Source organism: Lolium perenne, chromosome 2 (genome assembly GCF_019359855.2).
Source record: "Lolium perenne isolate Kyuss_39 chromosome 2, Kyuss_2.0, whole genome shotgun sequence".
NCBI lineage: Eukaryota > Viridiplantae > Streptophyta > Magnoliopsida > Poales > Poaceae > Lolium > Lolium perenne.
The window spans coordinates 110,896,956-110,969,044 of NC_067245.2; the positions used below are offsets into that span (position 1 = coordinate 110,896,956).

The following is a 72,089-nucleotide window of genomic DNA, read 5'->3' on the forward strand; positions in this document are numbered from 1 at the left end:
AGAAATTCCCCAAATCCACGCGCGTCCATCGTCCAGATCAGATCCTCCCTCCCATCCCTGATTTCAGCCAGGAATTCTACTTCGTCTTCAATCCCCTCCCCACCGGCGCTCCGGGCGCCCAACTGCCCCGCCACCATTCCCGCCACAAACCACGCCCCGCTGACGCCCATCGCCCCTGACCGTTTTACCGACCAGGTTCTTCCCAACCCAGCAAGTTCCAGTCTTCCGGCACCAATGCACATCCGAGTGATTGGCGCGACGAGTTATGGAGGGATTAAGACCGAGATCGCCTCCGAGAGGCATGGCGGAGTTGATTTCTCGACGTGCCTGCCCCATCCCCCTGACCCTGGAGGTGAGCCTATATATCGCCGGCAACCCACGCCTCATAGCTCACAACAGCTGCGGAATCTCGGAGAGAACAGAGAGACTGAAGCCATGGAACCAGCCAAGCGCACCACCACCGCGGCCTCAGGAGGAGGCTCTGCTGCAGCCAGCATCACCACCCTCTCGCTCAGCTCGGGCGGTACGACGCTCGGAGCCGGCCCGTCCTGGCGCCGTGCTGGGTAGCAACCCGTGGAGGATGATCGCACCGCTGAGGAGCGGGCCCCTATTATCATCAACATCGCCAAGGCCAGGGGTGATAACCCACAAGTATAGGGGATCGCAACAGTCTTCGCGGGAAGTAAAACCCAATTTATTGATTCGACACAAGGGGAGGTAAAGAATACTTATAAGCCTTAACAACTGAGTTGTCAATTCAGCTGCACCTGGAAAAGCACTAGTAACAGGGGTGATGTGAAAGCAGCAATAATATAAGAGCAATAGTAACAGTAACACGGCAGCAGTAGCAATAACACAGAGGCGATGGCACCAGAAAATAGTTGATACTACTTCCAATGACATATAGAACGAGTATATGATGATGAGAGATGGACCGGGGTTCCCAGCGATCTACACTAGTGGTAACTCTCCAATAACAAGTGACAAGTGTTGGGTGAACAAATTACAGTTGGGCAATTGATAGGATTAAAAAAGCATTAAGACAGAACATCAAGATTATTAAACATGTAGGCATGTTTTCCATATATAGTCATACGTGCTTGCAATGAGAAACTTGTACAACATCTTTTGTCCTACCAGCCGGTGGCGGCCGGGCCTCAAGGGAATCTACTGGCTATTAAGGTACTCCTTTTAATAGAGCACCGGAGCAAAGCATTAACACTTGGTGAAAACATGTGATCCTCATACCTACGCCTTCCCCTCCAGTTATCCCAGTTGTTGTCACTCTGGGGCCTTTGGTTCCGGACATAGACATGTGCATACAACTTGTAGATACAATCTAAGCAATAATTATAGAGCTTAAATCTAAGATCATGCCACTCGGGCCCTAGTGACAAGCATTAAGCATAACAAGATTGCAGCAACAATAACTTCACAAACTTTATAGATAGACTAATCATAATGTATCATCCATTGGATCCCAACAAACACAACACCGATTACATCAGATGGATCTCAATCATGTAAGGTAGCTCATGAGATCATTGTATTGAAGTACATGGGATAGAGAGTACCAACTAGCTACTGCTAGAACCCGTAGTCCATGGGGGAACTACTCACGGAGCATGATGGAAGCGGTGGCATTGATGGAGATGGCTTCCGGGGGCACTTCCCCATCCCGGCAGGGTGCCGGAACAGAGATTCTGTCCCCCGAATTGGAGTTTCGCGATGGCGGCGGCGCCCCTGGAGTCTTTCTGGAGTTTCGTCAATTCGTATCGTGTTTTTAGGTCAAAAGGGCTTATATAGGCGAAGAGGCGGCGCAGGAGGGGCACCAGGGCGCCCTCCCCATAGGCCGGAGCGGCCAGGCCTGAGCCCGCGCGGCCCTATGGTGTGGGGGCCCAGGCCTCCCCTCCGACTCTCCTTCGGTGTCCTGGTCCATCTCGGTGAATTATGATGTTTGGTCTTCATTTCGTTGAATTCCGAGAATATTGCCCGAACAGCCTTTCTGGAACCAAAAACAGCAGAAAACAGGAACTGGCACTTCGGCATCTTGTTAATAGGTTAGTTCCAGAAAACGCATAAAAACATTATAAAGTGTGAGCAGAACATGTAGGTATTGTCATAAAACAAGCATGGAACATCAGAAATTATAGATACGTTGGAGACGTATCAGCATCCCCAAGCTTAGTTCCTACTCGCCCTCGAGTAGGTAAACGATAAAAAGAATAATTTCTGTAGTGACATGCTACTTACATAACCTTGATCATACTATTGTAAAGCATATGAGATGAATGAAAAGACTCAAGGCAATGATGTATAGTTGCTAACAAATAGATAACATATAGCGAAACTTTTCATGAATAATACTTTCAAGACAAGCATCAAAAGTCTTTGCATAAGACTTAACTCATAAAGCAATAAATTCAAAGTAAAGGCATTGAAGCAACACAAAGGAAGATTTAAGTTTCAGCAGTTGCTTTCAACTTTCAACATACATATCTCATCGATAATTGTCAACGCAAAGTAATATGATGAATGCAAATAAGCAAGTATGCAAGAATCAATGTACAGTTAACACAAGTGTTTGCTTCTAAGATGGAAGGAAGTAGGTAAACTGACTCAACATAAAGTAGAAGAAAGGCCCTTCGCAGAGGGAAGCAGGGATTAAATCATGTGCTAGAGCTTTTCAAGTTTTGAAATCATATAGAGAGCATAAAGGTAACATTTTGAGAGGTGTTTGTTGTTGTCAACGAATGGTAGTGGGCACTCTAACCCCCTTGCCAGACAGACCTTCAAAGAGCGGCTCCCATGATGTAGTTTATTTTTATTTTTGGGTGACACTCCTTCCAACCTTTGCTTTCACAAGCCATGGCTAACCGAATCCTCGGGTGCCTTCCAACAATCACATACCATGAAGGAGTGTCTATTTATTTTAGTTTTATTTAGATGACACTCCTCCCCACCTTTGCTTTCTCAAGCCATGGCTAACCGAATCCTCGGGTGCCTTCCAACAGTTCACATACCATGGAGGAGTGTCTATTTGTGATTAATTGGGGCTGGGAACCCCGTTGCCAGCTCTTTTTGCAAAATTATTGGATAAGCGGATGAAGCCACTAGTCCATTGGTGAAAGCTGCCCAACAAGATTGAAAGATAAAACACCACATACTTCCTCATGAGCTATAAAACATTGACACAAATAAGAGATAATAACTTTTGAATTGTTTAAAGGTAGCACATGAAGTATTTACTTAGAATGGCAGGAAATACCACATAGTAGGTAGGTATGGTGGACACACATGGCATAGGTTTTGGCTCAAGGTTTTGGATGCACGAGAAGCATTCCCTCTCAGTACAAGGCTTTGGCTAGCAAGGTTATTTGAAGCAAACATAAGTATGAACCGGTACAGCAGAACTTACATAAGAACATATTGCAAGCATTATAAGACTCTACACTGTCTTCCTTGTTGCTCAAACACTTTTACCAGAAAATATCTAGACCTTAGAGAGACCAATCATGCAAACCAATTTCAACAAGCTCTACGGTAATTCTCCACTAATAGGTTTAAACTACATGATGCATGAGCTTAATCATGATCTACTTGAGAGCTCAAAACAATTGCCAGGTGTCAAATTATTCAAGACAATATGAGGCATTTTCTGTTTCCAACCAAATAGCAATAAATGCAACAGCTTCCAACTTTTTTCATTGAACATTAAAAGTAAAAGCGAAGAACACAAGTGTTCATATGAAAAAGCGGAGCGTGTCTCTCTCCCACACAAGAATTGCTAGGTTCCGATCTTATTCAAACAAAAACAAAAATAAAAAAACACACAGACGCTCCAAGTGAAGCACATAAGATGTGACCGAATAAAAATTTAGTTTCAATAGAAGAAACCTGATAAATTGTTGATGAAGAAGGGGATGCCTTGGGCATCCCCAAGCTTAGACGCTTGAGTCTTCTTGAAATATGCAGGGATGAACCACAGGGGCATCCCCAAGCTTAGACTTTTCACTCTTCTTGATTATATATCATCCTCCTCTCTTGACCCTTGAAAACTTCCTTCACACCAAACTTCTTATAAACTTCATTAGAGGGGTTAGTACTCAAAAAACTTTAATCCACCTTGGTCCTGTAGTGACACATTGCAAGTACTCAATAAAACATTAGCTACAGCTCTCCACGTCTAGAAAGCCTTGCTTAAAGTCCACAAGAGACAATGCAAAAAAACAGAGACAGAATCTGCCAAAACAGAACAGCCAGTAAAGACGAATTTTTAAGAGGTACTTCCGTTGCTCAAATCAGAAAACTCAAAACTAATGAAAGTTGCGTACATATCTGAGGAACACGCACGTAAATTGGCAGATTTTTCTGAGTTACCTACAGAGAACCCTGACCAAATTCGTGACAGATAGAAATCTGTTTCTGCGCAGAAATTCAAATCTAGCATCAACCTTCTATTAGAGACTTCACTTGGCACAACATTGCAATAAAATAAAGATAAGAATATGTTGCTACAGTAGTAACAACTTCCAAGACACAACAAAATAGTAGCAAAATAAAGACATGGGTTATCTCCCAAGAAGTGCTTTCTTTATAGCCATTAAGATAGGCTCAGGAATTTTAATGATGCACTCGCAAGAAATAAGAGTTGAAGCAAAAGAGAGCATCAAAAAGCAAATTCAAAACACATTTAAGTCTAACCCACTTCCTATGCATAGGAATCTTGTACACAAATAATTTCATGAAGAACAAAGTGGCAAGCATAGGAAGATAAAACAAGAGTAACTTCCAAATTTTCAGCATATAGAGAGGTGTTTTAGTACCATGCAAATTTCTACAACCATATTTTCCTCTCTCATAATAATTTTCAGTAGCTTCATGAACAAACTCAACAATATAACTATCACATAAAGCATGTTTCTCATGATCCATAAACACATAATTTTTATCAAGCTCAAAAATAGTGGGATTAAAACTTTCAAACCCAGTTTTATCAATAATATAACAAGATGATTGATCAATCTCAAGAGATATGGGACTCCTAGATAAAGTCAAGAACTCTCCAGTCCCATTTTCATTAGTAGTACAATTAATATTATCAAGTAACATAGGACCATCATCTAGAGCTTTATCATAAACATTTGCTAAGCAAAATTCTTTAGTACCATGCATTTCGACATCAGGCACAAACAAAGCATTATCATAAGATTTATCAAAATAGCATGGATTATCATAGATAACAGTAGCATAATTATTCTCACAAGTTTTACTCATAGGCAATATTTCAAGAGAATCCACAGGAACATAACATTCAACCTCCTTTGGTAAGCATGGAGGACAATCAAATAGTGTAAGAGATAAAGAGTTACTCTCATTAGAAGGTTGGCATGGGTAGCTAATCCATTCTTCCTCCTTTTGTTCATCACTCTCCTCTTCTTTTTCATCCAATGAGCTTTCAGGTTCATCGATTTCCTCCTCTTTTTCATCCAATGAGCTTTCAGGTTCATCAATTTCTTCTTCCACAGGTTCCTGCAAATTGTGAGTGCATTCTTGTGCGTTAATGAGTCTCTCTTTATAATCAATGATATAAGGATTATCACTATAACTTTCTATGCAAAAATTAAGGATAGAAGAGACATAATCTTTAAGGTCCTTACAAACAACACAAGTTTCATAATTTTTAGCCATGAAGAATTCTATCTCAGAGGCTCCCATAAATAAGACAAATTGTTCTACCTCTTCGAACCCAAGATAAATATAGTTATTCCAATTATAGTTCTTAATTAAAACTTCTTCACTAAAGCCACATTGAAATTTAAGATGTTTAGTATCATGTTGAGAGCAACAGTTTATATCATGGCATTTAAGCAAGATTTTAGCAATTGTATTCAATTTTTCTATCACAGCACTCATGAGTTTACCCGTTCTTGATTCTCTATAATTATTTTATAATTCTATAAGCTCCAACATGGTTATGCGTTCTTCCATAACAACAGTTTTTTAATTTTTCGATTTTTCAAATTTTTATGGATTTTTGGGTATATGAGAAAAATAAAACAAGACAAAAAGAAACTAAGCAAAAGTAAACTAAGAAAAATAATACTAGACAGAAATAAACTAAGCACAAATAAACTAAACAAAAGTAAACTAAGTAAAACAAAATAAAATAAAATAAAAACAGCGAGAGAGGTAGAGTGTACTCCCCAGGTGAACTTATGAGTAGAGCTATGCCTCCCCGGCAACGGCGCCAGAAAATAGTCTTGATAACCCACAAGTATAGGGGATCGCAATAGTCTTCGCGGGAAGTAAAACCCAATTTATTGATTCGACACAAGGGGAGGTAAAGAATACTTATAAGCCTTAACAACTGAGTTGTCAATTCAACTGCACCTGGAAAAGTACTAGTAATAGGGGTGATGTGAAACCAGCAATAATATAAGAGCAATAGTAACAGTAACACGGCAGCAGTAGCAATAACACGAGGCGATGGCACCAGAAAATAGTTGATACTACTTCCAATGACATATAGAACGAGTATATGATGATGAGAGATGGACCGGGGTTCCCAGCGATCTACACTAGTGGTAACTCTCCAATAACAAGTGACAAGTGTTGGGTGAACAAATTACAGTTGGGCAATTGATAGGATTAAAATAGCATTAAGATAGAACATCAAGATTATTAATCATGTAGGCATGTTTTCCATATATAGTCATACGTGCTCGCAATGAGAAACTTGTACAACATCTTTTGTCCTACCAGCCGGTGGCAGCCGGGCCTCAAGGGAATCTACTGGCTATTAAGGTACTCCTTTTAATAGAGCACCGGAGCAAAGCATTAACACTTGGTGAAAACATGTGATCCTCATACCTACGCCTTCCCCTCCAGTTATCCCAGTTGCTGTCACTCTAGGGCCTTTGGTTCCAGACATAGACATGTGCATACAACTTGTAGATACAATCTAAGCAATAATTATAGAGCTTAAATCTAAGATCATGCCACTCGGGCCCTAGTGACAAGCATTAAGCATAACAAGATTGCAGCAACAATAACTTCACAAACTTTATAGATAGACTAATCATAATGTATCATCCATCGGATCCCAACAAACACAACACCGATTACATCAGATGGATCTCAATCATGTAAGGCAGCTCATGAGATCATTGTATTGAAGTACATGGGATAGAGAGTACCAACTAGCTACTGCTAGAACCCGTAGTCCATGGGGGAACTACTCACGGAGCATGATGGAGGTGGTGGCGTTGATGGAGATGGCTTCCGGGGGCACTTCCCCGTCCCGGCAGGGTGCCGGAACAGAGATTCTGTCCCCCGAATTGGAGTTTCGCGATGGCGGCGGCGCCCCTGGAGTCTTTCTGGAGTTTCGTCAATTCGTATCGCGTTTTTAGGTCGAAAGGGCTTATATAGGCGAAGAGGCGGCGCGGGAGGGGCACCAGGGCGCCCTCCCCATAGGCCGGCGCGGCCAGGCCTGAGCCTGTGCGGCCCTATGGTGTGGGGGCCCCAGGCCTCTGATACGTCTCCGACGTATCGATAATTTCTTATGTTCCATGCCACATTATTGATGATATCTACATGTTTTATGCACACTTTATGTCATATTTATGCATTTTCTGGAACTAACCTATTGACGAGATGCCGAAGGGCCAGTTGCTGTTTTCTACTGTTTTTGGTTTCAGAAATCCTAGTAAGGAAATATTCTCGGAATCGGACGAAATCAACGCCCAGCATCCTATTTTTCCACGAAGCTTCCAGAACACCCGAGAGTCGCCAGAGGGGAGCCCTGGTGGGCCCAGGAGGTAGGCCGGCGCGGCCCAGGCCCTGGCCGCGCCGCCCTATCATCTCGTCGCCTCTTCGACCCTCTGACGCCGCCTCTTCGCCTATTTAAGCCCCCTCGACCTAAAACCTCGACACGGAAAAGCCACGGTACGAGAAACCTTCCAGAGCCGCCGCCATCGCGAAGCCAAGATCTGGGGGACAGGAGTCTCTGTTCCGGCACGCCGCCGGGACGGGGAAGTGCCCCCGGAAGGCTCCTCCATCGACACCACCGCCATCATCATCAACGCTGCCGTCTCCCATGAGGAGGGAGTAGTTCTCCATCGAGGCTCGGGGCTGTACCGGTAGCTATGTGGTTCATCTCTCTCCCTATGTACTTCAATACAATAATCTCATGAGCTGCCTTACATGATTGAGATTCATATGATGATGCTTATAATCTAGATGTCATTATGCTAGTCAAGTGGATTTTACTTATGTGATCTCCGGAGACTCCTTGTCCCACGTGTGTAAAGGTGACAGTGTGTGCACCGTGTGGGTCTCTTAGGCTATATTTCACAGAATACTTATTCACTGTTATGAATGGCATAGTGAAGTGCTTATTTATATCTCTTTATGATTGCAATGTGTTTTGTATCACAATTTATCTGTGTGCTACTCTAGTGATGTTATTAAAGTAGTTTATTCCTCCTGCACGGTGTAATGGTGAAAGTGTGTGCATCGTGTTAGTACTTGGCGTAGGCTATGATTGTGATCTCTTGTAGATTATGAAGTTAACTATTGCTATGATGGTATTGATGTGATCTATGCCTCCTTTCGTAGCGTGAAGGTGACAGTGTGCATGCTATGTTAGTACTTGGCTTGGTTATGTTGATCTGTCATGCACTCTAAGGTTATTTAAATATGAACATCGAATATTGTGGAGCGTGTTAACTCCGGCATTGAGGGTTCGTGTAATCCTACACAGTTAGTGGTGTTCATCATCCAACAAGAGAGTGTAGAGTCTAGCATCTATCTATTTATTCTGTTATGTGATCAATGTTGAGAGTGTCCACTAGTGAAAGTATAATCCCTAGGCCTTGTTCCTAAATACTGCCATCGCTGCTTGTTTACTGTTTTACTGCGTTTCTACTGCCTGCAATATTACCACCATCAACTACACACCAGCAAGCACTTTTCTGGTGCCGTTGCTACTGCTCATACTTATTCATACCACCTGTATTTCACTATCTCTTCGCCGAACTAGTGCACCTATTAGGTGTGTTGGGGACACAAGAGACTTCTTGCTTTGTGGTTGCAGGGTTGCATGAGAGGGATATCTTTGACCTCTTCCTCCCTGAGATCGATAAACCTTGGGTGATCCACTTAAGGGAAACTTGCTGCTGTTCTACAAACCTCTGCTCTTGGAGGCCCAACACTGTCTACAAGAATAGAAGCACCCGTAGACATCAAGCACTTTTCTGGCGCCGTTGCCGGGGACGAAAGGTAAAAGGCACTCATACTCCGGTTCCAGGTAACAGTACTTTTCTGGCGCCATTGTGTTTGTGCTCGAAGCTATTTCCTTTAGATCCTGCAATTGCATCTTTTTGTTTCTTGTTACACTAGTTAGGCATAATGGAAAACAACAAAAATATGAGAGATCTTTATGAACTTTATCTTGAATTAGGACATGATGTGTTTGAAGAGAGAATTAAAAAACCCATGGAACTTTATGTGCATGCTAATGGGAATGTTATTAATATGAATGCTTTGAACACTATTGTTGCTAATGCTATGGAAAATTCTAAGCTTGGGGAAGCTGGTTTTGATGAGCATGATCTTTTTAGTCCCCCAAGCATTGAGGAGAAAATTTTCTTTGATGATACTTTGCCTCCTATTTATGATGATTATAATGATATTGGTCTTTTGGTGCCACCTACTATGGAGGATAAATTTGATTATGATTACAATATGCCTCCTATATTTTATGATGAGAATAATAATGATAGCTACTTTGTTGAATTCGATCCCACTACAACTAATAAAGTTGACTATGCTTATGTTGGGAGTAGTAATAATTTTATGCATGAGACTCATGATAAGAATGCTTTATGTGATAGTTATATTGTTGAGTTTGCTCATGATGCTACTGAAAGTTATTATGAGAGAGGAAAATATGGGTGTAGAAACTTTCATGTTACTAAAACACCTCTCTATATGCTTAAAATCTTGAAGCTGCACTTGTTTTATCTTTCTATGCTTGTTGCATTATGCCTCATGAACTTGTTTATTTACAAGATTCCTTTTCATAGGAAGCATGTTAGGCTTAAATTTATTTTGAATTTGCCTCTTAATGCTCTCTTTTGCTTCAAATACTATTTCTTGCGAGTGCATCATTTAAACTGCTGAGCCCATCTTAATGGCTATAAAGAAAGAACTTCTTGGGAGATAACCCATGGGTTATTTTGCTACAGGAATTTGTTTTATATTTGAGTCTTGGAAGTTGTTTACTACTGTAGCAACCTCTCCTTATCTTAGTTTTGTGTTTTGTTGTGCCAAGTAAAGTCGTTGATAGTAAGGTTCATACTAGATTTGGATTACTGCGCAGAAACAGATTTCTTTGCTGTCACGAATCTGGGCAAAATTCTCTGTAGGTAACTCAGAAAATTATGCCAATTTACGTGAGTGATCCTCAGATATGTACGCAACTTTCATTCAATTTGATCATTTTCATTTGAGCAAGTCTGGTGCCTCAATAAAATTCGTCTTTACGGACTGTTCTGTTTTGACAGATTCTGCCTTTTATTTCGCATTGCTTCTTTTGCTATGTGGGATGGATTTCTTTGTTCCATTGACTTCCAGTAGCTTTGGGCAATGTCCAGAAGTGTTAAGAATGATTGTGTCACCTCTGAACATGTGAGTTTTTGATTATGCACTAACCCTCTAATGAGTTTGTTTCGAGTTTGGTGTGAAGGAAGTTTTCAAGGGTCAAGAGAGGAGGATGATATACTACGATCAGGAAGAGTGAAAAGTCTAAGCTTGGGGATGCCCCGGTGGTTCATCCCTGCATATTTCAAGAAGACTCAAGCATCCAAGCTTGGGGATGCCCAAGGCATCCCCTTCTTCATCGACAAATTATCAGGTTCCTCCCCTGGAACTATATTTTTATTCCATCACATCTTATGTGCTTTGCTTGGAGCGTCGGTTTGTTTTTGTTTTTTTTTTGTTTGAATAAAATGGATCCTAGCATTCATTGTGTGGGAGAGAGACACGCTACGCTGTTGCATATGGACAAATATGTCCTTAGGCTTTACTCATAATATTCATGGCGAAGTTTCTTCTTCGTTAAATTGTTATATGGTTGGAGTTGGAAAATGATACATGTAGTAAATTGCCAAAATGTCTTGGATAATGTGATACTTGGCAATTGTTGTGCTCATGTTTAAGCTCTTGCATCATATACTTTGCACCCATTAATGAAGAAATACATAGAGCATGCTAAAATTTGGTTTGCATAATTGGTCTCTCTAAGGTCTAGATAATTTCTAGTATTGAGTTTGAACAACAAGGAAGACGGTGTAGAGTCTTATAATGTTTACAATATGTCTTTTATGTGAGTTTTGCTGCACCGGTTCATCCTTGTGTTTGTTTCAAACAACCTTGCTAGCCTAAGCCTTGTATCGAGAGGGAATACTTCTCATGCATCCAAATCCTTGAGCCAACCACCATGCCATTTGTGTCCACCATACCTACCTACTACATGGTATTTCTCTGCCATTCCAAAGTAAATTGCTTGAGTGCTACCTTTAAAACTTCTATCCTTTATCTTTGCAATATATAGCTCATGGGACAAATAGCCTAAAAACTATTGTGGTATTGAATATGTACTTATGCACTTTATCTCTTATTAAGTTGCTTGTTGTGCGATAACCATGTTCCTGGGGACGCCATCAACTACTCTTTGTTGGATATCATGTGAGTTGCTATGCATGTCCGTCTTGTCTGAAGTAGGGGAGATTTACCGCTAGAATGGTTAGAGCATGCATAATGTTAGAGAAGAACATTGGGCCGCTAACTAAAGCCATGATTCATGGTGGAAGTTTAAGTTTTGGACATATATCCTCAATCTCATATGAGAAAATTAATTGTTGCTACATGCTTATGCATTAAAGAGGAGTCCATTATCTGTTGTCTATGTTGTCCCGGTATGGATGTCTAAGTTGAGAATAATCAATAGCGAGAAATCAAATGCGAGCTTTCTCCTTAGACCTTTGTACAGGCGGCATAGAGGTACCCCTTTGTGACACTTGGTTAAAACATGTGCATTGCGATAATCCCGGTAATCCAAGCTAATTAGGACAAGGTACGGGCACTATTAGTATACTATGCATGAGGCTTGCAACTTGTAAGATATAATTTACATAACACATATGCTTTATTACTACCGTTGACAAAATTGTTTCTTGTTTTCAAAACCAAAGCTCTAGCACAAATATAGCAATCAATGCTTCCCTCTGCGAAGGGCCATTCTTCTACTTTCATGTTGAGTCAGTTTACCCATTTCTCTCTATCTTAGAAGCAAACACTTGTGTGAACCGTGCATTGATTCTTACATACTTGCATATTGCACTTGTTATATTACTTTGCATTGACAATATCCATGAGATATACATGTTACAAGTTGAAAGCAACCGCTGAAACTTCATCTTCCTTTGTGTTGCTTCAATACCTTTACTTTGATTTATTGCTTTATGAGTTAACTCTTATGCAAGACTTATTGATGCTTGTCTTGAAGTACTATTCATGAAAAGTCTTTGCTTTATGATTCATTTGTTTACTCATGTCATTTACATTGTTTTGATCGCTGCATTCATTACATATGCTTACAATAGTATGATCAAGGTTATGATGGCATGTCACTCCAGAAATTATCTTTGTTATCGTTTACCTGCTCGGGACGAGCAGAAACTAAGCTTGGGGATGCTGATACGTCTCCGACGTATCGATAATTTCTTATGTTCCATGCCACATTATTGATGATATCTACATGTTTTATGCACACTTTATGTCATATTTATGCATTTTCTAGAACTAACCTATTGACGAGATGCCGAAGGGCCAGTTGCTGTTTTCTGCTGTTTTTGGCTTCGGAAATCCTAGTAAGGAAATATTCTCGGAATCGGACGAAATCAACGCCCAGCATCCTATTTTTCCACGAAGCTTCCAGAACATCCGAGAGTCGCCAGAGGGGAGCCCTGGTGGGCCCAGGAGGTAGGCCGGCGCGGCCCAGGCCCTGGCCGCGCCGCCCTATCATCTCTTCGCCTCTTCGACCCTCTGACGCCGCCTCTTCGCCTATTTAAGCCCCCTCGACCTAAAACCTCGACACGGAAAAGACATGGTACGAGAAACCTTCCAGAGCCGCCGCCATCGCGAAGCCAAGATCTGGGGGACAGGAGTCTCTGTTCCGGCACGCCGCCGGGACGGGGAAGTGCCCCCGGAAGGCTCCTCCATCGACACCACCGCCATCATCATCAACGCTGCCGTCTCCCATGAGGAGGGAGTAGTTCTCCATCGAGGCTCGGGGCTTTACCGGTAGTTATGTAGTTCATCTCTCTCCCTATGTACTTCAATACAATAATCTCATGAGCTGCCTTACATGATTGAGATTCATATGATGATGCTTGTAATCTAGATGTCATTATGCTAGTCAAGTGGATTTTACTTATGTGATCTCCGGAGACTCCTTGTCCCACGTGTGTAAAGGTGACAGTGTGTGCACCGTGTGGGTCTCTTAGGCTATATTTCACAGAATACTTATTCACTGTTATGAATGGCATAGTGAAGTGCTTATTTATATCTCTTTATGATTGCAATGTGTTTTGTATCACAATTTATCTGTGTGCTACTCTAGTGATGTTATTAAAGTAGTTTATTCCTCCTGCACGGTGTAATGGTGACAGTGTGTGCATCGTGTTAGTACTTGGCGTAGGCTATGATTGTGATCTCTTGTAGATTATGAAGTTAACTATTGCTATGATGGTATTGATGTGATCTATGCCTCCTTTCATAGCGTGAAGGTGATAGTGTGCATGCTATGTTAGTACTTGGTTTGGTTATGTTGATCTGTCATGCACTCTAAGGTTATTTAAATATGAACATCGAATATTGTGGAGCTTGTTAACTCCGGCATTGAGGGTTCGTGTAATCCTACACAGTTAGTGGTGTTCATCATCCAACAAGAGAGTGTAGAGTCTAGCATCTATCTATTTATTCTGTTATGTGATCAATGTTGAGAGTGTCCACTAGTGAAAGTATAATCCCTAGGCCTTGTTCCTAAATACTGCCATCGCTGCTTGTTTACTGTTTTACTGCGTTTCTACTGCATGCAATATTACCACCATCAACTACACGCCAGCAAGCACTTTTCTGGTGCCGTTGCTACTGCTCATACTTATTCATACCACCTGTATTTCACTATCTCTTCACCGAACTAGTGCACCTATTAGGTGTGTTGGGGACACAAGAGACTTCTTGCTTTGTGGTTGCAGGGTTGCATGAGAGGGATATCTTTGACCTCTTCCTCCCTAAGATCGATAAACCTTGGGTGATCCACTTAAGGGAAACTTGCTGCTGTTCTACAAACCTCTGCTCTTGGAGGCCCAACACTGTCTACAAGAATAGAAGCACCCGTAGACATCAGCCTCCCCTCCGACTCTCCTTCGGTGTCCTGGTACGTCTCGGTGAATTATGATGTTTGGTCTTCGTTTCATCGAATTCCGAGAATATTGCCCGAACAGCCTTTCTGGAACCAAAAACAGCAGAAAACAGGAACTGGCACTTCGGCATCTTGTTAATAGGTTAGTTCCAGAAAACGCATAAAAACATTATAAAGTGTGAGAAAAACATGTAGGTATTGTCATAAAATAAGCATGGAACATCAGAAATTATAGATACATTGGAGACGTATCAGGGGTACCGCTGCTGTCCGCCTCCTCGCCGTTGGTGTCCTCCTATCAGCCCTGAACATCACCACGAACAGATTGGTAAGTTACATGAAGAATGTTTGGGGTGTGCGTGGCCACCTCGAATGCCTGCAGCTTGCAGACAGCCGCTTCGTCCTCGAGTTCTCCTCCACCGGGGACTACGAGCACGTCACCACGGGAGGACCCTGGAGGTACCAGGGCGATGCTGTCCTGGTTCGCAAACTGGAGGATCACGAGGACCTGGACAAGGTGCCGTTCGAGACTGTACCCATCTGGGTGCAGTTCTGGGACCTCCCTTTCTACCTCCTATCCAAGCAGCTGGCCAGGAACCTTGGGGAGAAGCTGGGCGAGCTCATCTGCATCGACAACCACGCGAGAGGCGACATCGCCAACAAGATCCTGCGCGCGCGCGTCCACCTACCCGTCGCTCGTGCCCTCCAGCGATGGATTACACTCGAGGACGTGATCACGTGCGAGGAGGTGGTCGTCAGGGTCTTCTACGAAAGGCTGCCCAACTACTGCACCTGCTGCGGGGTGATCGGCCACCTTGCGGCGGACTGCGAGCTGCCGGTGGATATGAGGAGAACCAGGTATTGCAACAACCTCGGTGTACCGCCAACGCACCGCGATGACCCACGCAAATGGTACCTGGCGGAGAGCGCGCTCGAGAACAGGAGAGCTCTACAGCTTGACACCCCTTGGCGCAATGTTGCCGCCTTCGGAGCCAGGCGGGACCACGACCTGCGGGGAACGGTCACGCTTGTCGCCAGGGAAGTCGAGAAGCTCTCCGTCAAGGATGGGGACGCAAGCAAGGAGAAGGACCGGAACGCCAACAAGAACGAGCAGGTCATCACCAACACTGGCGACACAGTGCAGGGAACCGGCATCGTCGGCAACACTGAGCACGCCAGCGACAACACCGGCATCATCGACAACACCGGCAACACCGACCACGCCAGCGACAACCCTGGCATCACGGAGGGCATCAGCGTCATGGCCGGCGACATCAACATCCTGCACCAACCTCCTTCGGTGAAGGCTACGGACAAGGGCATGGAGAACAAGGAAAAGAAGGCTGGCATCACCGACCCTGCTCCACCTTCGCTGCACCCTCCTCAAGCCACAGACCACACCAACTCTGAGCAAGGCGCAGAAGCAAGGGACCCTGCCAAAAGGTCCTGGAAAAGGGTGGTGATGTCTACGCCCCCTCCTTTTCCTGTAGACAGTGTTGGGCCTCCAAGAGCAGAGGTTTGTAGAACAGCAGCAAGTTTTCCCTTAAGTGGATCACCCAAGGTTTATCGAACTCAGGGAGGAAGAGGTCAAAGATATCCCTCTCATGCAACCCTGCAACCACAAAGCAAGAAGTCTCTTGTGTCCCCAACACACCTAATAGGTGCACTAGTTCGGCGAAGAGATAGTGAAATACAGGTGGTATGAATATATATGAGCAGTAGCAACGGTGCCAGAAAATAGCTTGCTGGCGTGTAGTTGATGGTGGTAGTATTGCAGCAGTAGTAACACAGTAAAACAGTAAACAAGCAGCGATAGCAGTATTTAGGAACAAGGCCTAGGGATTAGACTTTCACTAGTGGACACTCTCAACATTGATCACATAACAGAATAGATAAATGCATACTCTACACTCTTGTTGGATGATGAATACATTGCGTAGGATTACACGAACCCTCAATGCCGGAGTTAACAAGCTCCACAATTCAATGTTCATATTTAAATAACCTTAGAGTGTAAGATAGATCAATTCGACTAAACCAAGTACTAACGTAGCATGCACACTGTCACCTTCATGCTAAGAAAGGAGGAATAGATCACATCAATACTGTCATAGCAATAGTTAACTTCGCAATCTACCAGAGATCATGATCATAGCATAAACCAAGTACTAACACGGATGCACACACTGTCACCATTACACCGTGTAGGAGGAATAAAACTACTTTAATAACACTGCTAGAGTAGCACATAGATAAATTGTGATACAAACACATTGCAATCATAAAGAGATATAAATAAGCACCTCACTATGCCAATCATCAGTGAATAAGTATTCTGTGAAATATAGCCTAAGAGACCCACACGGTGCACACACTGTCACCTTTACACACGTGGGACAAGGAGTCTCCGGAGATCACATAAGTAAAATTCACTTGACTAGCATAACGACATCTAGATTACAAGCATCATCATATGAATCTCAATCATGTAAGGCAGCTCATGAGATTATTGTATTGAAGCACATAGGAGAGAGATGAACCACATAGCTACCGGTACAGCCCCGAGCCTCGATGGAGAACTACTCCCTCCTCATGGGAGCAGCAGCGGTGATGAAGATAACAGTGGAGATGGCAGCGGTGTCGATGGAGGAGCCTTCCGGGGGCACTTCCCCGTTCCGGCGGCGTGCCGGAACAGAGATTCCTGTCCCCCAGATCTTGGCCTCGCGATGGCGGCGGCTCTGGAAGGTTTCTGTGGGTTTTGTCGAACGTATCAGGGTTTTCGCAAAAAGGCTTTAAATAGGCGAAGAGGCGGCGCAGGAGGGTCGAAGGGGTGCCCACACCATAGGGTGGCGTGGGCCCCCCCCTGGCCGCGCCGGCCTAGGGTTTGGTGGGCCTGTGCCCCCTCCCTGGTGGCTCTCGGGTGTTCTGGATGCTTCCGGGCAAAATAGGAACCTGGGCGTTGATTTCGTCCAATTCCGAGAATATTTCTTTACTAGGATTTCTGAAACCAAAAACAGCAGAAAACAGGAACTGGCACTTCGGCATCTTGTTAATAGGTTAGTTCCAGAAAATGCACGAATATGACATAAAGTGTGCATAAAACATGTAGATAACATCAATAATGTGGCATGGAACATAAGAAATTATCGATACGTCGGAGACGTATCAGCATCCCCAAGCTTAGTTCTGCTCGTCCCGAGCAGGTAAAACGATAACAAAGATAATTTCTGGAGTGACATGCCATCATAACTTTGATCATACTATTTGTAAAGCATATGTAGTGAATGCAGCGATCAAAACAATGTATATGACATGAGTAAACAAGTGAATCATATAGCAAAGACTTTTCATGAATAGTACTTCAAGACAAGCATCAATAAGTCTTGCATAAGAGTTAACTCATAAAGCAATAAATCAAAGTAAAGGTATTGAAGCAACACAAAGGAAGATTAAGTTTCAGCGGTTGCTTTCAACTTATAACATGTATATCTCATGGATAATTGTCAACATAGAGTAATATAATAAGTGCAATATGCAAGTATGTAGGAATCAATGCACAGTTCACACAAGTGTTTGCTTCTTGAGGTGGAGAGAAATAGGTGAACTGACTCAACAATGAAAGTAAAAGAATGGTCCTCCATAGAGGAAAAGCATCGATTGCTATATTTGTGCTAGAGCTTTGATTTTGAAAACATGAAACAATTTTGTCAACGGTAGTAATAAAGCATATGTATCATGTAAATTATATCTTACAAGTTGCAAGCCTCATGCATAGTATACTAATAGTGCCCGCACCTTGTCCTAATTAGCTTGGACTACCGGATCATCACAATGCACATGTTTTAACCAAGTGTCACAAAGGGGTACCTCTATGCCGCCTGTACAAAGGTCTAAGGAGAAAGCTCGCATTGGATTTCTCGCTATTGATTATTCTCAACTTAGACATCCATATCGGGACAACATGGACAACAGATAATGGACTCCTCTTTTATGCATAAGCATGTAACAACAATTAATAATTTTCTCATATGAGATTGAGGATATATGTCCAAAACTGAAACTTCCACCATGGATCATGGCTTTAGTTAGCGGCCCAATGTTCTTCTCTAACAATATGCATGCTTAACCATAAGGTGGTAGATCTCTCTTACTTCAGACAAGATGAACATGCATAGCAACTCACATGAAATTCAACAAAGAGTAGTTGATAGCGTCCCCAGTGAACATGGTTATCGCACAACAAGCAACTTAATAAGAGATAAAGTGCATAAGTACATATTCAATACCACAATAGTTTTTAAGCTATTTGTCCCATGAGCTATATATTGCAAAGGTGAATGATGGAATTTTAAAGGTAGCACTCAAGCAATTTACTTTGGAATGGCGGAAAATACCATGTAGTAGGTAGGTATGGTGGACACAAATGGCATAGTGGTTGGCTCAAGTATTTTAGATGCATGAGAAGTATTCCCTCTCGATACAAGGTTTAGGCTAGCAAGGCTTATTTGAAACAAACACAAGGATGAACCGGTGCAGCAAAACTCACATAAAAGACATATTGTAAACATTATAAGACTCTACACCGTCTTCCTTGTTGTTCAAACTCAATACTAGAAATTATCTTGACTCTATAGAGACCAAATATGCAAACCAAATTTTAGCATGCTCTATGTATTTCTTCATTAATAGGTGCAAAGTATATGATGCAAGAGCTTAAACAAGAGCACAACAATTGCCAAGTATCACATTACCCAAGACATTATAGCAATTTACTACATGTATCATTTTCCAATTCCAACCATATAACAATTTAACGAAGAAGAAACTTCGCCATGAATATTAAAAGCTAAGAACACATGTGTTCATATGCAACAGCGGAGCGTGTCTCTCTCCCACACAAGCATGATGTAATCCAATTTATTGAAACACAAACAAAAATAAGAAATATACAGACGCTCCAAGCAAAGCACATAAGATGTGACCGAATAAAAATATAGTTTCAAGAGAAGGAACCTGATAATTTGTCGATGAAGAAGGGGATGCCTTGGGCATCCCCAAGCTTAGACGCTTGAGTCTTCTTGATATATGCAGGGGTGAACCACCGGGGCATCCCCAAGCTTAGAGCTTTCACTCTTCTTGATCATAGTATATCATCCTCCTCTCTTGACCCTTGAAAACTTCCTTCACACCAAACTTCTCATAAACTTCATTAGAGGGGTTAGTACATAATCAAAAACTCACATGTTCAGAGGTGACACAATCATTCTTAACACTTCTGGACATTGCTCAAAGCTACTGGAAGGTAATGGAACAAAGAAATCCACCCAACACATCGAAAGAAGCAATGCGAAATAAAAGGCAGAATCTGTCAAAACAGAACAGTCCGTAAAGACGAATTTTTAATAAATACTTCCGTTGCTCAGATCAGAAAACTCAAAACTAATGAAAGTTGCATACATATCTGAGGAAGACGCACGTAAATTAGCATATTTTTCTGATTTTTCTACAGAGAAAACAGCCCAGATTCGTGACAGATAGAAATCTGTTTCTGCGCAGAAATCCAAATCTAGTATCAACCTTCGATTAGAGGCTTTACTTGGCACAACAAAACACAAAACTAAGATAAGGAGAGGTTGCTACAGTAGTAAACAACTTCCAAGACACAAATATAAAACAAACTACTGTCGCAAAATAACACATGGGTTATCTCCCAAGAAGTTCTTTTCTTTATAGCCATTAAGATGGGCTCAGCAGTTTTAATGATGCACTCGCAAGAAATAGTATTTGAAGCAAAAGAGAGCATCAAGAAGCAAATCCAAAACATATTTAAGTCTAACATGCTTCCTATGCATCGGAATCTTGTAAATAAACAAGTTCATGAAGAGCAAAGTAACAAGCATAGGAAGATAAAACAAGTGTAGCTTCAAAAATTTCAGCACATAGAGAGGTGTTTTAGTAACATGAAAATTTCTACAACCATATTTTCCTCTCTCATAATAACTTTCAGTAGTGTCATGAGAAAACTCAACAATATAACCATCACATAAAGCATTCTTATCATGAGTCTCATGCATAAAATTATTACTCTCCACATAAGCATAATAAATTTTAGTACATGTAGTGGGAGCAAATTCAACAAAGTAGCTATCATTATTATTCTCATCATCAAATATAGGAGGCATATTGTAATCATAATCAAATTCATCCTCCATAACAGGTGGTAACAAAAGACTACTATCATTATAATCATCATAAATAGGAGGCAAAGTATCATCAAAGTAAATTTTCTCCTCTATGCTTGGGGGACTAAAAATATCATGCTCATCAAAGCCAGCTTCCCCAAGCTTAGAATTTTCCATATCATTAACAACAATGGTGTTCAAAGCGTTCATACTAATATTACTACCAGCATGCAAATAAGATTCCATAGGTTTTTTAATTTTCGCATCAAACAATCCATGTTTTAAATCAGGAAATAGCATAAGAAGCTCATTCTTGTCCATTATGCCAAACTAGTGTAAACAAGAAACAAAAAGATGCAATTGCAGAATCTAAAGGAAATAGCTTCGAGTACTTACAACGGCGCCGGAAAATAGCTTAGTAGCCGAGATCCGGAGTGTGAGTACCTTTTACCTTTCCTCCCCGGCAACGGCGCCAGAAAATAGCTTGATGTCTACGCCCCCTCCTTTTCCTGTAGACAGTGTTGGGCCTCCAAGAGCAGAGGTTTGTAGAACAGCAGCAAGTTTTCCCTTAAGTGGATCACCCAAGGTTTATCGAACTCAGGGAGGAAGAGGTCAAAGATATCCCTCTCATGCAACCCTGCAACCACAAAGCAAGAAGTCTCTTGTGTCCCCAACACACCTAATAGGTGCACTAGTTCGGTGAAGAGATAGTGAAATACAGGTGGTATGAATATATATGAGCAGTAGCAACGGTGCCAGAAAATAGCTTGCTGGCGTGTAGTTGATGGTGGTAGTATTGCAGCAGTAGTAACACAGTAAAACAGTAAACAAGCAGCGATAGCAGTATTTAGGAACAAGGCCTAGGGATTAGACTTTCACTAGTGGACACTCTCAACATTGATCACATAACAGAATAGATAAATGCATACTCTACACTCTTGTTGGATGATGAACACATTGCGTAGGATTACACGAACCCTCAATGCCGGAGTTAACAAGCTCCACAATTCAATGTTCATATTTAAATAACCTTAGAGTGAAGATAGATCAATTCGACTAAACCAAGTACTAACGTAGCATGCACACTGTCACCTTCATGCTAAGAAAGGAGGAATAGATCACATCAATACTGTCATAGCAATAGTTAACTTCGCAATCTACCAGAGATCATGATCATAGCATAAACCAAGTACTAACACGGATGCACACACTGTCACCATTACACCGTGTAGGAGGAATAAAACTACTTTAATAACATTGCTAGAGTAGCACATAGATAAATTGTGATACAAACACATTGCAATCATAAAGAGATATAAATAAGCACCTCACTATGCCAATCATCAGTGAATAAGTATTCTGTGAAATATAGCCTAAGAGACCCACACGGTGCACACACTGTCACCTTTACACACGTGGGACAAGGAGTCTCCGGAGATCACATAAGTAAAATTCACTTGACTAGCATAACGACATCTAGATTACAAGCATCATCATATGAATCTCAATCATGTAAGGCAGTGATACGTCTCCGACGTATCGATAATTTCTTATGTTCCATGCCACATTATTGATGTTATCTACATGTTTTATGCACACTTTATGTCATATTCGTGCATTTTCTGGAACTAACCTATTAACAAGATGCCGAAGTGCCAGTTCCTGTTTTCTGCTGTTTTTGGTTTCAGAAATCCTAGTAACGAAATATTCTCGGAATCGGACGAAATCAACGCCCAGGTTCCTATTTTTCCCGGAACCATCCAGAACACCCGAGAGCCGCCGAGAGGAGCCACAGGGCCCCACACCACACCCTGGCGCGGCCGAGAGGGGGCGCGCCGCCCTATGGTGTGGGCCCCCCAGAAGCCCTCCTGCGCCGCCTCTTCGCCTATATAAAGCCTCCGTCGCGAAAACCCTGAGGCGTTCGACGAAACCCACAGAAACCTTCCAGAGCCGCCGCCATCGCGAGGCCAAGATCTGGGGGACAGGAGTCTCTGTTCCGGCACGCTGCCGGAACGGGGAAGTGCCCCCGGAAGGCTTCTCCATCGACACCGCTGCCATCTCCATCGCCATCTTCATCACCGCTGCTGCTCCCATGAGGAGGGAGTAGTTCTCCATCGAGGCTCGGGGCTGTACCGGTAGCTATGTGGTTCATCTCTCCCATGTACCTCAATACAATAATCTCATGAGCTGCTTTACATGATTGAGATTCATATGAGTTTTGTATCACTATTCATCTATGTGCTACTCTAGCAATGTTATTAAAGTAGTCCTATTCCTCCTGCACGTGTGTAAAGGTGACAGTGTGTGCACCGTGTTAGTACTTGGTTTATGCTATGATCATGATCTCTTGTAGATTGCGAAGTTAACTATTGCTATGATAATATTGATGTGATCTATTCCTCCTACATATGCATGAAGGTGACAGTGTGCATGCTATGTTAGTACTTGGTTTAATCTGTTGATCTATCTTACACTATAAGGTTACTTAAATATGAACAAATTGTGGAGCTTGTTAACTCCGGCATTGAGGGTTCGTGTAATCCTACGCAATGCGTTCATCATCCAACAAAAGTGTAGAGTATGCATTTATCTATTCTGTTATGTGATCAATGTTGAGAGTGTCCACTAGTGAAAGTCTAATCCCTAGGCCTTGTTCCTAAATACTGCTGCGTTACTACTGCTTGTTTACTGTTTCACTGTGTTACTACTGCTGCAATACTACCACCATCAACTACATGCCAGCAAGCTATTTTCTGGCACCGTTGCTACTGCTCATACTTATTCATACCACCTGTATTTCACTATCTCTTCGCCGAACTAGTGCACCTATTTGGTGTGTTGGGGACACAAGAGACTTCTTGCTTTGTGGTTGCAGGGTTGCATGAGAGGGATATCTTTGACCTCTTCCTCCCTGAGTTCGATAAACCTTGGGTGATCCACTTAAGGGAAAACTTGCTGCTGTTCTACAAACCTCTGCTCTTGGAGGCCCAACACTGTCTACAGGAAAGGAGGGGGAACGTAGACATCAAGCACTTTTCTGGCGCCGTTGCCGGGGAGGAAAGGTAAAAGGCACTCATACTTCGGTTCCAGGTAAAGTACTTTTCTGGCGCCATTGTGTTTGTGCTCGAAGCTATTTCCTTTAGATCCTGCAATTGCATCTTTTTGTTTCTTGTTTACACTAGTTAGGCATAATGGAAAACAACTAAAAAATTGGTGAGCTTTTTAATCTTTTTCCTGATTTAGAATTGTTTGATGCGAAAATTAAAAAACCTATGGAACCTTATTTGCATGCTAGTAGCGATGTTATTAGTATGAATGCAATTACTGCTAATACTATGGATAAGTCTAAGCTTGGGGAAGCTAGTTTATATAAGAATAATCTTTTTTGCTCCTCAGCTTTGGAAGAAATATTTTGCTCTGATAATGCTTTATCTCCCATATGCGATAACTCTAATGATGTTTCTGATATTTTAAATCCACCTGCTGAAAGTATTCCGTATAAAATACCTATGAAAATTATCGAATGTGTTATGGACAACCACTATAAAGGGGATGGAACTGTCCATCCTAGAGATCATTTACTGTTTTTGCACGAATTATGCGGGTTATTCAAGTGTGCAGGTATCTCTATGGATGAAGTGAGGAAGAAGATATTCTCTGTTTCACTTTGCAGTAAAGCGGCGCATTGGTATAAATTGTTGGAGAATAGACATTCTCTTGGTTGGGAGGAAATTGCATCTCTCTTTTATTCTAAATTTTATCCTCCTCATGAAGTGCATATTGATAGGAATTATATTTATAACTTTTATCCTCGTGATGGAGAGAGTATTTCTCAAGCGTGGGGGAGACTGAAGTCACTAATGCTCAAATGTCCCATTCATGAGCTCCCCCGTAATGTTATTGTTAACAATTTTTATGCGAGGCTTTCAGGACAACACAAGGACTATCTGGACGCGTGTTCGGAGGGATCTTTCACAAGCAAGGAGGTTGAAGCTAGGTGGGATCTTCTTGATCGGATTGAGGACAACGCTGAAGGATGGGAGAACGACAAAGGTAAAGAGTCAGGTATAAATTATGATTATGAATGCATTGAAGCTTTTATGGATACCGATAAATTTCGAAATATGAGTGCTACTTATGGTCTTGACTCTCAAGTTGCTGCAAATCTTTATAAAGCCTTTGCTTCTCATTTTGAATTGCCTAAAAATAATTTTGATAAGTATCATGAACCTTTTAAAGAGGCTTGCATGAAGAATGAAATTGTTGTTAATTATTGCAATAAGCATGCTCAAACTCCTAAGAATGCCATTTCCTATAAGCATGTTAATTTTTGTGGAATACATAGACCTTGTGGAATTAATCAAATCAAAGATGAATATTGTATCCATCATGCTAATGAAAAAACTAGAAAGTGGTTTAGGGCTCTAGATGATCTTGGTAAAAAAGTTTGCGCCCTCTATCCTTTTATTTGTGAAGTTTGCCATGAAGTGGGTCATTTTAATTTTCAATGCTCCTCCAATGATAATTTGAACCCAATGAGTGCTGCAAATTTGTATTGTGATGATGAAATTACTCCTAATCAGCATGATGAACTTACTTTATTTTTGGGGTGTGAAGAACTGTCGAGAAAAATCTCTTTGTTACATATGAGTGATCTTGATATTGATGATGTCCTACATGGGTGTTTTTCTTATTGCATTGATAATAGCCATACAAATACTTACATACAAAATATTTTAGAAGATGACACCTTGCCAAAATATGATAGGACCGCTGTGTGTTTTCAACTAATTAATGAAAAGGAGGGATCCTCCCAAGTTTCTTCTATTGTTTCTGAAAGTAAATCAGGTTATGCGGACAAGCCACCCTTCAAGCCTCTCCCTCCTGAAGAAGGGAACGAGGAAAAGGAGAAGGAGAGGAAGAAGAAGGGAACGAAGAAGAAGAAGAATAAGGGGAATAAAAAGAAAGAGGTAACAGCATATCCCCGCGTATACGAGATAACGCTAGGTAACCGTAAGTATGTTGCTCCTAATGATTATTGTGATAATGAATCTGAATACGATGATCTTCCTATGCCCTTTACATACATTAGCAATCATGATTTGAATGAACACATTACTTTTGATATTGCAAATCTCTGGGAAACTAATTCTGAAAATGATGATAATAATTGCCATAGTGTCAGTGCTATCCATGCTTCCTCCCATAATAATATAGAAAGCTGTAAGCTTGGGGAAGAGGTGTTTGAAAATCCTTTTGCTACTGATCATTATGTGTTTGATACATCTCCTTCTAATAACAATGATGGTATGGTTATAGATAAACCGACTGTGAAAGATAACTATTCTATTTCTTATGATGACATTGTGCCTCCGATCTTTGATGATTATTATAAAGAATGCTATGATATAGGTTATAATTATCCTTATGAAACTTGTCATAGTCATGATTGGATTACCAAAAACAATTCTTTTAATATGCAACTTGTTTACCATGTTCAAATTCTTGATAATAATCTTGCTCCAATTACTATTAATGAGAAGAACTCTTCTTATGCCAAAATTAATGATACTTCTATGCATATGAACCATGATAAGAATGTTTTAAGTGATGGGTATATTGTGGATTTCATCAATGATGCTACTGAAAGTTATTATGAGAGAGGGAAATATGGTTATATGCATCTTAATGATATTAAGTTTCCCCTCTTTATGTTGAGAATCTTGAAGTTACTCGTGTTTTATCCTCTTATGCTTGTCACTTTGTTCTTCATGAATTCATTTGTGTACAAGATTTCTCTGCATAGGAAGCATGTTAGGCTTAAATGTGTTTTGAATTTGCCTCTTGAAGCTCTCTTTTGCTTCAAATACTATTTCTTGCGAGTGCATCATCAAAACTGCTGAGCCCATCTTAATGGCTATAAAGAAAGAACTTCTTGGGAGATAACCCATGTGTTATTTTACTACAGTACTTTGTTTTTATTTTGTGTCTTGGAAGTTGTTTACTACTGTAGCAACCTCTCCTTATCTTAGTTTTGTGTTTTGTTGTGCCAAGTAAAGCCGTTGATAGAAAAGTAAGTACTAGATTTGGATTACTGCGCAGTTCCAGATTTCTTTGCTGTCACGAATCTGGGTCCACCTCCCTGTAGGTAGCTCAGAAAATTAAGCCAATTTACGTGCATGATCCTCAGATATGTACGCAACTTTCATTCAATTTGAGCATTTTCATTTGAGCAAGTCTGGTGCCATTTTAAAATTCGTCAATACGAACTGTTCTGTTTTGACAGATTCTGCCTTTTATTTCGCATTGCCTCTTTTGCTATGTTGGATGAATTTCTTTGATCCACTAATGTCCAGTAGCATTATGCAATGTCCAGAAGTGTTAAGAATGATTGTGTCACCTCTGAATATGTTAATTTTTATTGTGCACTAACCCTCTAATGAGTTGTTTCGAGTTTGGTGTGGAGGAAGTTTTCAAGGGTCAAGAAAGGAGGATGATATACTATGATCAAGAAGAGTGAAAGCTCTAAGCTTGGGGATGCCCCGGTGGTTCATCCCTGCATATTTCAAGAAGACTCAAGCGTCTAAGCTTGGGGATGCCCAAGGCATCCCCTTCTTCATCGACAAATTATCAGGTTCCTTCTCTTGAAACTATATTTTTATTCGGTCACATCTTATGTGCTTTACTTGGAGCGTCTGTATGCTTTTGTTTTTGTTTGTGTTTGAATAAATGCTTGTGTGGGAGAGAGACACGCTCCGCTGGTTCGTATGAACACATGTGTTCTTAGCTCATAATATTCATGGCGAAGGTTGAAACTGCTTCGTTAAATTATTATATGGTTGGAATTGGAAAATGCTACATGTAGAAATTGGTGTGATGTCTTGAATAATGTGATACTTGGCAATTGTTGTGCTCTTGTTTAAGCTCTTGCATCATATACCTTGCACCCATTAGTGAGGAAATACATAGAGCTTGTTAAAATTTGGGTTTGCATGAGTGGTTTCTCTAGAGTCTAGATATTTTCTAGTAAGATGTTTGAACAACAAGGAAGACGATGTATAGTTTTATAATGCTTGTAATATGTCTTTTATGTGAGTTTTGCTGTACTAGTTCGTGCTTGTGTTTGCTTCAAACAACCTTGCTAGCCTAAACCTTGTATCGAGAGGGAATACTTCTCATGCATCCAAATCCTTGAGCCAACTACTATGCCATTTGTGTCCACCATACCTACCTACTACATGGTATTTTCCGCCATTCCAAAGTATATTGCTTGAGTGCTACCTTTAAAATTCCATCATTCACCTTTGCAATATATAGCTCATGGGACAAATAGCTTAAAAACTATTGTGGTATTGAATATGTAATTATGCACTTTATCTCTTATTAAGTTGCTTGTTGTGCGATAACCATGTTTACTGGGGACGCCATCAACTACTCTTTGTTGAATATCATGTAAGTTGCTATGCATGTTCGTCTTGTCTGAAGTAAGAGCGATCTACCACCTTATGGTTAAGCATGCATATGTTAGAGAAGAACATTGGGCCGCTAACTAAAGCCATGATCCATGGTGGAAGTTTCAGTTTTGGACATATATCCTCAATCTCAAATGAGAAAATTATTAATTGTTGTTACATGCTTATGCATAAAAGAGGAGTCCATTATCTGTTGTCTATGTTGTCCCGGTATGGATGTCTAAGTTGAAGAATAATCAATAGCGAGAAATCCAATGCGAGCTTTCTCCTTAGACCTTTGTACAGGCGGCATAGAGGTACCCCTTTGTGACACTTGGTAAAAACAGTGCATTGTGATGATCCGGTAGTCCAAGCTAATTAGGACAAGGTGCAGGCACTATTAGTACACTATGCATGAGGCTTGCAACTTATAAGATATAATTTACATGATGCATATGCTTTATTACTACCGTTGACAAAATTGTTTCATGTTTTCAAAATCAAAGCTCTAGCACAAATATAGCAATCGATGCTTTTCCTCTATGGAGGACCATTCTTCTACTTTTCAATGTTGAGTCAGTTCACCTATTTCTCTCCACCTCAAGAAGCAAACACTTGTGTGAACTGTGCATTGATTCCTACATACTTGCTTATTGCACTTATTATGTTACTCTATGTTGACAATATCCATGAGATATACATGTTACAAGTTGAAAGCAACCGCTGAAACTTAATCTTCTTTTGTGTTGCTTCAATGCCTTTACTTTGAATTATTGCTTTATGAGTTAACTCTTATGCAAGACTTATTGATGCTTGTCTTGAAGTGCTATTCATGAAAAGTCTTTGCTTTATGATTCAGTTGTTTACTCATGTCATTACCATTGTTTTGATCATTGCATTCATTACATATGCTTTACAAATAGTTTGATCAAGTTTATGATGGCATGTCACTCCAGAAATTATCTGTGTTATCGTTTTACCTGCTCGGGACGAGCAGAACTAAGCTTGGGGATGCTGATACGTCTCCGACGTATCGATAATTTCTTATGTTCCATGCCACATTATTGATGTTATCTACATGTTTTATGCACACTTTATGTCATATTAGTGCATTTTCTGGAACTAACCTATTAACAAGATGCCGAAGTGCCAGTTCCTGTTTTCTGCTGTTTTTGGTTTCAGAAATCCTAGTAACGAAATATTCTCGGAATCGGACGAAATCAACGCCCAGGTTCCTATTTTTCCCGGAACCATCCGTAACACCCGAGAGCCGCCGGAGGGGAGCCACTGGGGCCCCACACCACACCCTGGCGCGGCCAGAGGGGGGGCCGCGCCGCCCTATGGTGTGGGCCCCCCAGAAGCCCTCCTGCGCCGCCTCTTCGCCTATATAAAGCCTCCGTCGCGAAAACCCTGAGGTGTTCGACGAAACCCACAGAAACCTTCCAGAGCCGCCGCCATCGCGAGGCCAAGATCTGGGGGACAGGAGTCTCTGTTCCGGCACGCTGCTGGAACGGGGAAGTGCCCCCGGAAGGCTTCTCCATCGACACCGCTGCCATCTCCATCGCCATCTTCATCACCGCTGCTGCTCCCATGAGGAGGGAGTAGTTCTCCATCGAGGCTCGGGGCTGTACCGGTAGCTATGTGGTTCATCTCTCCCATGTACCTCAATACAATAATCTCATGAGCTGCTTTACATGATTGAGATTCATATGAGTTTTGTATCACTATTCATCTATGTGCTACTCTAGCAATGTTATTAAAGTAGTCCTATTCCTCCTGCACGTGTGTAAAGGTGACAGTGTGTGCACCGTGTTAGTACTTGGTTTATGCTATGATCATGATCTCTTGTAGATTGCGAAGTTAACTATTGCTATGATAATATTGATGTGATCTATTCCTCCTACATATGCATGAAGGTGACAGTGTGCATGCTATGTTAGTACTTGGTTTAATCTGTTGATCTATCTTACACTATAAGGTTACTTAAATATGAACAAATTGTGGAGCTTGTTAACTCCGGCATTGAGGGTTCGTGTAATCCTACGCAATGCGTTCATCATCCAACAAAAGTGTAGAGTATGCATTTATCTATTCTGTTATGTGATCAATGTTGAGAGTGTCCACTAGTGAAAGTCTAATCCCTAGGCCTTGTTCCTAAATACTGCTGCGTTACTACTGCTTGTTTACTGTTTCACTGTATTACTACTGCTGCAATACTACCACCATCAACTACACGCCAGCAAGCTATTTTCTGGCACCGTTGCTACTGCTCATACTTATTCATACCACCTGTATTTCACTATCTCTTCGCCGAACTAGTGCACCTATTTGGTGTGTTGGGGGCACAAGAGACTTCTTGCTTTGTGGTTGCAGGGTTGCATGAGAGGGATATCTTTGACCTCTTCCTCCCTGAGTTCGATAAACCTTGGGTGATCCACTTAAGGGAAAACTTGCTGCTGTTCTACAAACCTCTGCTCTTGGAGGCCCAACACTGTCTACAGGAAAGGAGGGGGAACGTAGACATCAGGCAGCTCATGAGATTATTGTATTGAAGCACATAGGAGAGAGATGAACCACATAGCTACCGGTACAGCCCCGAGCCTCGATGGAGAACTACTCCCTCCTCATGGGAGCAGCAGCGGTGATGAAGATGGCGGTGGAGATGGCAGTGGTGTCGATGGAGGAGCCTTCCGGGGGCACTTCCCCGTTCCGGCGGCGTGCCGGAACAGAGATTCCTGTCCCCCAGATCTTGGCCTCGCGATGGCGGCAGCTCTGGAAGGTTTCTGTGGGTTTCGTCGAACGTATCAGGGTTTTCGCGATGGAGGCTTTAAATAGGCGAAGAGGCGGCGTAGGAGGGTCGAAGGGGTGCCCACACCATAGGGTGGCGCGGGCCCCCCCCTGGCCGCGCCGGCCTAGGGTTTGGTGGGCCTGTGCCCCCTCCCTGGTGGCTCTCGGGTGTTCTGGATGCTTCCGGGCAAAATAGGAACCTGGGCGTTGATTTCGTCCAATTCCGAGAATATTTCTTTACTAGGATTTCTGAAACCAAAAATAGCAGAAAACAGGAACTGGCACTTCGGCATCTTGTTAATAGGTTAGTTCCAGAAAATGCACGAATATGACATAAAGTATGCATAAAACATGTAGATAACATCAATAATGTGGCATGGAACATAAGAAATTATCGATACGTCGGAGACGTATCAGGTGGCAAGGTGTAACACCCCAAATTTCAATAAAAAGAAAGTTAGAGAAATCCAGAAAGCAAAATTTCAAACCAACAAAAACTTTTCTATTTGCATATAGTACCATGCATAGGACTTGTGCATTTGAGTGATATGCCATGATGATTGCTTTTACTTATATTTGATATGCTCCCAAACCCTAGAGTGATCATATGAAGATCACCAACCAAATAAATCAAAGAGGAAGAAAATCCATAAAATGCAAAACCCTAAAAACCCTCACATATGCCCTATGGCATTTTTATAAATTTTGACCCTAGACCTATTGGGTCTTCACCATTAGTTGAATAATGTTATTAAACACTTATTACAACTTTTGGAATCAAAGTTTCACAATTCAAATGGATTTCAAACACAAATCCCACTCACATATGATAATGGTCAAAACTGAAATTTATAGTCTGATCACCACTTTGAGCCCTTGCCATTCATTTTTCCCAAACCAATTCTTGCTAACTCTTTGCACCATTTCAAAGTCAACATCAAGGTGAACAACTTTGGTGAAGATCACCATGCCAAAATCATCTTTGATCATGAGCAAGGCTCATCCAAAGTCCCAACTTTTTAACATATGGAACAATCTACACTTAGCCATTTTGGCAAATTTTTGAATTCTAAAAATTCCACCACCACCTCAAATCACCTCTGGTCATTTACAACTAATATCAACACTCACTTTTCAAACACATTCACCTTTTGAATTATTTCAAATTTGGACAATTTTGTAATTTCCAAATTCGGGCACTATTTGCAACTATTGCAAATAGTGATCTACCTCACCTAATCTAACCCAAAGCTATTCTACATTGTCCCCTGGTCCCCTTAAACCATCAAGGCAACATAGCAAACCTAGGGAGAGGAGGAGCAAGGCTAGGACATGGCCATGCCGGCCATGTCACCAACCCGACCACCTCCACCTCTCTCCCTTCCTTCCCCAACCTGGCCACCATGCCGTTGCTCGCCACCTCACCCTACTGGAGAACCTCGAGCAAGCCACGGTCGAGGAGGAGCTCGACAGCCGCCGGAACGCGCGCGCCCAGTGGTGGCCACGCCATGCCGACGACGTCGCGCGTGGACACCCGCAGACGCCGCTGGACACGCGCCGCCTCGCCACCCTGTGCCTTGCCTGGACTCCCTGCGAGCACGTTGAGTATCACCGTGACACCGCGACGCCGTTGGACACGCCCTCGACCACGACCCGCACCTGCCGTCGCCGGAGAAGCCAACCCTGGTCCGCCGCGGGCGCGACAGACGCGGAAGCGAGGCGACCAAACCAGCCACCCCCTACCCTAGCTGTCGCCGCCAAACGACTCGCCAGGAACCGCAGAACAGCGCCACGCCCTCGCCTAGCTCGATAGACCACCGGAGCAGCCGCGCCATGGTCGACCTTGCCACTGCCCCGCAGCACCCTTGCTCGCCTATAAAAGGAGACCTCTCCTCGTCGATCTGAGCACATCATCACCTTCCCCTCTTCTCACTCGACCGCCAGAACCACTCCACCGTCGACATTAGCCACTGACGCCGCCCAATTTCTACCTCACTGCCGCCAGACGCCGCGGAAGCTCGCCGTCAATTGGAGCCGTTCCAGGAGCCGCCGCTGGTACAAGGAGCTTCGCCGTCGACTACACCTTCCCCGAGCATACTGCCATACCTTGCTGGAGCCGCCGTAAGCCCGCCGACCCCCTACTGCCGCCGCCACATCGTCGGGTTCTCGTCGGAGACGACGATGAACCACGGCCGTAGATCCGCGATCTAATCCAACGCCCCAGCTTCGCCCATACCGTTTCGGGTTTAAACGCCCACTGACGGGTGGCCCCCGCTGTCAGGCAGCCCGCGCGGCACTGGACCGTGGCTGGGCTGGCCTTGGGCCGTTTAAATTGAATCTGGCCCGTTTAGTTTTCCCGCCGGCCTTTTATTTCAAATCCAGTTTAATAAATTACAAATGAATTTCAATATTGCCTCCACTTTGAATTTCAATAGATTTAAATTGGCTAAACCAAAATTGATGAACTTTATATTGTTGGAAAGCTAGAGAAATTATCTAGCCAATGCCACTGGCCTCATGGCCAGATTCTTTGTAGAATAAATGTGATAAAAATAACAAGACAAGGACTTTTCCCTATTCAAATAATTCTTAAAAAAATCAACCAAAATAGATATTAAGTTAATTCCAACTCTAATAGCTCACATTTGACTTACACTAATTGTTTATGCAATAAAATGGTGTGGTCACCTTGTATGATCATGCCATAGTTTAATGAATGGATATTATGGCTAGTGTAACTAGTTGATATTGTCCAAAACTATTAAAGTAAATTATGTGGAGTCTTACACTTCATTTAAACTTGTCTCACATGAATTCATGGGATGTTGTACCTCTGGTCCAAAATCTCTTATATGAATTACTTGAGATTTAAATCAAATATAGTGTTATTTAAATAGTATGAGGTGATCTACCTCATTTAAATCATTTTCCCAAATGATGATGATGAACATTTGACTTAGGTCAATATGAGTTCATACATGATTGTTTGAGAAAATTAAATCTTAAGAAGATTTCAATGAGAGGAAATTATTTCTCAAGAACCCTATGGAAACTATCATTTACATATGAAATACAAAGAAGTGAATTCTATTTAAACCCCACAACCCATGCACCCTAGTTAATTTATTTGTGTGCATAGAGTAGTTTGTGTGTTATATGTGATGTATGGAATAGCCATTGAATTAGTGAGTAATTATACTCGTATTCAAATTTAGACGGTAGCACCGGAGAGTACGCCGAAGAAGAAGGTTGCTACCAAGAGGAGGAGGAGGAACAGTTTGAGAACTACCAAGGCAAGCTATTACCAATGCAAGCTATTATTCTTGCAAAGTGCAAAGCCCCTTGGGGCAAGGCACCATGATTCTTACCTTTTCTTACATGAGCCTATCCCAAGTTTTTACATTACAAATTTTTACTTGTTTTCTAAATGAGTTACTTTTATAGTTAACTTTGGTCAAAGTACAAGTTGGATACTAGAGTAGTGAGTTAGTCTCCTACAAGCAAAGCAAGATAGCACCCCTCATGAATTAGAGCTAGTGCTAATGAATTAAAACTTGACTACTCTAGATGGGAACAATGTGAATTTGAAAGGATTTTGAAACCTTGGAGTGAAGATGCACTCCATTGAATGATTTTTGAAGGTGAAGGTGAACAAGAGAAGATGGTGATTTTTTTTTGATAAACAATGATGTTGGTTTGAATGCGATACCTTTCCAATTATTAAGTACCCCCACAATACCTGATTATGGGTAGGGCTTAACTGGAAGTTTATGCGTCTTAGTATGGGTTCCCTCTAAACAAGCGTCATCGGGGTTATGCCGAAAGCTGCCTCTACAACAAAAGAAATGATACGATATGATGCGAAATGAGGTGAATGTCCGGCCCAAGCCCTGTGCAGTTCCCAGGCTGACTGTCTGTCTTCACTGGGAGGCCAAGCTCATGGGGAGAGGTGCTCATACTAGGATTTGTAAGTGAAAGGTTATGGTTGATGATCCGCGTACTGTGTTACGATGATTCGGGGTAATGTCGACGGATGAAATCAAATGTTGTGGCACAAGTGTGCAACCTCTGCAGAGTGTAAACCTATTCGAATAGCCGCGTCCACGGTTACGGACGGTTGGAAAGGCCATACAGTTTCCGATGTCATATCTTTGAAAATGATGTTGAAAAGGGTGATGGTGAAATGACTTGTGGTGAATTGAATTGAAATCACCACTTGAATGGTGGGAATGACACTAATGTTCCTACTTGAGTTAGTTAGCTCTTGAATAAGCTTTTCTCAAACTTTGTGAACTAAAACTAGCTTTATGCAAATAAACTAGAGCTTAGCAAACCATACTAGAATGTCTAGCACTTACATTAGTATTAGTTTGCGAGTACTCATCGTACTCACGGCTTTGTCCCTGGCTATTCAAATGGCCAGAGTATGAGGATGACCAAGGAGATGACCAGCAGGACGCCTACGACAACTAAGCGCCTTCCGACGTCAAGCGTTGGCCTGTGGACTAGAGAGTCCTTGTATCTTACGCTTCCGCTATGTTGAACTATGAACTTATGTTTGTTCGTTGATCAATAGATCAACTATTCGTGTAATATGGATCATGTGATTCCAGATTTGTAAGACTTATGGTTTGTAATGAATGATGACTGTGATACTTAACTATTATGCCTCGCAACAACAATATTCATGGGATTGCGATGTATGACATAATAGGCATCCGGACTTAAAAATCCGGGTGTTGACAAGTTGGTATCAGAGCCATTGTTTGACCTTAGAAGACCTTAGTTAGAATGGGCGTTCTGAAAACCTTAACTTTGAAATCAAATGAAAGAAATTATTTGTGAAAATTTACTACACTCTTGTCTTTGAGACTTTGCCAAAATTTGATGAATCATGTTCTATCTTATTTAAATCAACTTAAAATTTTGCCACACTTTGCACTCTCTAACTTACTCATCCAATTCTCTTTCAGATGGAGCCGAATGAACCCATCAACACCAAGTTTTATCAGCTTGGGAATGGAGGAAGCTTGATCTTCGAGCACGACCTCAACGCCGTCTCTGACTTCCTTGGGCGCCCACACCCCGAGTTTCACGGGGTTCAGCTGGACGACACGCCCGGAGGAGAGTTGCAGTGGGTGATCACTGCCGACTTGAGGGGCAAGATGGAGCCTCCCACTTCGGAGAGGATCCTCTTCTCCTTCCGCAAGAGCAACTGGCTCGACGGACTCGCACGTGGCCTACAGGAGGCACTTGCGCGCCTCTGTGGACAGAACGTGGTGCGCATCCTCGCCTCTCGCTACGCCCACCTTGTGAGGCGTGATGCTGCGGGAGTGCCCATGGAGCTGCAGCCGCACCCGGAGTTGAGGCACCATGCTGAGCACCTGGACTTCATGCTCTACCAGACTCAGAGGGACCTCGACGCCACCCGCGCTTACGCGAACCAGACCCATGCTCACATCACCGAGCAGGGTGAGGCGATCAAGCTACTCAACAACGACCGCAAGAGCCTTCGCCAGTAGCGTGCCAAGAAGGACGCTACGATTCGTCGCCTTCGCGCCCGGATCGCGTCACTTGAGGCCACTGTCAAGGCCCAGGAGGATCAGATTCGTCAGCTGGAGGATGACGATGGAGGCATTGACATTCAGGGAGGAGACGCCTTCCTGAGCGACGACAACGACTTTGAGGAGGACGAGAACACCGAGGAGGAGGATTACGAGTTCCTGGAGGCAGGACCCGACGACTACGTCCTGATCGATGTCGATGATGAGGAGTAGTTGCACTAGTTCACTTATAGTAGGTGTGAGTTGTATCCCGTCCCTTGTATCGTAGCATGAGAATGGTTCTTAAAACCATTGGAGTATGTGTGTAGTTTGTACTATGTGTTGCATGAATGAATGAATGTTATGTTTGTCATGAAAAGAGTACAAGTTTTCAAATGTTTTTCAAACTTAACCAAAATGAACCATAGAATGTTCCCTCTTATCTCATAATCTTCTACATCCTCAGATGGCCCCTCCGAATCGCACCAACGACGCGATGCTGCAACTGCTGCAAACCATGCTTGCAGACCGGGAAACCGAAAGAGCCGAACGCCAAGCCAACCTCATCGCTTTGCAGAACATCGCCAACCAAGGCCATGGAAATCATGACCACCCCGGATCCAAGCTCAAGAACTTCCAAAACACCAACCCTCCGGTGTTTAGCAAGACCGAGGAGCCCCTCGACGCCGACGATTGGCTCTAGACTATGGAAAACAATCTGGAGGTAGCCGGAGTAGAAGCCAACGAGAAGGTTTTGTTCGCCACTCACTATCTCGCTGGACCAGCCCGCGCTTGGTGGACAAGCACCCGTGCCATGAACGGAGGTCAATTCATGACTTGGGAGGATTTCAAACTCAAGTTCAGCAAGTACCATGTACCCCCGGGTCTTATCAAGAAGATGAGGGATGAATTCCGTGAGCTGAAACAAGGTCGCATGACGGTGGTTGAATACCGCGACAAGTTTCTCACCTTGTCAAGGTATGCCCCTGATGAGACCGACACCGTTGAAAAGAGGAAGGAGAGATTCCTGAATGGACTGCATGATGAGATCCAGACTGTCCTCGTCAACATCCCCTTCGCCGACCTTGAAGCCCTTGTCGACTCCGCCATCCAGATGGAGGGCAAGTTGAACCAAGCCAATGAGAACCGCAAGCGCCGCATGGCGAATCAGAGTGGATCAAGCCACCCCCAGAAGTTTCGCCCTAGCTCAAGCGGAGGTTTCACTACGAGAAACAACAAACCCCAGATGCATAACTCTCGCCCCGGTTATCAGAACCGGAGTGGAGGAAACTCCAAGCCAGGAGGCTACAACCACAACTACAACAACAACAACTACAACCGCGCTCCACCCCGAGCCCCTAACAACAACAACATCAACACCAACACCGCTCCCAGAACCGGAAGCAATGCCATTCCCGTTGCGAACAAGCAGGACAAGACCACTATCACTTGTTATGAGTGTGGTGTAGTGGGGCACTACTCCAACGAGTGTCCCAAGCGTCTTGCCAAGCTCGCCGACAACACCGCTGCACCTGCTCAGCAACAACGCCGTGTCTCCACCGGCAAGAAGTTCGCCCCCAACAACCCCAACAATCGCAACGGCTGCCTCTACCACATGAACGCTGAAGAAGCCCAGGAAGCACCAGATGTGGTACTGGGTATGTTTTCTGTCAACCACATCCCTGCCAGAGTGTTGTTTGATTCCGGAGCATCTCATTCTTTTGTCACCGAAGACTTTGCATCAACAAGTAAAATTCAACCTCTCAGTTTGAAACATGTTATGATAGTCCAAATCCCCGGATCAACCACCAAAGCCAGAAAATTTTGCAAAAATGTGCCAATCAAAATCCATGATGTAGATTTCTTTGCAAATCTAATCATACTTGGAACCAAGGGTTTGGAAGTTGTCCTAGGAATGGACTGGATGTCCAAGCACAATGGATTGATAGACTGCGCCAAGAAAGCCATAACCATGAATAGCAGCACCGGTATCGTAGTTGAGCACGTCTCTGAAAAACTACCCAGAAAATTTACCTGCAACCAAAGTGTATCCAAGCCAACTCTGGATCAAATCAGGGTCGTTTGTCGCTACCCTGATGTGTTTCCGGATGATCTACCTGCTATGCCCCCGGATCGGGATATCGAGTTTATCATAGAGTTAATCCCCGGAACTGGACCCATCGCCCAGAGAGCTTACAGCATGAACGCAACCGAGCTTGTGGAGCTGAAGAAGCAAATAGATGACATGTTAGCCAAAGGTTTGATTAGACCAAGTGCATCCCCCTGGAGATCCCCCGTCTTGTTTGTCGACAAGAAGGATGGTGCAAATCGTTTATGCACGGACTATCGTAAGCTTAACGATGTCACCATCAAAAACAAATACCCCCTACCCAAGATCGAAGACTTGTTTGACCAACTCACCGGATCCCGAGTTTTCTCTAAGATTGATCTTAGAACTGGATACCATCAACTGAAGATCCGAGCCACCGACATTCCAAAAACTGCCTTTACCACCAGATATGGGTTGTATGAGTACAACGTCATGTCGTTTGGACTGACCAATGCCCCCGCTTATTTCATGAATCTCATGAACAAGATCTTCATGAACTTTTTGGACAAGTTTGTCGTTGTCTTCATCGACGACATCCTCGTCTACTCCAAGTCCGAAGAGGAACATGAACAGCATTTGGAGATTGTCCTAGAAACCCTTAGACAGCACAAGTTATATGCCAAGTTTAGCAAGTGTGAGTTTTGGCTGGAAGAAGTTGGATTCTTGGGACACATCTTGTCCGCAGGAGGAATTGCCGTAGATCCCGCCAAAATCAAAATTGTTATGGAATGGCAAGCCCCAACCACACAAACCGAGGTCCGCGCTTTTCTTGGATTAGCCGGATACTACCGCAGATTTGTAGAAGGTTTCTCGAGCATCGCTCGACCAATGACCCAACTGCTGAAAAAGGACAGAAAGTTTGAGTGGACCGACAAATGCGAAGAGAGCTTTCAACAGCTCAAGAGTAGATTGACAACAGCCCCAATCCTGATCATGCCAGATATCGCAAAGCCCTTTGACGTATATTGCAACGCCTCCAAGACTGGACTTGGATGCGTGCTTATGCAAGAAGGCAAGGTTGTATCCTACCTTTCAAGACAACTCAAGCAACATGAACAGAACTACCCCACCCATGACCTCGAGCTTGCCGCCGTGGTCTTAGCCTTGAAAGTTTGGCGTCATTACCACATGGGTAATCGATGCGAGATCTACTCCGACCACAAAAGCCTCAAATACATATTCACCCAGAAGGAGCTGAACATGAGACAACGCCGATGGATCGAACTGATCAAGGATTATGACATGGAGATTCACTACCACCCCGGCAAGGCCAATGTGGTAGCGGATGCTTTGAGTCGACTGCCGTGCCAGTTGAACTCCATGCTCGCAACCGAACAGCCTAGCTTGCACCAAGAGTTTGAACAGTTCAGACTTGAACTTGTTAGTGAAGGATTCCTAGCCAGCATAGAACTGCAACCCACCTTGGTTGGTCAGATCAAGGAAGCCCAGAAGGACAACGCTAGCATTGACGGAATCAAGAAACAGATAGCCGCAGGAAAAGCCCCCGGATTCACCGTAGACGAAGCCGGAATTCTTTGGTACAAAGAACGTCTCTGCGTACCATCGGACTCTGACTTGAAACAAGTCATCCTGCAAGAAGCCCATGACACCCTTTATTCAATCCACCCCGGAGGTACCAAGATGTACCAAGACCTAAAAGAACAATTTTGGTGGCACGGAATGAAGAGAGAGATCGGTAGTTATATCGCTAAGTGTGACATCTGTCAGAGAGTCAAGGCAGAACACCAACGACCCGCCGGACTGTTACAACCCCTCCAGATTCCGGAATGGAAATGGGACTCCGTAGGAATGGACTTTATCACCGGACTGCCCAAATCCAGCAAAGGCAATGATTCAATATGGGTAGTTGTCGATAGATTGACCAAAGTCGCCCATTTCATCGCCGTCAAAACCACCTATCAAGGCCCAAAGTTAGCTGAACTTTACATCTCCAGAATAGTCGCTCTGCACGGAACCCCCAAATCGATAGTATCAGATAGAGGATCACAGTTCACCTCAAGGTTCTGGCAGAAAGTGCATGAAGGACTAGGCACTCGCCTAAATTTCAGCACTGCCTATCACCCTCAGACCGACGGACAGACTGAGAGAGTAAACCAGATACTGGAAGACATGCTTAGAGCATGCGTCTTGGAATACGGATCCAAGTGGGAAGACTGCCTACCTTACGCAGAATTCTCTTACAACAATAGCTATCAAGCCAGCCTACAGATGGCCCCCTTTGAAGCCTTGTACGGAAGGAAGTGCCGTACCCCCCTGAACTGGTCAGAAGTCGGGGAGAGCCAAGTTTTCGGCCCTGATGTTCTTCGTGAAGCCGAAGAGAAAGTCCACAAGATCCGAGAGTACCTCAAGACTGCGCAATCCAGACAGAAGAGCTACGCCGACAAGAGACGTCGGGAGATGACCTTTGAGATCGGAGACTTCGTCTATCTCAAAGTATCCCCCTTGAAAGGAATGCAAAGGTTTCAGCTGAAAGGAAAGCTTGCCCCCCGCTATGTCGGACCTTTCCAAGTCCTCAGCCGCCGAGGTGAAGTATCTTATCAACTGGAGTTGCCTGAAGAAATGTCGGCTGTGCACGACGTGTTTCACATCTCACTCCTCCGGAAGTGCCTTGAAGTCCCGGAGAAGACCGAAGTGTTCAAGAACATCGATCACCGATCGGTGGATATCAACAAGGATCTGACTTACCGCGAAGTGCCGATTCGCATCCTGGAAGAAGCTTACCGAACCACCCGCACCCGAAGCATCAAGTTTCTGAAGATCCAATGGAGCAATCATACCGAGGATGAAGCCACATGGGAACGCGAAGACTTCATGAAGAAGGAGTACCCAGATCTCTTTAGTACCTAACTTTCTTTTCGATCTCGGGACGAGATCTTTTGTAAGGGGGAAGGGTTTGTAACACCCCAAATTTCAATAAAAAGAAAGTTAGAGAAATCCAGAAAGCAAAATTTCAAACCAACAAAAACTTTTCTATTTGCATATAGTACCATGCATAGGACTTGTGCATTTGAGTGATATGCCATGATGATTGCTTTTACTTATATTTGATATGCTCTCAAACCCTAGAGTGATCATATGAAGATCACCAACCAAATAAATCAAAGAGGAAGAAAATCCATAAAATGCAAAACCCTAAAAACCCTCACATATGCCCTATGGCATTTTTATAAATTTTGACCCTAGACCTATTGGGTCTTCACCATTAGTTGAATAATGTTATTAAACACTTATTACAACTTTTGGAATCAAAGTTTCACAATTCAAATGGATTTCAAACACAAATCCCACTCACATATGATAATGGTCAAAACTGAAATTTATAGTCTGATCACCACTTTGAGCCCTTGCCATTCATTTTTCCCAAACCAATTCTTGCTAACTCTTTGCACCATTTCAAAGTCAACATCAAGGTGAACAACTTTGGTGAAGATCACCATGCCAAAATCATCTTTGATCATGAGCAAGGCTCATCCAAAGTCCCAACTTTTTAACATATGGAACAATCTACACTTAGCCATTTTGGCAAATTTTTGAATTCTAAAAATTCCACCACCACCTCAAATCACCTCTGGTCATTTACAACTAATATCAACACTCACTTTTCAAACACATTCACCTTTTGAATTATTTCAAATTTGGACAATTTTGTAATTTCCAAATTCGGGCACTATTTGCAACTATTGCAAATAGTGATCTACCTCACCTAATCTAACCCAAAGCTATTCTACATTGTCCCCTGGTCCCCTTAAACCATCAAGGCAACATAGAAAACCTAGGGAGAGGAGGAGCAAGGCTAGGACATGGCCATGCCGGCCATGTCACCAACCCGACCACCTCCACCTCTCTCCCTTCCTTCCCCAACCTGGCCACCATGCCGTTGCTCGCCACCTCACCCTACTGGAGCACCTCGAGCAAGCCACGGTCGAGGAGGAGCTTGACAGCCGCCGGAACGCGCGCACCCAGTGGTGGCCACGCCATGCCGACGACGTCGCGCGTGGACACCCGCAGACGCCGCTGGACACGCGCCGCCTCGCCACCCTGTGCCTTGCCTGGACCCCCTGCGAGCACGTTGAGTATCACCGTGACACCGCGACGCCGTTGGACACGCCCTCGACCACGACCCGCACCCGCCGTCGCCGGAGAAGCCAACCCTGGTCCGCCGCGGGCGCGACAGACGCGGAAGCGAGGCGACCAAACCAGCCACCCCCTACCCTAGCTGTCGCCGCCAAACGACTCGCCAGGAACCGCAGAACAGCGCCACGCCCTCGCCTAGCTCGATAGACCACCGGAGCAGCCGCGCCATGGTCGACCTTGCCACTGCCCCGCAGCACCCTTGCTCGCCTATAAAAGGAGACCTCTCCTCGTCGATCTGAGCACATCATCACCTTCCCCTCTTCTCACTCGACCGCCATAACCACTCCACCGTCGACATTAGCCACTGACGCCGCCCAGTTTCTACCTCACTGCGCCAGACGCCGCGGAAGCTCGCCGTCAATTGGAGCCGTTCCAGGAGCCGCCGCTGGTACAAGGAGCTTCGCCGTCGACTACACCTTCCCCGAGCATACTGCCATGCCTTGCTGGAGCCGCCGTAAGCCCGCCGACCCCCTACTGCCGCCGCCGCATCGTCGGGTTCTCGTCGGAGACGACGATGAACCACGGCCGTAGATCCGCGATCTAATCCAACGCCCCAGCTTCGCCCATACCGTTTCGGGTTTAAACGCCCACTGACGGGTGGCCCCCGCTGTCAGGCAGCCCGCGCGGCACTGGACCGTGGCTGGGCTGGCCTTGGGCCGTTTAAATTGAATCTGGCCCGTTTAGTTTTCCCGCCGGCCTTTTATTTCAAATCCAGTTTAATAAATTACAAATGAATTTCAATACTGCCTCCACTTTGAATTTCAATAGATTTAAATTGGCTAAACCAAAATTGATGAACTTTATATTGTTGGAAAGCTAGAGAAATTATCTAGCCAATGCCACTGGCCTCATGGCCAGATTCTTTGTAGAATAAATGTGATAAAAATAACAAGACAGGGACTTTTCCCTATTCAAATAATTCTTAAAAAAATCAACCAAAATAGATATTAAGTTAATTCCAACTCTAATAGCTCACATTTGACTTACACTAATTGTTTATGCAATAAAATGGTGTGGTCACCTTGTATGATCATGCCATAGTTTAATGAATGGATATTATGGCTAGTGTAACTAGTTGATATTGTCCAAAACTATTAAAGTAAATTATGTGGAGTCTTACACTTCATTTAAACTTGTCTCACATGAATTCATGGGATGTTGTACCTCTGGTCCAAAATATCTTATATGAATTACTTGAGATTTAAATCAAATATAGTGTTATTTAAATAGTATGAGGTGATCTACCTCATTTAAATCATTTTCCCAAATGATGATGATGAACATTTGACTTAGGTCAATATGAGTTCATACATGATTGTTTGAGAAAATTAAATCTTAAGAAGATTTCAATGAGAGGAAATTATTTCTCAAGAACCCTATGGAAACTATCATTTACATATGAAATACAAAGAAGTGAATTCTATTTAAACCCCACAACCCATGCACCCTAGTTAATTTATTTGTGTGCATAGAGTAGTTTGTGTGTTATATGTGATGTATGGAATAGCCATTGAATTAGTGAGTAATTATACTCGTATTCAAATTTAGACGGTAGCACCGGAGAGTACGCCGAAGAAGAAGGTTGCTACCAAGAGGAGGAGGAGGAACAGTTTGAGAACTACCAAGGCAAGCTATTACCAATGCAAGCTATTATTCTTGCAAAGTGCAAAGCCCCTTGGGGCAAGGCACCATGATTCTTACCTTTTCTTACATGAGCCTATCCCAAGTTTTTACATTACAAATTTTTACTTGTTTTCTAAATGAGTTACTTTTATAGTTAACTTTGGTCAAAGTACAAGTTGGATACTAGAGTAGTGAGTTAGTCTCCTCCAAGCAAAGCAAGATAGCACCCCTCATGAATTAGAGCTAGTGCTAATGAATTAAAACTTGACTACTCTAGATGGGAACAATGTGAATTTGAAAGGATTTTGAAACCTTGGAGTGAAGATGCACTCCATTAAATGATTTTTGAAGGTGAAGGTGAACAAGAGAAGATGGTGATTTTTTTTCATAAACAATAATGTTGGTTTGAATGCGATACCTTTCCAATTATTAAGTACCCCCACAATACCTGATTATGGGTAGGGCTTAACTGGAAGTTTATGCGTCTTAGTATGGGTTCCCTCTAAACAAGCGTCATCGGGGTTATGCCGAAAGCTGCCTCTACAACAAAAGAAATGATACGATATGATGCGAAATGAGGTGAATGTCCGGCCCAAGCCCTGTGCAGTTCCCAGGCTGACTGTCTGTCTTCACTGGGAGGCCAAGCTCATGGGGAGAGGTGCTCATACTAGGATTTGTAAGTGAAAGGTTATGGTTGATGATCCGCGTACTATGTTACGATGATTCGGGGTAATCCCGACGGATGAAATCAAATGTTGTGGCACAAGTGTGCAACCTCTGCAGAGTGTAAACCTATTCGAATAGCCGCGTCCACGGTTACGGACGGTTGAAAAGGCCATACAGTTTCCGATGTCATATCTTTGAAAATGATGTTGAAAAGGGTGATGGTGAAATGACTTGTGGTGAATTGAATTGAAATCACCACTTGAATGGTGGGAATGACACTAATGTTCCTACTTGAGTTAGTTAGCTCTTGAATAAGCTGTTCTCAAACTTTGTGAACTAAAACTAGCTTTATGCAAATAAACTAGAGCTTAGCAAACCATACTAGAATGTCTAGCACTTACATTAGTATTAGTTTGCGAGTACTCATCGTACTCACGGCTTTGTCCCTGGCTATTCAAATGGCCAGAGTATGAGGATGACCAAGGAGATGACCAGCAGGACGCCTACGACAACTAAGCGCCTTCCGACGTCAAGCGTTGGCCTGTGGACTAGAGAGTCCTTGTATCTTACGCTTCCGCTATGTTGAACTATGAACTTATGTTTGTTCGTTGATCAATAGATCAATTATTCGTGTAATATGGATCATGTGATTCCAGATTTGTAAGACTTATGGTTTGTAATGAATGATGACTGTGATACTTAACTATTATGCCTCGCAACAACAATATTCCTGGGATTGCGATATATGACATAATAGGCATCCGGACTTAAAAATCTGGGTGTTGACACAAGGATCGCTGCTGATGGAGAAGGCGTGGAACAAGCTGAAGATGACAGGAGCACACTGGCCCCTGCGGAGGGGGGGTCGGTGTTAGGAAAGCGGCAGAATCAGGCGGAGATGTTTGATGTCTCCGGCAACAAAACCATCACTGAAAACAAGAAGAAGAAGGCGGAGGACACTGCGCTGGGGCTGGAGGCCAAAGCCAGTGTTCTAGGTGTAGGAGAAGATAAGGAAGCAACCAGTCCCGGGGCTACTGGTCAACTGACAGGCGTGAGTGTTGGCGCCTGTCAGAAGCCATGATCGTCTTAGGTTGGAATTGCCGGGGACTTGGCTTGCCCCGGACAGTTCAAGAGTTGGTTCAGCTGGTTCGCACCTATAAGCCTAGGATCGTTTTCATTAGTGAGACAAGACAGGGAGAGAAAAAACTGAAAGAACTTAGAGGTAGGCTAGGACTAAAATTCTGTATCACTCAAAAAGGTGCAGGATCGGGTGCTGGCATTGCCGTGTACTGGGATGAGCAGATTGAATTAAAGGTCCTGTCTGAGGGTTTGAGGTACTTTGATGTTTTGGTTAACGACATCCCCAATGGCCGTAAGTGGCGGGGAACTTTTGTCTATGGGGAACCGAAAAACTCTGAAAGACACCACATGTGGAACACAATTCGCAGAATCAAGCCAAATGCTAGTGAACCCTGGCTGATGATGGGTGACTTCAATGAATGCAAATGGCAACATGATCACTGGTCTGAGTCCAGAAGATCAGAGAAGAGAATGGCAGATTTTAGGAAGACCCTGAATTTATGTGATCTCCAGGACATAAGATACAGTGGCCCTCCCTGGACCTATGACAACAAAAGAAAGGGAGACAAGAATGTGAAAGCAAGGATTGACAGAGCAGTTTGCTCAACGAGCTGGGCTGCGCTGTACCCTGCAGCAAACCTGGAGCATGTCTGCTCCACGAGATCAGACCACCTTCCTTTGATCCTTGATTGTGTTAATTCCAGTAATCAACCAAGACCTGAGAAATCATTCAGGTATGAACATATGTGGGAACGCGAGGCGTCCCTGACTGATGTTGTTGAGACAGCATGGGCCAGCTCGCCTACCTGCAACAACCTGAATGACCTGATCCATAAAATCGGAAACACGGGGAACCACCTGAAAGAGTGGAGTACTCAAAACTTCAGCATGGTCACAAAAGATATCAGGAAGAAAAGAAATAGACTAAAGAAGCTGTGGAAATGGCAACCTAGCGAGACTAGAGACGAGGAGATTCGGAAAACTTCCTTGGACCTGGATGAGCTCCTCCACAGAGAAGAGATGATGTGGAGGCAACGCTCTCGCATAAAATGGCTGCAAGAGGGAGAAAAAAATATGACGTACTTCCACAGGAAAGCAAGATGGCGCCAATCTAAAAATAGCATCAAAGAATTAGAGGCTTGAATGGGATTTGGACAGATGACCCAGAAGAAATAAAAAATCTATCGTCTGAATTCTTCCAGAACCTGTACTCCAAAGACACAAATGTGGTTCCTGATGAAATTCTCGGACACATTCTAGAACTGATCGACGAGACCACAAATATTGAACTGTGCAGAGAATTTACTGACAAAGAGATAAGCGATACTTTATTCCAGATTGGTCCTTTGAAGGCACCTGGACCTGATGGGATGCCCGCTAGGTTCTTCCAGCGCAACTGGGGAATTATGAAGGAAGAAGTGATTGCTGCTGTCAAGACCTTTTTTACCTCTGGAAGTCTGCCTACCGGTATAAATGACACTGTCCTCGTCCTCATTCCTAAAGGTAACAAACCTGAGACACTATCTGACTTCAGGCCCATTAGCCTATGCAATGTCATATACAAGGTCATCTCAAAATGCCTTGTCAATAGACTGCGGCCGTTGCTCAACGACCTGATCTCGGAAACGCAGAGCGCATCCATCCCTGGAAGGCTACTCACTGATAATGCATCTATCGCTTTCGAGTGTTTCCACAAGATCCAGAGGAGCAAAAATCAGAGAGACACCCACTGTGCTTATAAACTAGATCTTTCAAAAGCATACGACTGAGTCGATTGGGAATTCCTTGAGAAAATGTTTCTTAAGATTGGGTTCTGCAGCGGATGGACCAAGTGGGTAATGAGTTGCGTTAGATCTGTCCGCTTATTTGTCAGAATAAATGGACAAACTACACAGGCATTCTCCCCTTCGAGGGGCATCAAACAAGGGGACCCCTTGAGCCCTTACCTGTTTCTGTTTATTGGAGAAGCTTTATCCCGTGTTCTGAAAGAGGAAATCAACAAAGGGTCCATTACTCCATTGAAAGTGGCACGGGGTGCACCAGGCATTTCAAACCTCCTCTTTGCCGATGACAGTCTCCTCTTCTTCAAAGCCAGTGTTGAGGAGGCGAGAGTAGTTGACAGCACACTGAAATTATTTCAAAAGTGCACGGGTCAACTACTGAGCCCAAGTAAGTGCTCAATTTTATTCAGCTCTATCTGTCCGGAGGCAATCCAGTTGCAAGTGAAATCCACCCTGGCTGTCACCAATACCACCTTTGAAGAGAAATATTTGGGCCTGCCAACTCCACAAGGAAGAATGAAGAACGGAAACTTCCAACCCATCATGTCCAGGTTTGGTAAAAGACTAACAAACTGGGATGAGAGGTTCATGTCTCGTGCAGCCAAAGATACCCTGATTAAATCTGTGGCACAAGCCCTTCCTGCCCATGTCATGGGTATTTTCAGGCTATCGAATGGGTTCTGTGATCACTACGAAAGGTTAGTGAGAGACTTCTGGTGGGGTGATAAAAAGGAAAAAAGGAAAGTTCATTGGACGGCGTGGGATAATCTGACAAAACCGAGATGCAGAGGTGGTCTTGGATTCAGAGAGATGAACCTGTTCAACCAAGCCCTCTTGGCCAGATTGGCTTGGCGCCTCATTCAATATCCAAATTCCTTGTTTGCTAGAGTCTTAAAAGAAAAATACTTCCCAAGGGGCAACATCTTAGATACTGTTTTCCCCCCTGATTCTTCTCCGGTTTGGAAAGGGGTTAAATTCGGCCTGGAGCTTCTTAAGGAAGGTACCATCAGTCGCATTGGCAATGGCAAAGATACCCAGTTTTTTAGAGATCAGTGGTTACCCAGAATTAGTGGCCACAGAATTACTGCTATGAAGAAAAACTCGCGCAGGCGTTGGGTGAACCAACTCATTGATCAAGATACTAGATCATGGAATACTAACCTACTTCATGAGCTATTTTTTGATCATGATGTGCAAGCTATCCTGGAGATCGATATTCCCCAGCAAGAACAGAATGACCGGTTGGCCTGGCTGCATGAAAAGAACGGGCAGTTCTCAGTCAGGAGTGCCTACCGGCTTGCCTACAACCTCAAACATAGAAACAGAGACGTCGGGAGCTCTAGCAACAATCCCAACGGTGACAGATCAATCTGGAAAAAGATATGGAAAGCTAAGGTTCAACCAAAAATTAGAGTTTTTGGGTGGAGGCTGGCCACGGATACCCTGGCTACCAAGAACAACAAATGGAGAAGGACATTGGAAGTAAACAACCTATGCTCCATCTGTGGAAATGGCACCGAGGATTCGCACCACGCTACTGTTGTCTGCACAAAGGCCACTGGCCTCAGACACGCCATGCGCCGGATTTGGTACCTACCAAAGGAGGAAAGTTTCAGACAAACTGGGAAGGACTGGCTGCAAATCCTCCTTGCTCAGGTGGATGATATTACTGGTGCAAGAATTTTGAAACTCCTATGGAGAGCGTGGCACTTGAGGAATGACATCATCCATGAAAATGGAAAAGAAACAATTGAGAGATCAGTCTCTTTTCTAGAGTCCTACGACATATAATGTCATCACCCGGGTACTGCCATGCACAATATCAAGGGCAAAGGCAAAATCAGTGAAGAAGGCCCTCCAACCGAGACTAGGACGAAAAACAAGGCTATGTCGATCTGGTCGGCTCCTCCGGTGGGGTGGATCAAACTCAACACTGATGCCTCTTTCATTGGCGCTGAGAATCCTGGGGGTGCCGGGGCTGTTGTTAGAAACAGCGAGGGACTGATTGTCATGGCTGCTTGCTCGCCGGTCGTCAAATGCCATGATGCGGAAGATGCTGAAGCTAAAGCAGCTCTTCTGGGAGCCAAAATGATACAAGGGTTGGGATTTACCAAGGTTATTCTGGAGACTGGTTGTGCTGCAGTGGTTTCGGCTCTGAACTGCACCGACATCGACAGGTCAAGGCAGTGGAGCACTTACGTGTTGACAAAGACACTTCTGAAGACCTTCAAGGAAGTGAAGATTGTACATACAAAGAGAGAGGGCAACAAAGTGGCGGATGCCCTTGCAAACCTGGCTAGATCGGCTGGGAGCTGCATCTGGCTTGACCATTTTCCAGATTGTATTTCTTACCTGTTAACTATTGATTCCCCTGAAAACTGTGATCACTCTATGGTTATTTAAACTCTCTTTTACGCAAAAAAAAGTTTAATTCACCAAAAATCGTACATAAATCATAAAAATATGAGGTCAGCTGCATCTGAAAGGTATTGAATAGGTGGTTCTTGCCCAACTTGTTTCATTCAAAAATTCTTTTCCAAGCTCCTGGTTTAATTCGACAAAGTCAGATATGACCAGATCTTGATCTGTGAACCATTTCAGTTTTAGGAGGTCATTCGAAGTGAAACCAATGCCAAAATGAAGGTATTAAAAAGGTCTTTCATCCACAGTTGAGTTTGATCAAAAAGGTTTGGTAAAATGGAACAAATCTAACAAACAGTGAATCTGCATGTTTACAGAACTTTATTTACCGAGGAAAATCCGTAACCAATTTGAGGATGAGACCAGCGTCAAGTTGTAGATCTTTTCAATATCTATCTGTGGAACTTTGAATCACTCGATTTGGATCTGCACACGAGTTTTGGCGGATTTTACAAAATCGTACATAATCTGAAACAGCAGAAATTACTGCAGGGATTTGGACGAACTTTGCTCAAGAGCTTCAGATCTGAGGATTGCTCAACCTTCTTCATGCTTGGACCAACATGCACCTGCATCAAGATCCAATCTTAGCAAGGGAGGAAGAATAAGAGGAGATAAAACCTTCTAGGGTTGAGGAGAAGAAGGAGAGGGATGCTCTCATGGTGAGGAGGAGCTTGAGGGAGGAGGGGAGCTGCATCTTGGCTGGTTTTCATGGCCATGGCCGGCCATGGGAGCAAGGGGCGGCAGAATTTCGTGGGGAAGTGGAGGAGGAGAGTGTGAGGGAGTGGAGGAAGGAGTGGAGTGTGAAAAGAAATGAGCAAAGGGGAGGTGGAGTGGCCGGCCAAGCTCCTTATATAGAGGGAGGATGGGTGGCTGCCTCCTTTTCGATTGGCTAAGGTGGGTGGCTGCCCATTTATTGATTGGGTTAGGTGGGAGGCAAGGCTTGTGGAGGAAGAAAGTGAGAAGGACAATGGCTGGCCGAAATTGTCATGCCAACACAATGGTCGGCTCCATTTTTGCCAAACACAAGTGGACAATGAGAGAAGTGCACAACATCCATGTGTATAGACCAAGGCATGATGTTGAGGAGATAATGTCAATGAGTGACTTTGATGATGAAAAAAATAGGAGTAGATACATATAGATAAAAAGGAGTATGAAGGTGACATGTGCCATGAGAACAATCTCCACCACTTCGGTTGAGACCAACTTATGATGAAGATAGTTCCCAAGGTATAGTTGATGAATAAAAGTTTTCATTTGAATTAAAAATTGAAAAGATTGGGGTTGACCACATGCAACAATGCATGAGCATGACAAGGTAGATGGGTGGTGATGGTGTTTAGACAATGGTAGAGCAAGGTTAAGAGAGATGGTGGGTGAAGTAACCATATACTCATAAGGATGAATATGGTGACATAAATCTTGAATTCATGAGGCCAAGGTGATGATGGAATAGAAGAGAGGAGTGAGATAGATATGATGAAATATAAGTTACTCTTCAAATAAGAGGTCAATTGGGAGTGATTTGAAAGTATAAAATGATCATCCATTTGATCAAGAATTGGAGGATGGGAAATACAATGTGGTAGATCAGAGGTGTGCATAAGATGTGCAAGTGTTGCCATTTGAGAAGGATTTATTTGAAAGGTATATGGAACACCTCAATTGTCTAGGGACAATTGGGAATGAACTCAAGTGGAATGGAATTTGAAAATGTTGAGAGGAAACTAGTTGGAACATAGGAGTTCAAAATATTCTACTTACTTTCTCAAGTAAAGTAGAGTTTTTCTCAAATGTAAAATAATCAAGAGGAAAACAAGAAATGGTGTAGGTACCATAAACAAGATTTTTGTTAAAAAGAAAGCAAAATAGAGAGTAATGTTTTAGAAATCAGTACTTGGTAGAAATGGGATGAAAAACAAAACCCATTTCAGTTCCTTGTTTTCTTTGAAGAAATATCTTGAAAAGATTTAATAAAACTAGAAGTAGTTTTGTGATCCAAACTAGGAAAGGAAAAACAATAGGGTTTTTGAGAAAGAAAACTAATTTAGGGAGGAGTGTTCTCAAGGGTAGATGGTGGCTACAAAACGTACCCATCATTCCACTCTTGGTTTTGTGAAGATTAAACTTGAATAAACACAAGAGGCAAAAGTGCAGAAAGTGATATTGAGGTTAAACATTTGATAGGGTACAAGATCAATGGAGTATAAGAGTTGCAAGAGTAGAATGGGACATGCAAGACGTGGAAGTTACAGATGGTATTGCACAAATGAGATCAATGCATTGAGGTCAGCTAAAACAGTTGTGAGTGCTTAGAGATCAATTGCCAAAGTCTGGACATTTTAAGCCTGTCAACACAGATGGTCGACATGGCCTGAAAACCAACAAGGATGAGTTGTATAAGAGAGGGATGTAGCTAGGGGTAGATGATCCCAAGTTTTGAATTAAGGATGATTGAGCTATCTTGTACCACAAAGAGAAAAATCAAGATGGCACACTCATGTTGCCATCGGAAGAAGAGTTTGATGTAGTAAAAAGGAAAATAATTTTTCCTAAGTCACACATGTGTTTTATTAGGTGAGTTGTTTGTCTAACCACTAGAGGTGTTGTTCTTTGAGGTAACTCAAGACAAAACTCAACAAGCAAAACAAGACAATACATCTACCAACAGATCAAAGCAATTCATCTTAACAGACAGATCAAGGCAACTCATCTTAATTAGTCTATAGAAAAAGTTTTTGTTCCCCCTAATTTTTGCAATTTGGATAAATAAACATGTTTGCAAAAGTGGGGCGTTACACCGCTCATACTCATATACAAAATAATCTCAAACATAAGTTCACAAATGGATGGAATAAAATTGGGACATCACATCTCACCAATCCCCTACATCTCCCACGCCAATGGGATCTACTCGCACATGAGAGGAGAACAGAATACCAACATCATAGCATAATAAATGGAGTTCATCTTGATATTACCGTAGCAAGCCACAACAGTTGAACATCGAATCAAATACAAACCAGGATGAAAATAGAGGTTTCAATGCCTAATCTTATATGTATGAATCTCTCTCTATCTCTCTCAGTACAAGTAGGATGCAATGGATGGGGTGATGATCTTGATGAGATCGATCTTCGATGGAGTTGAGCTCATCCTGCGTCAACTTGGCCACCCTGCGAGCCATCCTGTTTTACTCGGAAAACTGGGCAAGATCCATAATGTAGCTCCAGGATTCCTTCTTCACTAGAGGTCTGTTGACGAAGACGGGGAGGCTAGAGGGGCGATCTGGAGCATCTTCGTTCTTGATATAGAACCATCCGACAGTCCAGTATCGTATAGATTCGTGCATGGACATCGACAAAAACACCCTCTTCGCTCGAAGGACAAAGGTGACGCTCCGGCAGTTAATCATTAGTTTCTCCTTCGTCTCCTTATTGATCCGATAGAAGAATTGGAAAAGGCGCACATCTGGGAGGATCCCCGTGTGACCCTCGCAGAGAGTTACGAAATTGGAGAGGATGGTGTAGACATTGGGCAGATGTTGTGGGGATGCATCACGTAAGCGAGAGCCCTCGATCCACCCAAGCCTTGGTAAAAATCTGCTCATTGACCTCCAGAGTAGGAGAGGCGCTGCCCTTGGTGAACCTCCAGGATTTCGGAGCCATGAATCCTTTGTCCTGAAGAGTCTTAAGGTCGAAGTCGGTCAGTATGCATGGCCACCTATGGCCTTTCTCCCCCTCCCTTACTTCGGCCTTGGAAGCCTTCTTCAGTTCTGCCTTCTTTACGTTTTCGCCATTCAAGCTTGCCCTTCTTGTTCTTCGCAAACTTCCGCCTCTGTTGGAACTTCCCCTAGAGGGTTGTTTGAGGATTCGGAATAACATGAAGCTAACGTTATGTCGGAAAGGTTTGGTGTAAGGAAAAATAAAGGCGGAACATTTAGCGGCTCTGTTTGACTGAGAGGGGTAGGATCTGGAGCATTTTCAATGGCATGTCATGTGGATTTTTCGAACATATTTCAAGCTACAAGTACAACGCTAGATGACTTCAAGAAAAAACGAAGAGGATCCTACTATTCTATCTACTACAAGCCCGGCGATACTTACCAACAATGGAGTGGCGGTTTCCTGTCGCCGCTGTCGAGGATGGAGATATTGGATTGCGAAAAAAACGCCCATATGAAGCCACAGATCAGCGGCGGAGCGGATTTCCCGGTCAACCGCGCCAATATGAGGTGAAAATGAGCCTTGGAGCGACGGCGTGAGAGTTCTGTCTAGGGATAACATTGGTAACTAGATCTGGTGGGCGGCACGGGCGCGAGGAAGAAGAAGAAGCGGAGCAGTGCGGTGAGAAGTGAGAAAATTACCGCACACTCCGGGTATTTATAGGCCGAGCATCGAGATCTGTGCTTTGGATCTTGCGGTGGGAGCTAACCGGTCTTTCCGTTGGATTCTTGCCACGTGTCCTAGGTCAAAAGCGGTGAAAAATGCGGCAAAGATACTCCAACTGCAAGATCCCTATTTACCTGGGAAAGTTTTGGTCTACCGAATATTTCGCGCGGGAAATCCGAAATTCGTGCAGTCGAAGGAGCGCAAAATTCACGCAGTTAGTATTATTGTGAAATGTAATTGACGAAAACCACAATTGTAAGCACATCGAGATTCTCTCCGTATCAGATTCGATCAAAAGCTGGACATCGGAATGGAAAATCTTGAAGAACTTTGGGGTCTACTGTTTGGGATATACCAACTAGGTATACCACGACAGGATTCTGATTCCGGCAAGCCCGGGTGGCCCAAAAGATGGTGGTGAGTCATACAGCCCACCGGGCGGCCCAGTTGCCGGAGATTCCGAAGGTAGGATCCAGCCTGGAGGCGAAGCTGTCGGATCCGGCCCATGACCAAAGGCGGCCAGATCCGTGATGCGCAAGACAAGGAATCTACGTAGTCTAGGCTTAGTCGTATCCAGCTAGATCTGTATCCCTTGTAACCCTAGATCTAGAGCCTTTATAAGCTAGACCCTGGGAGCCCTTAGGGCAAGACACAACTCATTGTAATCACGCACATGTCGCCTTATAGTGAATTATAGCAGCACGTAGGATCTCGCCATCGTTGCAAGGTTTGAAGCTGGGTAACTCGTGTGACCCCATCCCGGTGACTCCTCGTCCTATGGCCCTCCTCTCTCTCCCCTCCGTGATCCCCCCTCACCGGAGACTCGTCGAACACGCAACAACAAGAGAGTCTTGGGGTGAACATACTAAACATCAAAAAATATGATTACTCACCAAGTGGTTGTTTAAAATATTTAAAAAAGTGGAGGTATTACACAACAAGTACCTTCACTCGCATACATTACCTCAGGTTAAAGAAAAACCATATGACTCACTGTTTAGGAAAGGTTTGATGAAAGTTAGGGATAGTTTCTTATTTAGAGGTTCCTTCAAAGTAGTGTATGGTGTAGACATGCCTTTATGGGAGGACATTTGGCTAGGTAAAAAAGCGTTATCTCAACAATTTCTAACACTATATAACATCATGCAATGAAAATAAGTATCTATTGCCCGTGTTATGACAAGAGCACCTCTAAATATAGCTTTTAAAAGGTCACTAATGAACACCAAATAGACACGATGGTTGCATTTAGTCGAGGTTTGATGGATGATGTTGTCTTGTCGGATTACCAAGATGTGTTTAAATGGGGATTAACTGCCTCCGAAAACTTTGTTGTTAATTGTTGAATCTATGTATCTAGATCTCCTCTATGGGCATACCAGATATTCACTTAAGTATAGTACTAATTGTTATCACCAGAATTTGACCGAGTCAGAGGTGGGCCGCGATCAAGGTGGATTTGAAGAAAATACATAAAAGAAATACATGAATCGGCCTGTTACGCAAAGTTTGGGCTAGTTGGCCCGTGTATCTGTAATATAGTAGGATACGTGTCGTTTAGATAGAGTTTGTCTCGTGCACGGTGGGGATTGTTCCCACGTTAGAAAGTCCCCTGGACTATAAATATGTATCTAGGGTTTATGGAATAAAGAACAACCAACGTTCAACCAACAAATCAATCTCGGCGCATCGCCAACTCCTTCGTCTCGAGGGTTTCTACCGGTAAGCATCATGCTGCCTAGATCGTATCTTGCGATCTAGGCAGCATAAGCTCCATGTTGTTCATGCGTTGCTCGTACTGAAGCCTTTTTGATGGCGAGCAACGTAGTTATCATAGATGTGTTAGGGTTAGCATAGTTCTTCGTATAACATGCTATCGTAGTGCGACCCTTGCATGTCTAGCCGCCCTTACACCTATCTTAGGTGTAGGGGCGGCACCCCGCTTGATCATTATTTAGTAGATCCGATCCGTTACGGTTGCTCCTTGTTCTTCAAGGATTAGTTTAATATCTGCAATAGTTAGGCCTTACAAAGGGTTGGAGGATCCAGCGGCACGTAGGGTGTCGTTTGCTAGTCCTAGACAGGATGTTCCGGGGATCAACCTCGTGTTGGTTTTTAGGCCTTGTCTAGGATCGGCTTACGATCACCGTGCGTGGCCGCGAGGCCCAATCGTGAGTAGGATGATCTGATTATGCGGTGAAAACCCTAAATCGTCGTAGATCGTATTAGCTTTATCTTGATCAAGCAGGACCACCATATATTCGTGCACCTCGTACGAATCATGGGTGGATCGGCTCCTTGAGCCGATTCACAGGATAACCTGAGAGCCGATCGAGGCTCGTATTTAATGTTTACGTGTATGCCATGCAGGAAACTAAGCGAGGCATCTCCATCACCTTCCTGACCAGGTATAGGTCAGGTGGCATGCCCTTGCATCAGCATCGGACGTGTGTACCAGAGGCTTTGCGGGCCGTCGCTCGGAGGGACTAGGGCCAGCCGTAGCCCTAAGTTGTTCCCGGCTCTACTGTGTTGCCCGTCGCTGCCTGCCGGTGGGTTTTGACCGCAACACATTCTGGCACGCCCGGTGGGACAAGCTTCGACATAAACCACCTCGCCATCTACATCTGAGATGGCGGACGGCACTCCAGTCACGTACGAGGATCTGACCGACGAGCTCAAGAAGAAGTATGACGAGGTCAAAGCTATCCTCGAAGCCGATCTCATCGGCTCTTTTCACAGAACCCGTTCACATGGCATCAGGTGGAAGGGGTTCTCGCCTGATGGTGCACTCGATGGGATAGACCTCTCTGCCCCGTCAGAAGAACGCACCAGGTCCCTGCGGCAGGAGATCAACTACTTGGTGGCTCACTCGCTACACAGCCACTCTGAGAACCTGGTAAACACGTTGGAGCGTGTCGCTCTTCGGGTGATCCAGGAGATCATGAGGCACCAGTACTCGCCGTCAGGACCAGCTCTCGGGACGCATCAAGGAGAGTTACCACTCCAGTCCCGTCCACCGCTGCCATTTGCGTTGGCAGCACCAGAAGTGCCGAATTCACCGGCATTCGTCGTCTACAAGATCGGTGGTGACCCTAGTGACTGCCAGTTCTTGCATGAGGCGCCTAAGGAGATCCCTCACGGGTACATGTGCACGTATGTGCCAGATTGCGGTAACTGGGCGCTCACAAACCAGGCCACAACATCAGGGACTTCTGGGAAAACAGGAGGAACGTCAGCGACAGATCTTGAGAGGCAGACGTGGCTAACTAAGTACGCCACCCCGACGAACCTCCAGAGCTCAGCTCCTGCAGTTGGCTCAGAGCTGGAAAAGCAAGCATGGCTGGCTAAGTACGCCACCCCGGCGAATCTTCAGAGTTCAACTCCTGCGGCCAGCACAGCGGATCAGATCAGTACCATACTAAGAGACCAGTTCGGCATGGTGCCGAAAAGGAGGGCAATCGGCTATTCCAAGCCGTACCCCGATGAGTACGAGATGATCCCGTTACCACCCAAATATCGGCTCCCTGATTTCTCCAAATTCAGCGGATCAGATGGCTCCAGCTCCATCGAGCATGTGGGCCGATATTTGGCACAGCTAGGAACGGCCTCAGTGTTGGATCCACTACGCGTGAGGTTCTTCTCACAGTCCCTCACGGATCGGCTTTCGGGTGGTACACCTCGTTGCCACCAGACTCGATCCGGACTTGGAAGCAGTTGGAAGAACAGTTCCATACGCAGTACCACTCAGAGGTTTCCGAGTCTGGCCTTGCCGATCTAGCACAAATACGTCAGAAGCGTGGAGAAACTGTGACAGAATACATCCAGCGCTTCAGGAATCTTAGGAAGCGATGTTATTCGGTTCGTGTGACTGAAAAGGAAGCAGTCGAGTTGGCAGTGGCGGGCCTCGCAACACCGCTCAAGGACATGGCCTCCCAAGCAGACTACCCCTCACGGCGCACATGGTTCAGAAACTGTCGGCATATGAACAGCGCCACCCGGACCTGTACCAGGACAAATTCAAGCGTGCAGTAGTCCTGGTCGAGGCAGAGGAAGACGAAGTTTCTGCGGGAGATCAAGAGGTAGCAGTGGCTGAATGGACTCGGGGGGCAACCCCCGTGTCCTGCAAATGGGTAAAGCCACCAGGCCCGCCCAGGGGATTCGATTTTGACGTGACCAAAACTGAGCAAATCTTCGACCTCCTGCTCAAGGAGAAGCAGTTGACGATTCCCGAAGGTCTCAAATTCCCCACGGTACAAGAGCTGAACGGAAAGCCATACTGCAAATGGCATAACTCGCTCTCCCATGCCACCAACGACTGCAGGGTGTGGCGTCAGCAGATCCAAATGGCGATGGAAAAAGGACGTCTGATTTTCAACCATTACGCCATGAAGGTCGACACCCAACCCTTCCCCGCCGTTAACATGGTGGAATGCACTTACCCTGAAGGTTGCCAGCCAGGATCCTCGTTCAGCATCAACATGGTAGGACCTGGGCACCACTCTGGCAAGGATGGAGATGAGGGCAGCTGCTCTCGTAGCAAGGACACAGAGGAGGCCGCTCCACGCGATCGGCTCCGTCATGATGGCAAGCGCTACGTCACAGAGGGAGAAGTGAAGAACATAAGATATCAGCGACCCCTCTCTGATCACCTCCTCAACAAGTATGTGAGTCAGTATGACCAACGCCGACGATCCAGCAATGATGATGAAAGAGATCGTTTGGCTAGAGAAGCCAGAAGACATCGTCGGCATGATCGCGATGAGGAGGAGCACGAGCGCCGTGCCAAAGGAAAATCAAGGGAGCAAGACGACAACGATAGGCACTGGGACTGCCCCTTCTTCAGACACTGCTGGGATTCAGGAATGAGCCGATTACCCACAATCGGCAATTGCCCAGAATGCAACCAGAAGAAGAAGGAGGCAGCCAACGTGTCCGTGTTCAAGTGCTTAGGGCCTCTCCCGCCACAAAGCAAACGCGCTGAGTCCCCTCGGTGGGAAGATCTCGAGGATTCAGAAGACGAGGGACAAGAAGAAGAAGACAGGTACCACCGGCCAAGGTGGTGCCCTGATGGACTCAGCCGTTCACAAAAGCGCAGGGTTCAGCGATTGCGCGGCCTGGAGGAAGCCGAAAGGTTATACTTGCATACGCTGAGGAAGGCACGACCTGATCTGGCTGCGAAAGTTCAGCGAACCCTGGACGAAGAGGGTCGTCCACGGAAAATGGAGTGGCGCCCCAAGCAAAGGAAAGCCGATGATGAAACATCGGCTGGCACAAACATGGTGTTCATCCTTCCTTCGGAGTTCAGTGCTCCCGGATTAGACGAGGCACCTGTGGCACAACTTGACTGCGGCCCACGGCCGGTTATCTTTGAGAAGCCACGAGAAAGAAGCTACAGACATCTGAAGGCCCTGTACTTGCGAGGTTATATAGATGGGAGGCCTGTCAATAAGATGCTGGTGGACACCGGAGCGGCAGTCAACATTATGCCATACTCTATGCTACGTCGGTTGGGACGCTCTAGCTCAGATCTAATCAAGACCAACGTGACATTGAGTGATTTCAACGGCCAAGCGTCTGACGCACAAGGTGTTCTGAACGTGGATCTGACCGTAGGAAGGAAAACTATACCTACAACGTTTTTCATCGTCGATAGCAAGAGCAACTATGCTGTTCTGCTAGGAAGAGATTGGATCCACGCCAACTGCTGCATTCCCTCCACGATGCACCAATGCATAATACAGTGGGATGGAGATGAGGTAGAGGTCATCCAGGCCGATGACTCAGCCGAAATTTCAACGGCTGGCATGAACGCATGGGAAGCAGCAGGCCAAGAACCCCTCTCAGGTATCAATTTGGACGACTGCGAGCGCATCGACGTGACGAAGGGAAGGGTTAGGCTGGTTTTATCCACTGACCTGACCATGTAGCTGAAGCAAAGCAACGAGCAAATGTGGCAAGGCTGACCCTTGTGATCGGCCCCAAAAATCTATGAAGGGGCATTACAGAACCTTCACTAAGCGCTTTAATCAATATGGAGGCCGATTCCAGCAATCGGCAAAAATTATCCTCACCACATGTTCTGCTTGTGTTCGTCATTGATCCTACCGGAGCCGACGTACGAATTGCAGAGCCGATATCTGCCATTCCCTGACAGATTCGGCTCGGGAGGCACCTAAACACGATGAACATGTGAACATGTGCAGGAGAACATGTGTGCAGTGAAATATTGGGGGCCGATAGGAAAAAATCGGCCAGTAAAAAAAAAATTAACCGAAGCCGGTGCGCAGCCATCGACTCTAGTGCAATTATACGAGGTTTACCGGATCTCCACCAAATCCAGTTCAGCTGTGGGGCCCTCTGCTTCTTCGCGGGAGTAAAACAATGAGAACTTCTTGTCAAGGATTTTCAACCCTTGGTACTAGTTCAGCAGTGTTGACAGAAGGGGTATATCGGCTTTCTAAGGAAGAAAGGTGATCGGCTTTGGTGCATCCTCTCTGACATTCTCGCCTCGAGTAAGGCTCGGGGGGCAGCAGGCCTGGTGGATGCTCTGTTCAGGAGCCGATTGGGGTACCATCGGCTGATCTTTCGTCGCAACCTTCTTCACAAAATGATGGGTGTTTAAAGAAGACCATTAGGTTTGGTTGGAAGAATTCAAAGGCTTCCCTGAAGATTCTACATTATCCACCAGATTTCAAAATCATCAGTTGAAGAATGGAAGGGTGAATTTTAAAGGACCGATGCGTTGCTATCGGCTCATTACGCATTGGCAAAGGGGATAAATCGGCAAGATCAGTATGAGAGGAAATCGGCAAAATCAAATTGGGAAAAGTTCTTCATTGATAGATTTCTTACATAAAGAGCTGATTGCTCTCAAAAGGAAGTACTAGGGGATACATTGCCCCATCTACTACTACTGGTCCTATACTAAAGGTCCTATCTACGGGCCGTCGCTGCCCTCGTCGTCGCCGCTGTCGGCGCTGCTCCCGGCGGGCTCGTCGTCGCTCCAATGGCCGCCGACCGGGCCCTCATTGTCCTCGTCCTCTTCGTCAGCGTCATCGTCGTCGCTGTCGAAGTCGCTGAGGTTCCCCGGCCAGGGGCAGAACCGCTTGGCCGGCGGCTCGTCGGAGGAGGTGTCGTCCTCCTCCTCCTCCTCTTCTTCCTCCTCCTCCTCCTCGGGAGAGGTGAAGTCACAGGAGAAGCGATCTTCGTCGCTCTCCTCCTCCGTTTCCCCGTCGGCGAGGAAGCGGAGGTCGCTTTCCCCGTCGGTCAGGGACTTGTCGTCCTCCGACCAGATGGAGAAGTCATGGCTAGGCTCCTCCCCGGCCTCAATGGCGCGGCGGGTATTGGCTGCGTGGACCTCCGCCGGGTTCGGCTCCGGCGTCGGCTCGCGAGAGGAAGAGGACTGGGTGGAAAGATCCGATGAAGCAGAGGAGGAAGAAGACATGGTGGCGCAGGAGGGCTTTTGGAGTGCTAATGCGAAGAAGATGCGGAAATAAACTGTGCTGAGCGGTTAAATAAAAGGGGATATAGTGGAAATTCAATGCCACAGCAGTTTCCGAGGAAGTGGTGCCTAAAAGAAAAAAAAACTGCCAGGTCACGCGGAGAAGTTGAGAAGGCAAGGCATCATGATGACGGATACTGCAACGGTTCTGCTACGACATGACCCAACGAAGGAAAAGCAGAGTGATTTTGGAATTACCAATTCCAAAACCAGGGGGGCATGTGTTATCACCAGAATTTGACCGAGTCAGAGGTGGGCCGCGATCAAGGTGGATTTGAAGAAAATACATAAAAGAAATACATGAATTGGCCTGTTACGCAAAGTTTGGGCTAGTTGGCCCGTGTATCTGTAATATAGTAGGATACATGTCGTTTAGATAGAGTTTGTCTCGTGCACGGTGGGGATTGTTCCCACGTTAGAAAGTCCCCTGGACTATAAATATGTATCTAGGGTTTATGGAATAAAGAACAACCAACGTTCAACCAACAAATCAATCTCGGCGCATCGCCAACTCCTTCGTCTCGAGGGTTTCTACCGGTAAACATCATGCTGCCTAGATCGCATCTTGCGATCTAGGCAGCATAAGCTCCATGTTGTTCATGCGTTGCTCGTACTGAAGCCTTTTTGATGGCGAGCAACGTAGTTATCATAGATGTGTTAGGGTTAGCATAGTTCTTCGTATAACATGCTATCGTAGTGCGACCCTTGCATGTCTAGCCGCCCTTACACCTATCTTAGGTGTAGGGGCGGCACCCCGCTTGATCATTATTTAGTAGATCTGATCCGTTACGGTTGCTCCTTGTTCTTCAAGGATTAGTTTAATATCTGCAATAGTTAGGCCTTACAAAGGGTTGGAGGATCCAGCGGCACGTAGGGTGTCGTTTGCTAGTCCTAGACAGGATGTTCCGGGGATCAACCTCGTGTTGGTTTTTAGGCCTTGTCTAGGATCGGCTTACGATCACCGTTCGTGACCGCGAGGCCCAATCGTGAGTAGGATGATCCGATTATGCGGTGAAAACCCTAAATCGTCGTAGATCGTATTAGCTTTATCTTGATCAAGCAGGACCACCATATATTCGTGCACCTCGTACGAATCATGGGTGGATCGGCTCCTTGAGCCGATTCACAGGATAACCTGAGAGCCGATCGAGGCTCGTATTTAATGTTTACGTGTATGCCATGCAGGAAACTAAGCGAGGCATCTCCATCACCTTCCTGACCAGGTATAGGTCAGGTGGCACGCCCTTGCATCAGCATCGGACGTGTGTACCAGAGGCTTTGCGGGCCGTCGCTCGGAGGGACTAGGGCCAGCCGCAGCCCTAAGTTGTTCCCGGCTCTACTGTGTTGCCCGTCGCTGCCCGCCGGTGGGTTTTGACCGCAACACTAATATACTAGTCTTAGGGCATACTAATTAAAACACATCAGCAAAAGCAGGATATTCTAAGCCTCTAGAGGAAAGCATTAGTAGCATACTTACACGAGGGGCAAGCTCCAACACTACAAGGGGGACATCAAAAGCACACAAGCAAGCTCCACCGCCCTATCAAATGTCCATCATCATGCCCGAATCCTCGAAATGGGCCTTGGTGATGCCTCTTGCATGCCCAGACAACCTCAGTGGAGGTGGCATGCATGTACATATAGAGTTGGAAGCCACCGTCCTTTTAGGTAAAGACGAGTGTGTCGTCGACTGCCATCCCGACTTTGACAACGAGCTCGCTCTAGCCTTTTGAGAAGGCGATACTTTCACCCTTGCACTGCAGTTGGACGTTGTATTGGTAGTATGGCATCACATCCCATGGAAGATCGGCGCCTTGACCGGTGGCCCTCCCTCATTAGGCTTGAACTTCAAGGCCAGCAGCTGCTCCATGGTGGGTGGAACGCTCAGGGACTTAAGGCCAGTGGCCATGAGCTGCACGAAGAAGGCCGGAACCTTATGTTAGGGACCATGCCTCAGATTTGCAGGGCGCCCCTAATGCACCCTGGGCATGTGCAACTCGTGGACACCATGGTGTGCAGCATCATCATGCATGAGCTTCACCCTCGGGGTGAAGTCTTCGAGCCCCTGCATTGGCCCCTCTAGGTATTTCATCACGTACTGCCAATTCTATATTGGCAATGTGAGTGTTAATTGACATTCTAGCAATGCCATTAAGGTAGTGATATGCATGTCATCATGCTTGCATTGACAAGCATGTTAATGGAATGTACCACATTTTCATTGACATGATTTTAAATGCAAGCATGATTGCGGTGAAACCCTTCTCACCGCCTCAATGGTAGCAGGGTGAGGACCACACCATGGAATAGTGATTGATGTAATTCAATGCCAACGCGGTGATCACCACGCCATGGCGCGGTCACCACCCTACGACCATGGAAGATACGGTACCGCGGTACTACCAATCACGCCCGATGACTCTAAGATGTAATGGAACACACAAAGGTAGTACTACATAACAATTCTAACATAAATCGAACGAACCTAATTGATATCATATAAACTACAGTCAGGTCTAAAAACCCTAACCGAAGTCAAAAAAGGGACGAAGAGAGAACTCACCATCAGATGGATTAAGAATGGCGCCGTTAGAGGTTGAGGAACCCTCGCTGATCTTGTGGTAGGTGTGCATCATGCCCAAGGTCCTCCCCTAGATGCAAGAGGCGGCGGCATTTGAATTGCCATGGGAAGCGCCACCTTGGAGCTAGATGAGGGTGGGGGAGGGGGTGCAAGCGGGCGGGTACCCCGCTCGTGGCTAAGCATGCCACGGATGAGGGATGAACCCTAGGGGCACGGGCACCTCCATTTCCAGTTTTGATCTGGTTGCACCCGCCACCATGGCCGTCCCGAACCCACGTTGGGGGTTAATCGCCCCTATCAGGGGCGAGCGATTGAATCCCAACGGTGTCCATGGTTGCCACGACCATCCTCGTGCACGTCATCGGCCTTAATGCAAATGGGCCGATTTAACACTGACACCACCGCCGAGTCAATTAGTGCCGCTACGTCATGGAGGTTGTCGGCTTCGTAGTCGCGGATCATGTGCGCGTGCATGTCGGAACACCGGGGAATGAGCTTGGTCGCGGAAGCTAGCGGTGGAGGGGGTGGAGGCGGCAAGGAAGACATTGATGGGGCAGTGATGGGACATGATAGCACATGTGAGTGTGGGGAGAGAGAGTGAGAGGGTGGTGACTAGACAAGAGCGCGTATAGGGCTTGAGGCGTCTCGCGCTTCTCCACTAGTAAAGCGGTTGCACGAGGTTGTCCACTTTTCCACGACAACGGGCCAGGCTCCATAGAAACGAGCCCGAGAATCCAAAAAAAACCAAATTTATTCTCCCTCGAGCTAGGTTAGAGGGGTTGCTAGCTACCGCATTTTCTATACACCGATTAGTTCGACGTGTAGCGCGCGGGTATTGGCCAACCCAATTACGTGCTGGTGGTTTTCTTCTTCTTAATAATGCTTCTTTTTCTGTTATGTTCTATTTTTTCTTTTAAATTCAAAAAACTCAAAATTCAAAAAAGTTCAAATTTCAAAATTGTAATTTTCTAGAAAATTTTCAAATTTTTATAAAACATATGAAAAAACGTTCAAACTAAAAAAAGATATTTGAAAAATGTGGAGATTTAAAATTAATTCAAATTGCAAAAATAAATTTTTAAAAAATCTTCAATCTCATAAAACATTCATAATAAAAGAATTTCAAATTTGAAAACGCTTAGTTTCTAAAAAAATGTTCAAATTTAAAAATGCAAAAAGATAGAAAAGAAAAGAATATAAAAATTTAAAAGACAAAACAAGAACAACGGGCCAACCCAACACCCATACTAGGGTGTCCGTCACCTGGTCCGCGCTGACCAGGGTGGTGTATAGGCTGCCAATCCTATATATCAAATCAAGTGGGTGCTTACCGAACACTGCACACCCTGGTTGGGTATTGGGTTTGCCCATTTTCGTATTTATTTTTTTTAATTTTTTGATTCTTTTTATTTGTTTTTATTTGTTTATTTATTTTCTATTTTTTGTCATTTTTTCAAATTTAAAATTGTCCAATTTTTTATAAAGTTCAAACTAAACAAGTTCAAATTCAAAAAATATTTAAATTAAGAGTTCAGATTCAAAAAATGTTCAAATTCAAAAATGTTCATATATAAAAAATAATAAATTTTGAAGAAACATAATTTTTCAAATTTTAGAACATGTTCATATTCGAAAAATGTTCAGATTTTTTTAAAAAAATAAAAAATTAGCAGCGCAAAATAGAAAAGCAACAGAAAAATAAAATAAAAAGGAAAAAAACAATGGGCCAGCCCAACACGCAACCTAGATTTGGGGCACATCGTAACAGCCAACTGAATCGGTGTAGGGGAGTGCGTACCTCCCGCTCATTAGCGGGAGCGACCAGGCATCGCCTGAAGAAAACCCGGGTGGGCCGACCCATTAATTTGTTCCCTCGTTCATAAGAAGAACAATTTTTTTCTAATTGTACACCAACAGAGCACTAGCTTTCTGGCTGCGAACTGCCATCCAGATTAAGGAGACCTAAGTTGGAACCCCCAGCTTTGAAAAAAAATTCAACCATTTTTCAAATCTAAACAAATGTTGAATTTGAACAAATTTGAGTTAAATAAACTTTAAATTTAAACAAATTGGGATTTTGAAAAATAATCACATCCAAAAAAGTTTGGATTACAAAAATATTCAAATTAGAAATTTTGCTCGAATTAGAAATTTGCTCGAATCTGAAAAATGCTCGAATTAAAAATTTGCTCAAATTTTAAAAATGCTTGAATTTAGAATTTGCTCAATATTGAAAAATGCTCGAATTTAAAATTTGCTCGAATTTGAAAAATGCTCAAAACAGGAAAGGAAAAAAGAAGAAAAGGAAAAACAGAAAAAGCAAAAACCGACAAAACCAGAAAAAGAACCGAAGGAAAAAAAAGAAAAAAGCATAGAAAAATCAGAAGAAAAAAACCCGAAGACAAACAACGAACAAAAATGGGCCGCGGCCCGTTTCCTCTCGCACGCGTGCGGGCATTAATGCGCCCCGCAGCTGGGCGGGAGATAGGAATTGGCTCGGTGTAGGGCGTGTTCCTCATTCCTATCAGGCCTTTTTATGCCCCGGATCTGAAGATTTAGTCTCCGTGGTTGGGTTGCCAGCAAATATTAAAGCCCAGAAGAAAAATGAGTCCTCTGCAAGCATCTGTATTAAGCCAGCTGGGCCAAGCCAACTGCTGTATGTCTCTATTTGCACATGTCTGATCCGCTTTTGCTCATGGGCAGCAGGGCCGTACCAAACTGACCTACTCCCTCCGATTCATATTAATTGACTTTAATATGGATGTATCTAGTACTAAAATGTGTCTAGATACATCCAGATTAGAGTCAATTAATATGAACCGGAGGGAGTACATTAAAACAGAGTTAGGCTTTATCCACAAATGGTATTTTGTTGTAGCGTGAGGACAAAAGATTTTTTATACTGTATATTCACTTGTCTTCTTAAGTGTATTATTTATCTACGATACCTCTACTTGTCATTCAACAGTAAGACTGTCATGTAACATGGAAACGGTTCACGGCAAAATAAACATGCATCGACAGGTTTGCTGAGCCGATGTCTTGATGGAATAGCAGGTTCCACGTAAAAACAAAAATGCAGGGACAAATAGCTATACCTCTGCTTGCCAAATGGCACCTTATTATTGCAGAGGTTGCTCGCGAATTTGTGCTAGCGCAAGCAAACATGAATTCAACAAATGGACATGAGCGAGTAAGCACAAAAAATATATTATTACCTCCGCTCTAAAATACAATATGTTTTAAAAAATCAGTAGTATTTTTTTCATCAAAACCCATCGATATATTAATAATAAGTAGTACAAAAAGCGTAAAAGTAAAACAATTAACAAATATATTCTTGGACCGCATAGCAAAGATTACAAGTACTAGAGCGAGCACAAGAACGTACAGTTGTCCTATTCTAATAGGCTAGATGCGCATAATTTGATTAAGGCGTTACGATCGATGGACCTGGACCGCATTCTGGAGGGTGTTATTTACCGAGACATGCGAGCGTTTATGCATCTCAATTTCATTTCGGTTACGTTTTCATATTGTCGAAGAGGTTGTAAGCACATGATCTTGCTGCCTATGGTGTGCGTGGGCATGAACTCTAGTCTTGTTAGTTGGAGGCATTGCCAGAATTTGTAAGGCCCGAGGAGGCTAGCGGATTTGTTGAGTCGTCCATCTTTTAAAGGAATATCACGTTTCACGTTTTTTTTAAAAAGGCCACTCGTGTAAAATCCATCCAACATGTACCGTGTTTCTTGTTTGTTTGATTAGCTTTGGTCCAACCGTCAAAACACTGACATGTACTAACAATGTTTAAATAAGTAAATAAAGTTTGTTGCATGGAGGAGACAGACACGTGCAACTAAAGCAGGATTCCACTGGGGAAAGGAGACACAGTACCAAGTAGCGTGCTACAATTCCAACCCGACATGATCTACACGGCCTACAAAAATGCGAGGAGATGGGAGCAGCAATTTAGGACCATATTCCATATACGGGGCAAATGGTACAGGCCGCATAACATCGTCAAACCTCCGCCAAAGTCCTCAATAATCTAGCTGCAGATTTCCTTTCAATAATCTAGGCAAGGACACATGTACGATGGCTTACAAGTTCTTCAGAATAGACAATGAGCAAGATATCATTTTAAAGGCCCTAACATATGGACCCTTCGCCCACACCAAACCAAAAGCGAGCACCAGTCCAACAGTGTGAATATGTTGAGCCGTCGATCATGTTTGTGAACAAGCACCTACGTGCATGGAGCAGCCGAGCAGGGGCACTGCAGCAGGTCCTTCCATGTCCAAAGCATCATGCTTAGAGCATGTCTAACAGATCCCGTATAACCCGCCCACCCCGTAAAATTCCGGCGGGATACAGGGCAGGCGCGATATGGGGCGTCTAGCATGCCCCGTATTCGGGCCGGCCCGTTTCGGCGGAATACGGGGCCCAGGAAATCGGTCCCGTCGCCCTCTACTTATACTGGGCGCAGGTGCGAGTGAGGGGTTAACCCCTCACTCGCAACCCTAGCTCCGCCGTGCGCCGCCGCCTCCTCCATCCTTCTCCGGCGAGAAATTCCTCGCTCCCCCGCGCCGCATTCCACCCCATCTCCGGCATGGACTCCCGCCGCCGCAGTACTGCCTCGCCGGCGAGCGGATCGAAGCGATCCCGCTCGCCGGACACCGTTGAGGAGGCGTGGCGGCTCAAGTGCAAGAGATCCGCCGCCGGGAGCCGCCGTGCGGCGTGCCGGTACGCCGGCGCGCTGTACGTGCCAGATTCGCTCCGGGAGTACGCCGCTGGTGGGCGGTGGTACCGACAAGACCCGCCGCTCAAGCCGATGAGCGGCGGAGCCTTCGAGAAGTGGCTCGCCGAGTGGCAGCGCGACCGCGCGTCCAAGGCGGCATGGGCGGCGACCATCGGCAGCACCAGCGGCGGAGGAAGCGGAGGCGGCGAGGAGGAAGAGGAGGCGGCAGAGGAGGAGGCGGCCTTCCGGCGTGCGGTGGCCGAATCCGAGGCGGATGCCGCCGAGAAAGCTCGGGCGGAGGCAGAGGAGGAGGCGGCGGCCATCGCCACCGTCCGGGAGTTCGAGGCGCGGGAGGCGCAGGAGGAGGCGGCCTCCATCGCGTTCATCCCCTACGTCATCCTTGACGAGTAGATGTAGGATAGATGTAGTATGATCCGTAGTATGATCGGAATGTATGTATGATCCGTAGTATGGTTAATGAAGATGAACTTCCCGGGGTTTTTATTTTTGAAAATACGGGGTGAAATACGGGGTCTGCTAGACGGAATGGCTCTTCCATTAGCAGTTTTTCAATACGGGACGAAATGCGAGCATTATACGGGGCATCAAAATACGGGGCCTGTTAGACATGCTCTTACTATTTCCCTGCAAGATCAGTCATCAGTAGCGGGTAGCAGCTACAGCAGAGCTGTGGTCACGAGAAGAAGCGCCGCAGATGCATAGTAGGAGCCATAAAAGTCGATGTCTCTTGTTAATTGCATGGTGGAAACTTGTCGGAGGAGGTGACCACCGCCGGGAGATCCGCCATCCTCTCGTCTCGCGGACACGCAGCGCCGCCTTCAATCCGAACTTTTTCTTTAGAAATATAGGGGCAGGCTCCCCGGTTGTGCATTAAAATTTAAAATGCAACCAGAATTCAGTACACGTCCAAGTCTCGAGCCCAGCTCATCGCTTTGAACCATCAAATGAAAACATAAGATTCAGGGCATTTTTTTTAAACGGAGGCAAAAGTTTTGCCTCATTTTATTAATTAAGAGAGAATTTTATAAGAGAGTAAGAGCAAAACAACGGGGTTACAAAGCGGACTACTCTCGCAACATCAAAAGACTCACACCCTTGGCACCCGCGGCCACCAAAAGCTCAAGCTCTTTTTTCATGTTCTCACAAAGCACCGAAGGTGGCATGTGCATGTGCCAGAAGACTAGCGTTTCGCTCATTCCAAACTTGCCACGAGGTGATAGCAACGATGGAGGCGATGCCTTTACGGTTCGGAGTGGAGGGGCCGGTCATGAGGGTCCACCACTCGTGGAGGGACATAGGGTGCCAAGAGTTAGTGTTGAGGAAGAAGAGACCAATCCACTCCTTGATGAGGCTCCAAAGTTTATGAGTGAACCGACAATGGGCAAGAAGATGGACAATCGATTCCGCACTCATCATACAAAGAGGACAAGTACCACCGTTTGGCCAATCTCTCTTTTGCAATCGATCGGACGTCCAAAGTCTATTTTGAAGGGCAAGTCAAGCAAAGAATTTAACTTTCGGAGGTGCCCAAATCTTCCAAACGTCTGATGACGCGTAAAGCACACGCCCGTTGGGAACCCCAAGAGGAAGGTGTGATGCGTACAGCAGCAAGTTTTCCCTCAGTAAGAAACCAAGGTTATCGAACCAGTAGGAGTCAAGGAACACGTGAAGGTTGTTGGTGACAGAATGTAGTGCGGCGCAACACCAGGGATTCTGGCGCCAACGTGGAACCTGCACAACACAATCAAAATACTTTGCCCCAACTTAACAGTGACAATCTCACCGGCTTGCTGTAAACAAGGGATTAAACGTATGGTGTGGAAAATGATGTTTGTTTGCAAAGAACAGTAAAGAACAATGATTGCAGTAGATTGTATTCAGATGTAAAAGAATGGACCGGGGTCCACAGTTCACTAGTGGTGTCTCTCCAATAAGATAAAGTATGTTGGGTGAACAAATTACAGGGCAATTGACAAATAAAGAGGGCATAACCATGCACATACATATCATGATGACTACTATGAGATTTAATTAGGGAATAGACCGCTATCCAGCATGCATCTATGCCTAAAAAGTCCGCACCCTTCCAGTATTAAGTTGCAAACAACAGACAATTGCATTAAGTATGGTGCGTAATGTAATCAACACAAATATCCTTAGACAAAGCATTGATGTTTTATCCCTAGTGGCAACAGCACATCCACAACCTTAGAACTTTCTCACATCGTCCTGCATTCAATGGAGGCATGAACCCACTATCGAGCATAAATACTCCCTCTTGGAGTTACAAGTATCAACTTGGCCAGAGCCTCTACTAGCAACGGAGAGCATGCAAGATCATAAACAACACATATATGATAGACTGATAATCAACTTGACATAGTATTCCATATTCATCGGATCCCAACAAACACAGCATGTAGCATTACAAATAGATGATCTTGATCATGATAGGCAGCTCACAAGATCTAACAATGATAGCACATGAGGAGAAGACAACCATCTAGCTACTGCTATGGACCCATAGTCTAGGGGTGAACTACTCACACATCAGTCCGGAGGCG

At 44.5% G+C, this 72,089-nt stretch overlaps 1 protein-coding gene across 1 annotated transcript; it reads left to right on the plus strand.

The window, feature by feature from the left end:
- Nucleotides 1-14,828: 14,828 nt before the first annotated feature.
- Nucleotides 14,829-47,857, plus strand: LOC127328841 (uncharacterized). Its single transcript, XM_051355412.1, has 5 exons — nucleotides 14,829-15,934; nucleotides 45,801-46,075; nucleotides 46,267-46,342; nucleotides 46,457-47,130; nucleotides 47,247-47,857. Exons 1-5 carry the CDS (start codon nucleotides 14,829-14,831, stop codon nucleotides 47,855-47,857), a joined length of 2,742 nt encoding a protein of 913 aa, XP_051211372.1.
- The last annotated feature ends 24,232 nt before the right edge of the window (nucleotides 47,858-72,089 follow it).

What these genes read in the sequence shown, in the direction of transcription:
- LOC127328841 (XM_051355412.1), top strand. Translation starts at nt 14,829, where the DNA reads ATGAAGAATGTTTGGGGTGTGCGTGGCCACCTCGAATGCCTGCAGCTT. An exon ending in GTCCTGTCTGAGGGTTTGAG is followed by an intron (nt 46,343 to 46,456) that starts GTACTTTGATGT and finishes CACAATTCGCAG; the next exon opens with AATCAAGCCAAATGCTAGTG. An exon ending in GATGTGGAGGCAACGCTCTC is followed by an intron (nt 47,131 to 47,246) that starts GCATAAAATGGC and finishes GGATTTGGACAG; the next exon opens with ATGACCCAGAAGAAATAAAA.